At 42.2% G+C, this 72,089-nt stretch overlaps 1 protein-coding gene and 1 pseudogene across 3 annotated transcripts; one reads left to right on the top strand and one right to left on the bottom strand.

Annotated features, from left to right (window-relative positions):
• Positions 1–23,309: 23,309 nt before the first annotated feature.
• On the bottom strand, positions 23,310–24,440 carry LOC147454364 (uncharacterized; annotated as a pseudogene).
• A 15,245-nt stretch (positions 24,441–39,685) lies between these two features.
• Positions 39,686–42,662, top strand: LOC147454363 (uncharacterized). Of its 3 annotated transcripts, none has more exons than XR_015188772.1 (3): positions 39,686–40,391; positions 40,818–41,967; positions 42,045–42,662. XR_015188772.1 is itself a non-coding variant. In XM_086517321.1 (2 exons), the coding sequence occupies exons 1-2, from the start codon at positions 40,103–40,105 to the stop codon at positions 41,909–41,911; spliced, it is 1,383 nt and encodes a 460-aa protein (XP_086373447.1). In that variant the 5' UTR covers positions 39,687–40,102; the 3' UTR covers positions 41,912–42,662. The 3 variants fall into 3 exon arrangements, 1 of the variants encoding a protein (XP_086373447.1); XR_015188771.1 differs by having other exon boundaries at positions 39,687–40,391; positions 42,039–42,662; XM_086517321.1 differs by having other exon boundaries at positions 39,687–40,391; positions 40,818–42,662.
• The last annotated feature ends 29,427 nt before the right edge of the window (positions 42,663–72,089 follow it).

Below are 72,089 nucleotides of genomic sequence, written 5' to 3'. Positions count from 1 at the left end.
GTTGATATTGCCTTATCTGCAGAACAACTCAGTTTCCTTTTGAGTCTGATGAACTCGTTAGCAGAGTCAACTTTGCTCTAGCGCGCAATCTGGTCACTGCTTACAATCAATCATGAGTTTTTTCTTTCCTTGTATAAAACATGTTGCATTTAGAATCTTTCTCCTCATCTTTGATGGTGTCTTTGTAGTGATCATTGGAGTCTGATGTTAGTTGACATGGAAGCTAATATTTTTTACTACGCAAACTCTGGGCAAAGCAAGGCGTTTCACGGTCGTGTAAAAACGTAAGGCCCATTTGGGTACATTTGGAAAGCACTGTCTCTTTGTAATGTGTTGCTGACTCAAGTGGTTATATATGTAGTGCCGCGAAAAAACTTGTATGCTATGTAGAGCATGATTTGTTAGAACATGATCTAGGAAATACCATCCGGCACGAACAGGTAACCGTGCCCACGCAGACTGATGACTATAGTTGTGGCTGGCGAACCTATTTGAATGCCCTGTTGCTCCTCGATCAAATTATGGATGTACCGAACGTAAGTAATCGTGATGTTTCATTGTTTGCTGCAACGTTTGTATGAAGCAACAAATGTCTGTATCACACTTCTACAGGAACTTCAATTGTGCAACATTTTTTTGTAATGGCCATCCAGCATATTATAATCTCGGTAAACAGATGCACAAGAGAGGAAGCAGAGAGAGATGAGGAGTTCGAAGAGGCTCGCATTAACGAAATGATGCAACGCCACAATCAGACTCAAGAAGAAGTTCAAAATATGCAAGAAGCAATAAATCAATATTATGCAGACGCCGTAGAAATAAAGTAATGGGCTACACGTCGACATTAAGAGCAAGAACAGAGGGAAGCTTCACAGGTGCAAGAAGCATGGGAAGCCATGGAAGAGGCCCATGATTTCGAGCGACGCGAAAGGATGCCCGAGACCAACATCCCCAGAGGTAGAAGTAGTAGGAACCGGAGCAGAGGACAGGGGAGCAACCGGAGTAGAGGGCAAGGGACGAGTGGCACAAACCGGGGGAGAGGACAGTAGCAGGGAAAGGGAGAAATTTACTTGTATAAATCTTGACAGAAAAAACACAATATGTAAAGTTTTGAAACAATGAAAATGTACATTTTTGAAACATTGTTTGACTGCCACAAAATGTCTCTACATTAGTCATTTTGAAGAGTACATCACGGTTTGCATGGCATCAAAGCTCTTTGCGTGCACAAGGTATGTGACCTAGCTTCCGGTGGAAGCAATTAAGTGAAGTGTATTTGTTAGTGACTCCTTGCACAATGTTGTTTTCTCCTTGTTTCTTGTAATCTGAAAAGAAAAAAAGTTAGATTCTGTCTTAATGTATTAAAGACAATCAAAATTTATCGATTTAGTAAGCACCTTTCTATTGTTGAGACTGATGCATACAATTTCGACAAAAGTGGAAGTTCTTCACATGTAAGATCTACCTTGAGTTGTGCAAAAGTTGTGCTTGACATTGTCTCCATCAAAGTAAGTAGGCTGTCTCGAAAATAGAGCTCCATTGATAAAGGTTTGTTCTCGAGGCTGTTCTCTGTATCTTGGTCAAGTGGAATAAGCTGCCCACTAAGAAGATGATATCTAATATAGTAAAACGATACTAAGAAATTTTGAGAGCTTATAATGAACTTGAAAATTATGGACTTTTTTTGCAAAATACAGATTTTTTTCTGTGATTGTTTCCTATCCCAATTATCATCTAAAAAGTCCAAACAGCTCTCAGACTTGCAAATGAACATTGTTGTGGTAGTTCTTGTTTGCTCATCGAAGAAAAAATCTACAAACACTTCAAGAGGCACAAATAGTGCGAGCCAAACTATTTTTGTGGCAATTGAATACTTGAGGGACTTTTGTATATTTTGAAACAACTTATTCCTAAAGCTTTCACTACTTTGCGAAGCTGGCAAGGGCCAATCCTTGCTGTCAAAGGATGGAAGTGACAAAGGAGCTACACGACCCCAACCAATGGAAGTTCTCGGTTCCACATATGACATATCATAAAAGAAAATTCCATTATCTGCAAGTTCCTTGTGTTGTCTTCCTCGGTACATTTGCTCACCAATAAACGCATGGAAAGCATCAAAAATCCCAACTATGCTCTCAACTGGTTGCCAATCTCTCCTATTCGATGGATAAATATCTGATTCATACCAAAGATGATATCCACCACTTAACCTTTGAATATAATCATGCACTAAGCGAGATGCTGAAAATAACTTACAGTTGGGTCGATGCCTTGGAAAACTTGGAGGAGATGTTTGCAACCTTAAGTCTGCATGCTGGAAAGCATGTTGTATGAGGACCTCTTTCACCCGCTTGCTTTGTGCACACACTTTAAACTCTTTAACTTGTCCCTTGAAAGCCTCCACGAAATCATTGCGTTGCCTCCTCTTCCTCCTCCTAGTTTACAGTAGAACCCAACTTCCAATAGTTATTCGAGATGGTATCCATGCTTGATCCTCTGTAGTATAACTATTAAAAATGCTAACAGAGTCAATGGTAGTGCTAGGCCTTCGAGAAGTAGACATGGTGTGCAGTAGAAACACAAAAAGGTTAGCGCAAATATGAAAAAGGGAAGAAGTTTTAAGAGGGAAGTAGAGCTACTCAAAGTCATATTTGGGCGGGAACAAAGATACTAGATAGACTCTTCAATGAAAGTTCTGAAATTCCTCGGTACAGTGTTAGTACGACTTACGGTATTTATGCCTTGAAAGCGTGAAATTGTGCAATTTGATGAACAAAAATAATATTTCCTCCCTTTTTTTAAAAGAGCTTGACTCCAAAATTTCGATTTTCAACGTAACGTTAGCCTCTTCCTCATTGGTCGAGCGCCACTCTCTCTCTAGTACTGAAAGGCCCAAAAGTGAGTCCAGCTTTCTCCTAATGTCAATGGCTATTTTGTGTTAGTATCTTAGTGGTTGATGTTAGTAATCACTAGAAAGTTAATGATATACGAGTAAAACGGCGCCGCCTTCGGTGGCGGCATGGCCCCTCTTACCCTCAAACTCCTTTCTCTTAACAAATCTCATAAAAGCAGATCAAGAAAAGTGAAGCTCTCCTCTCAACTCTCTCTCTCTCTCTCTCTCTCTCTCTCTCTCTCTCTCTCTCTCTCTCTCTCTCTCTCTCTCTCTCTCTCTCTGTGTGTGTGTGTGTGTGTGTGTGTGTGTGTGTGTGTGTGTGTGCAAAAGAGATTAATATAGCATTTCATTCTCTCTCCCTCAAGCCCGACCCATAAGGAAAAAAATCATGTGAAATTTTCAAAAAAAAAAGCGTAAACTATTAAAAGTACCAATTATTTTGCAAATTTTCTATCCTAAAGGGAATATTGTATGTTCCTGAAAATGGATTTTTCTTGATCCCTGGTCCCTCCCGTACATATCTCTCTCTCTCTCTCTCTCTCTCTCTCTCTCTCTCTCTCTCTCTCTCTCTCTCTCTCTCTCTCTCTCTCTCTCTCTCTCTCTCTCTCTCTCTCTCTCGTCAAGAGTCTTCAAGGGGACACTACCAATGTGTTCCACCTCTACCTAGATCGCACCTCGGTGAGCCTCACACTTATTCTCTGTCAAATCCAGTGACGTAGGCTACCGGCGTCAAGGAGGATGTTGATGGTGTTGAGCTCTTGGAGAAACTGCATGAAGGTGGGAAGAGCAAGAAGGTGGTGATCTAGAAGCTCGAGAGTGCTGATAGTGTAGAGCTATCGATTGGAGGTTTTTCACTCATTGGAATGTAGACAATATCTCTATCTGTTTGGCTTTACCACCAGTATTGAGAAGAAATATTACATGGCATGAAAGGTCATTGGAGCATGTAGGCAAAATTGGAGTCTGGAGGGGAATGTGTGGTTTGATTGCCTAATTAAGACTAATTAATAAGTATCAGCAAAAAAATGTGGAACTCACCTAAACTATGGTTGTCACTCCAATTACCTTCCACCTCTGCACGTTGCGCATTGTTCCATTCCCATCAAGCTGCTTTAGAAATGCTCAAGTGGCTATTAGCTTAGTCTCTCTCATGCCGCATGTGTCCTCATGAATACGTACTTGGCCACTCCTTCTGTCTCTGCTATGCTATTGCAAGCCCGCTAATGACACGGCCTTGTCCAGTCGCTCGCAATGCCTTGTTGCAGGCTTGCGTCCCTTGTGACCACTTTCTAGCTTGCAGTCTTGGTCGTGTGCTCCACCCCTACAACCAAGCGCCATATAGAAGGGAAACAACCACAACGCATCATAGATTCTCTCTCTATCTCTCTCTCTCTCTCTCTCTCTCTCTCTCATCAAGAGTCTTCAAGGGGACACTACCACCGTGGGCCACCTCCACCTACATCGCACATCGGTGAGCCTCACACTGTTTCTCACTCAACTCTAGTGAAGTAGGGTGCACATGTCAAGGAGGACATTGATGGCGTTGAGCTCTTGGAGCAATTGCATGAAGGTGGGAAGAGCAAGAAGGTGGTGATCAAGAAGCTCGAGCGTGTTGGTAGTGTAGAGCTATCGGTTGGAGGGTTTTTCACCCATTAGAATGTAGACAATCTCTCTATCTGTTTGGCATAGTGATGCCAATTCTTCTGACGTAAGTAGAATTATAAATGAAGTGCACCATCAAAAAAAAAAAATCTTTTTCGATAGATAAATCATGTGTGATTGTTGTTCAGCAGGTTGCGTAAAATGTAGCTCAAAAAGTCAATTACAGAGTTCTATTTTTTATGTGGTTGAAGTCGTTGCCTGGATTTCTCATGGAATCTCCAAAGAAAACACTCCAAGATAAAATTCACTAATTTGTCATGTTTAGCACTATCAGGAAAGAAAAGGAGAAAAGCTTTTTTCTCACCTCTCCTCTTTTTCAATCCCAAGCAAGCATCTCTCTACATATGAAAATGGCAATATGCGCTTCCACATCACATATACGCTCCTGATATTAAAGATTCTCATTTTTTTTCAGATGAGACTGAATTTCTAAATGGAGTGACTTTTGCATTTTAAAATTAGTTTGAAACACGCTCTGTATAACTCTGCTTAAGATTATTATCTTTGCAGTTATTCTCTTTTTATGTGCGCCATGCATGAGCGTTATGTTTGGCAAAGGATCTCTTGACTGTTCAACCATGCAATGAAACTGGTTGAGGACCTGCAATTGCATTTGTCGCATGTTGAAGTGAACAAGAGCTGAGGTCTATGGCCGGCTTGAGGCCTGAGCTCGTGGGTGGAGGTGATCATGGCGTAGGCGGTGTGGCATAGGTCGGGTCAACCAAGGCGCAAGAGAGTTCAATCTGCTACAACACATCTCTCTCTCTCTCTCTCTCTCTCTCTCTCTCTCTCTCTCTCTCTCTCTCTCTCTCTCTCTCTCTCTCTCTCTCCACCACGAACCGTACGCGTGCAACGTGCAAGGCTATGCTCCTCACTCTTGACGAAATCACTTCATGTTACTCTCATATTAACTCCAAGTCCTTGGAGCTCTAGCCATGAATGGCGCCTTCATTAACTCTTTAACAAAGGACCTCATTAACTCGTACCTGCTAAGATGGCGCTGTGATCGATCATGCTAGTATTGACTCACCTTTTCTGATCTTGAACAGTGGTTCAAAACAGAGAACACTTGCCAGAGGCGGGCGAGAGTGGGGCTGCAAAGAACATGACCGGAGGAAGCAAGTTGTGACACGTGTCAGGGGGAGGGGGCCGGAATCCCTCCCCCTTTTATAATAGTATAGATTTGCAATGGGTAGAATGAGGTGGATGGTGGAAGTAAGATGGTTGAATGAAGTGAGGAAATCCTTGTGATGGTGAATCTTGAAAAGTTTTTGGACTTACTTGTGTAGGTTCTCAAAATGACTATCGATCCTCTTCTTCTTCTTCTCTTCTTTATGCCACCGCCGCCAAGGTTGATTATCGCGATGAAAATGGAAATTCAATTGATGAGATCTCTCAACTTACAGAGGTTAAGCATGGTTTACATGCTGAATTTTATGTATATAGAGAAGGGGTAAGATGAATTTTACTTTGGAAGTAATAGAGAGAGGCATAGATATGGTGTATGTACATATAAAGCTCATATGAGAGCTATGGAAGTAAGAGGGGAGGTTAATGGTAAAGAGGGTGAAAAAAACCATGGAAGGTGCAGGTTTGAGTGAGGAATTGAGAGGAATGAGTGTGTGTGTGTGTGTGTAGAAGTGTGGAAAGAGGTGAGAGAAGATTATGTGCTACTTGTGAGAAAAGTGAGCAGACTAGGGTCCACTCAAAAAATCCTATCTCATCGATGGTAGCTCCAAAAATTATCAAAAAAAATTTAGGTGATTATTCAGCTCTTGGTCCACATTTTGTCTGTTAACCACCGCTTCAAATTTGGAGTGGAGATGGATATAAAAAATCCCGCCAAAAAGCCTATTTTTCTTCACAAAAAAGTCTTCAGTGGCCCCCTTTTGTTGAATTTGCATACACTATAAGAGGCTATGTGCAATTGTGACACTTTTAGCGATGGAAATACATTGGGTTTTTTAACTCTCCAACATCGCTAAAAGTGTCGCTACGGGAACTTCAATATAGCGACGCATATAGCGACGCCTATAGCAATGATTGCAGTTCTTTTGTAGCAATGCTCATAGCGATGATTGCAGTTCTTCTGTAGCGACGCTCATAGCGATGTTGCACAACCTTATATAGAGACGCTTATAGCGACGCCCGAGAGTAAAATATTTTGGGTGGTAGAGCATTGAATGCCCTGCCACCCATCAACCATATTGAATGTTTCCAGAATAAAGTATACCTAAATGAATCCAAGATAAGCATGGATTCACCTTTGAAATAAAGTGCATAGGTATAGACCCAAAGTAGCCACCCACAAGAAAATATAGCCATTAACTCCATCATGCATAGTATTGTTTGCAGAATAAAGATACAAAACTGACAAAAGTAATTGGATGAAAGTGAATTGACGAAAGTAAATCAATGACAAAATCATACACATCATAGAAAAAATCACTTGATTATTAAGCTTTACAAATGTAATAGTTACAACAAATTATCATTGACTTGATACATCGTTTTTCAATAGTTACAAAAAGACGTATATACCTTTGTCATCTCATTATACATGCTATGAAAAAAGAAAACTAGTGCTATCTGGCTACAGCTAGACTGATGTCGTTTAATTAGACGTCTAATCGTATCCAAGCAGCATATCTGTCGAATTTTGCAAAGAAAAACAATAAGAATTTTTGTAAGTATAAACATATAATTACAAAACAATTTATTATCTTAGGTTATCATTAAAATACAAAAAATGTAAAAGAGTAAAGTGAAATACTAACCATGCCGTCGCGAAAACTGAGAATGTCCATCAAGGTGTTTAAGCCCTTTCTCCCAGTGTACTCGCGCTCGTACGAGGTGGAGTCACGTCCTGTCATTGACCACTATTTAAAACATACAAAGAATACATTATGTTAGAATTTAAAAGTACAAATAAACGTAGCTACCAAACCTAAAGGGCAATGCAAAAAAATTTACAAGATCGGCCTCAAATGATGCTCACCTGCCGCTCCCCAAGTGGTGCGAGCTCCCTACCTCTACTGGCGCTTTGGCTCCCTCCTTTTGTTGCTTCCACTTGTCAGGATTCTCGTGCGCTGCGCGCTTCGCATTCTTCCAATCTTCTTTGGCCAGCCAATTTGGTCTGCTCCACCCATGCTTTATTTCCTTTTGTACTTTCAGAACGCTTGTGCTTGCAGTATTCGTGCATTCAAATCTTCATCAGGTCTTCATTGAAGCGCTCATCACGACTTGACATGGGAAACTCGTCATGCAGCATGCTGATGACTCTGTCTTTTAAGTCATTTGGCACTTCACTTCAGGTGTTTAGTATGTAGTGTCGAAACACCTGAGAGCAAAGACCATGCATGCGCGCGATCACCTTCTTGCCTTTGTCATCCAAGATGATGTAGCCACCACTGATATCGATCGAGTACGATAAGTCTCCTCGCCTGTGACACGTGAACCTGGGTATCTCGGTAGGGGTCTCAGTGGTGTCTCTAGTGGCGTATTGATAAGGGTACGGACGCCAGGTGTCTCCACTGGAGTCTGGGCCCCGAAGCGAGGAGTGTAGACTGGGGTGACTCTCGAGGAGTAGCTAGTGGTGTGTAGCCAGGAACGGCCGATAGCTACACACAACCTAGCATAGATGGAGAGGCCGTGGCTGGTGTGGCGGCGAGCAAAGAAGGGGAAGGTAAGGAACCTTGTCAAACAGGAAGCGGTGTCAAGGCATCAGCGGCGGCATCCCCACAACAATCGCCATCGCCACCACTAGAGTGACGCTGCCTAGACGAGTGTGAAAATCATCTCGTGGACACCAAAGTCTCGAAGCGCACTAAATGCTCCAGAACAGAGGGAGACACTAAAGGAGTGGAACGACGTGCTGGTGCTCTAGATCGTTGACACTCCTCGTACCACCTCCTCTGCCGGGGTGACAAAGAAGAAAGAAACTCATCATCATCCATACCTGCATTAAACACACAAACATTTAATCTTATTATTGAATGAAGAAGAAAATATGGACAAGTTATAATGTATACTATAGATAATAGGGGGAGGGATTCTTGTGTAGAGAGAGAGAGAGAGAGAGGACTCATAAGAAATCTTATCATGCGTTATTGTATATGACAGCATCGACGACAAGGTGTTTAACAACAGAAGCATATAGACAAGAATGAACAAAAAGCCACGTGAATACAATATATATTATAAAACAGAGTAAAATTATTCAAATACAATGTCTACCAGAGCCACATAACTTACATGAGTGCTTCCAAGCACATAGCTTCTAAAATTGGATGTTAAGTATTTACAAACTTACTTGTTCACAATGCTTGAGTAGTACAAAAAGTGTCTCTTAGGTCGATCCATTTTTAGTTGAATCCACCTCAAGTAAACCATACTCTCCTCTCCGCAAAAGTAGCGTTGCGACCCTCCATGTTTATCTTGAACGATTGCACGTCGAACAAGTCAACAAAAAATCCTCTATAAATGATCCTCAAAATCTCTTGTAGCGTGCTGAAACAAGTAAGTTGCACCACCACAGGATCTGCATCAGAGAACCATCATCTACTAGAGTGTTCGAATTTTGACATGATTCCACAATCTTGTGTAAAAGGCTTTTTGTCGATCCGTTTCACCCTAAAATGTCGACCTTTACACCATGCTACTGTGTATGACTTATACTACAACCAACAAAGATTGTGAGTGGCTATTCAAACATCTAGAAAGTTGCGAGTTGTACATTGCAAACTTACCTTGGTTGCGCAACCCTGAGAGTACTCCCACTCCTCCTCAGTCACTTCTTCACCGCACTGTTGTGCGCTTTTCAATTGGTTGTGCAACCATCTTAAGCTCATGAATGTTGGTAGGCTCTCCAGACCCACCGAATATTGCATCGGTGGTAGTCTTCCCCATCTCCACTCGATCCGTGCCCTTCGTCGCTCTTGCTTTGCATCCTCGTATTGTGAAATTCACTTTTGCATCACTGGATTGTGAAGCATGCAAAATCGATTAATTGTCATCTTCTTCTCAACACCGAGATTTCACATGACAATCCCAGATATGTGCTCATCATCTATGGTTCACCAGAGTGTGTCTGGGGCTTTATCAAATCCGTCTAGCCACTCTCCAATGTAAACTAGGGACTCTAATACTAGCCAACCTTCTGCCATGCTACCCTTCGGACGTGCCTTCTGATGCACATATCCCTTGAGAGTTTCAACATTCTAAAAAGAACATCCATCTGGAATAGATTGTGCCAGCTATTTCCACCTCATCAACTATGTGAACAAGAAGATGCACTTGAATGGTTAGCATGGTAGTAGAAAAGTGTTTCTCAAACATGCACACAACCTCCGTAGCATTTAGTTTGGTGAATGGTATAGAGTATACATGGATCTCCTTTTGTGAGATCCATTGCACCAACTTCACAAGTTTGTAGATTGTTGTACGGACGTCAGCAGACAAACATCCCTCAATGGCCACCGGTAAAATAAACTACAAAACACGTCTAGCAATGATATTAAAGTCCACACATGAATTTGTTACACAATTCCCACTATGATATATTCCACTTCAAACATATTTGATACATTTTATGCCAATCGTGTGACTTCAAACCAGTAAGCTTCCCTTCCTTAGTGAAACACGTTCGGAGCGAGTGCATTACGCCAATGGGGGTCCGCACAAATCGAATGGTCTCTTTTACTTTGCATTCCTCGGCTCCTGTCAAAATCCATGGCCCTTTAGGGAGTTTTATCGATCCATTAGGTGCTGTCTGCGGCCAATATTGCTTCATACAATCCACATTTCTAAGGTCAACTCTAGCTCCCAAAGTATCTTTCTTGCCGATCAGATGGTCCCACAGCAGATTACCCACATTCTTGAATATGTGCATTGGATAGACCAAGTAATTGATCATGAGTCTTGGCCAATATGGTAACCGTGCCATAGAGAGAGTCTCTTCATCCCTGGGGGCAAACCATCATCACACATCTTCTTCAGCTCTAAGCATGCTTGTGTAGACATCCTCGGTGGCTCTCTTCCCAAAAAATTGTCGCGTAACTCATGATTCTTTGGAAGATGCACTTGATGACCTTCGTAAATTTGCTTCTTCAATGAGGGCACGCGACGTGCATTAATTCTATGTCCACATATAACACATGCTCTATATCCGCTTGTTTGAAGCCCTGCATGTACACACATGACAATAGGTAAGCTTGAGAAAAACCAAGATTTATAGTGTTTGAGTTTGAGTATAAATCACCTGAGCATTCTGTTAGTCCGGGATAGTCATGCATGGTGCACATTAGAATGTCTCTGATCAAAGCATTCCGTCGACCTGTGTGTCGGCTCATATCCACCACTTCTATGCCAATCCACAATTGTTGTAGCTCTTCCAATAGTGGACGAAGATACACATCCATATTCTTCACTTTATACCGCCCCGGCACAATCAAGCTTAGAAACAGGTGCCCTTCTTGGTAGTCAACCACGGGGGAATGTTGTAGTTGACAATGACAACGGACCATACACTGTAAGATGTGGATCTCTGACCAAATGGATTTACGCCATCCATAGCCAGCTCTAAGCGCAAATTTCGAGCTTCCCTAGAAAAATCCGACCATGCTTCGTCTATATGTTTCCAGGCTGGTGCAATCTGCAGGAATCCGTAGCACACCATCTGAAGATCTATTCTCCTCATGCCATCATGCTAGGGCGGCCATGGGCTTATATTCAAAGAAATGCTTGACGCTGTCAGGAGTTTTTTGGAGCAAGGAATTGCACATATGTACATATCCATGCATGGTGCATAAAATAAAGGTTTGCCCATTTTCCAGAGCCAGGTGGTTACGTGGGGCCCACATGTGTACAGGGAGGACAGGGTGTACATAGTGCATCGACTTTCACTATTACCAGTACCAGTGTATTTTTTCTACAATAAGGAGGAGTTGGTAGCGCATAAAACTTCTCGAGGAAGCTGTCCGCGGGCCGACGACATGAGGTAAGTAGGTGCGTCAGATGGCATCTAGTGGCGTCAGGAGGTCGAACAGGGTCAATATTTACACGCGGAGAAGTACGGACACAACGGGGGTGTTTGCTTGTGAGAATTATGTAGAAAGTTCATCATTAGGACCACTTTTTGGGGCCACTTCACGTGGTGGCGAGATGCATTATTGGAAAAAAGTTGAGTGCTAGGTGTGCGAATGATGCAAAAAGGTGACAACTATGCACTGCGAGGTCAGTTTTTGGCCTGTTCGGGGTCCGTTTGAGGTCATCTAAAAGGCCAAGGGTGCCCAACTAATAAATCTAAGTGTGGGAACTGAAAAAACAGAGAGAAGACCAGAAAAAACGTGGAGAAGAGAGGAGGAACAGCCGCAGGTGTGTTTTTGCCCATTTTGGAGCCTGTTTTGGCCGTAAACTGCTCATCCGAGGTCGGATTTGAGCACTTTGACATTGTAAACTGGGGTTTTGGGCCGTTCCGGACGCAATGGCGCTGTCCATTTTGCCAAATTTCTCACTCTTTTCCTGCTGTTTTTCTGTGTAAGTTTCTCCTATGAGCGAAGTTTCTGCTCCAGTTTGTGATTGTATCTGGCTTATTTTACCCATATTGTGTGAGCTGTTTGCCCCATTGGTGTTGGCCCAAGCTCATTTGTATCTAAACATCAGAAATTCTCCTCTTTTGAGCTGAGTTTTTGGGTGTGTGTGTGTGTGTGTGTGTTTGTGTAGAGTGGGCAAGTGGATAGTCTCTCTCCTCTCACTCCAGAGGTGTGTTCCCTGTCTCGGCCAGGTGTGTTGTGTAAGCCGAGTGGTGCCCCATAGTGTGTGTGTGTATCTTCCCAAGAGTGTGTGTCGGGTCGTTATAGAGGCGCTGTGTGTGTTTTCATCCCGCTCACATTCTTTTGGTGCCCCCACGGAGGATCTTCTTCGAGTACCTTCTGCTTCGAGCTTCGAGCTTCGAGCTTCGGGATTGCAGATTACAGGTTGCAGATTACAGGTTACAGGTTACAGGGACAGGTACAGGTACAGGTGATTCACACAGGTACAGGTAGCTGGAGTACAGTGATATACTAGCTGTGATGTCACTTGCAGTTGTTGTGGGAATGCATCACTTGGCGCCTATTTGAGCGCATTGTCTGCTGGATTGTACGTTACTTGTGGAAACTGCCATTGTACGCATTTGTGGAGCCATACTTGGTTGTATTTGGCAGTCCCAGCCGTTTCTGAGACTTGGTCTGGAAGATAGTCATTTCTGAGACTTGACTATACGCGATTTGCATTAGCTTTCGTGTGAGGGTCGATAGCGTGAGGTTTTTATTGAGCTGGGGGATTCTCAAATGTGGAGATCCTTTCGGTGATACAGGTAGCTGGAGCACCCTTTTCGTGACCTCGCCATAGGCTATGTACTAGTGAGTCCTACTTGATGCTCGGGTTCTATTGTTGACAGTTTATGCATACATAGACAGTCTATATTTTGGGTTCCTACTGCTCTACTTTTGGGGAAACTCTGTCGAAATTTTCCCAAGTTATGATGGCTGGTTTTTTGGTATTTTGAGCCATTTATGCTGTTATGCTGCTGAAATTTTGGCAAAATCAGAGGTTGAGTCAGGTGTGCCTTCTTGGGAGCTTCATGGTTGGCTTTAATGGATGATCAAAATGGCCCTCAGTTCACTCCTTTTCATTTAACGCAAAGAATTCAGATTAATGTTCATGTGTCCAGGAAGATCTTTTTCCAGCAGCGCATAGTCTTTATGTTTGGGCCAAGAAGATTGAGAGAGATCCTGGAATGTCCTTTGCCTGTTGTCATTCCGATGATCAACTATGAAAACTCATTTGATGTGCATGTGTTTGTCCTTATCTAAAGTTGAGCTCCATTGAAGTTTCTAGGGATTGGGAAGTGAAAAGTTTTGGGTTCTTGCACGTGTGTTCGAAGGGGTTCTCAAAGCATCATAATTTGGGTAGCCATGGCTTTCTCTTATCCCGGGTTTCATGGAAGAAGTGATGAAGATGTGGAAGAATTTTTGGAAAAGATGGAGGTTGCCTGCATTAGCAACCAGATTCATGACCCTACGCAAATGTTACGCCTTCTCCAAATTTGTTTGAAGAGTGATGCACGAGCTTGGTCCAAAGCATTTGAAGAGGAGTTGCGTATGACTGATCCACCTATAAGATTGAGTTGGGACAATCTAAGGCATGGATTGGAAGTGGAGTTTGTGAAGATAGAAGACCCTGACAAAGTGTGGCAAGAAGTACAGGCTTTGGTGCAAAAGGAAGGTGAGCCAATAGATGCGTACATACGTAAGTTTTCATTGGCATGGGAGCGAATGTGCAAGGCTTTAGCACCACAGGTACCCCCGCCTGACATGATGAAGAAGGACAGGTTCTTGGCTGGTCTTTGGGAGAATATACGTTGGAGAGTGGAGCTAAAGAAGCCTAGGACATATGAAGATGCACTAGAGGTAGCAAGGAACAAAGAGTGGAAGCTGAGGAAAATGAGCCAGTTAGGGGTGGAGTCTTTGCCAATGAGGTCTGAATTTCAGCCTATAGAGTCTTTACAAGGGCGCATGTCAGGGGTTCATCATGAACCAGTGGTTCCTGTTACTACTCAGGTTATGCCAGCAGTGGTCACTACAGCAGTGCAAGATGATGGCCTAAGGCAAGACATGAGGCAAGTGGTTGATTTGATGAAGAATCTCAGCCTAAACATGCTAGGTCAAGTGGGAAATAATCGAGGTCGAGGGAGGTTTGCAAATCAGCAAGGAGGTGAAGAAAGGCCTAGGAATGGTGTTGGACAAAGCAATGGTAGGTTTTGGAGGCAGACGCCCACATGTTATAATTGTGGAGAGTTGGGTCACATCAGCCCGCAATGTGATAAGCCACCAAGGATGGGGGGAGACATGTATCCATTGCCAAGACAGGTGCTAACTAGGTCAAATGATTATGGCATCGAAATTAAGAGAGACGAAGGAACCAGTGGACTGACCCAGGAGGAAAAAGGGAAGACAAAAGTGCTAAGTGTAGTCACCTTGGAGAAGGCATCAAAGCTAGAGGATACATTAGTGATGCCTATTGGGAAGAGGACCATAGAGGAAAAGGAAGGAAGAAGTGCCCCAGGTCCTAGTAAGAAGAAAGGAAAGAGCCATGAAGGCGAGGATGTCAAGGCCAAGAGGAAAAGGAGAGCTCGTCGAAAGTTTCATGTTTCAGATTTTCCACTAGGGGATGGGCAATTAAGCTATGACTTGAAGGAGGATCTGACGAGCAGGAAGGCAGATGTTACTTTTGGGCAGCTTATAGAGATGGTGCCTAAGCTAAAGCGACAGTGGAAGAGGATGGTTAACCCAATGGAGAAAGAGCCAGAGAGAGGTTCAGTGAAGGTGTTGGCAATGGACGAGCTACCAGACATTTGTCCAATAATAGATGTGTGGAATAAAAGGAAAAATTTGGGACAAGGTTATGTGGATGGCGGAGCCCAAATATGCGTCATAACACACTCATGCGTTGAGAAGATGGGTCTCACAGTGGCTGGGGTGTCAGGTTTTCGGATCAGATTGGCAAACCATCAAAAAGTAAAATGCTTGGGTGTTGTAAAGAGCTTAGAAGTGGAGGCATATGATGCAAAGGCAGTGGTTGATTTTCATGTGATGCTAGCAGGGTTGGGAGCATATCCTATTATACTGGGCAGACCATGGTTACGTGCAGTGGGAGCTGTTCAAGATTGGCGACATGGTACGATTAGCCTCTATGGAAAGACAGGTACCAAGACGCTTTATAATATGGACACAAGGAAACGATTAGAGGAGCTTTATGAAGATGAGGATGAGTCTAGTGATGAAGACTCTTCCACGGTGACAGATGAGGATAGTGATAGCACTACCAGCAGTGATGAGGATGCTGATGTTGCATTTCTTTTGATGGACAAAGAAATCCAGGAGATTGGTTTAGTCGCATTTGCGAAGGAAGTTGAAGATGAAAGTGAAGGGCCTTATGAAGTGATTGAAGGGCTGATGCACACCAAGGTTGAGTTGTCAAAGAAGCAGGAATTGATGACACAAATGATCAGTGGAGACCTCTCAACTATGGAGAAGGATATATATTTGCATATGCTGGAGAGTTTTCCTGATTTGTTCATTACTTCATATGAGGAGATCAGAGGGTTCAAGGGTGAAGAGATGCATATAGAGCTGAAAGAAGGTGCTAAGCCAGTGCGGCAAAGGCTAAGAAGGATGGGTCGAGAGCAAATGGAAGCCTTGCGGGTAGAGGTGGACAAGTTATTGAAGGCAGGGTTCATAGTTCCAGTGGAGACCACAGAATGGGTGAGTCCAGTTGTAGTCAGTCCAAAGAAGGATGGGAAGTGGAGAATTTGTGTGGATTTTAAACCCTTAAACGCAGCCACTAAGAAGAACCCATATCCTCTTCCATTCATCGATCAGATCTTGGATTCAGTGGCAGGTTATGAGAGGTACAGTGTGTGTGATGGTTTTTCAGGCTATTTTCAATTGAAGATTGCTCTTAAAGACCGCACAAAGACAACTTTTATTACGCCATGGGGCTGCTATTGCTACACAGTATTGCCATTTGGGTTGTCAAATGGACTATCTTTCTATCAAGAAAGAGCAAATTGGGTGTTGGAACCATTCATTGGTAGTTGTGTTAAGGCTTTTATGGACGACTTCTGTGTCTATAGCAGTAGGGCTGAGCATCATGAGAAGTTGCAGATGGTATTGGCTCGATATGATGAATGTGGAGGACAACTAAATCCAAAGAAATGTCATCTAGCACAGCCAAGGGTGAAGTTATTGGGCCATATGGTGTCAGAAAATGGCATTGAGGCTGATCCAGATAAGGTTAAGTCTATTATTCTTCTTCCATCACCTATGAGTACGAAGCAATTGGCAACCTTTATACACAAAGTGAAGTACATGGCACGGTTTATTCCATTGTCTTCGCAGCTTCTTTATCCATTACAGCAAGTGGCAAAGCATGATCCATTGCAATGGGATGACAAGTGTGAAGAAGTGTTTCAAGAGGTGAAAGAGGTGTTAGGGGGGTTGTCAGCCATGCAAGCTCCTGATTGGGAGAAAGTTTTTTATGTAAATCCATCAGTAGGGGATGATGCCATTGGAGCCATGCTATTGCAAAAGGGGAAGGGCAGCCATTATATGAGGCCAGTGTATTGTGCAAGCCGAGTGAAGTTGGTAGCGGAGAGAAAGTTATCGGAATTAGAGCTAGTGATGGCCAGTGTAATATTTGCTTGTCAACGATTTCGTCATTACTTGCTACCACGGCCTTTTGTTTTCTTGACGAGTTATGCCTTTTTGCCACAGTTAATTAATGGTATTAACATGTCAAATGTGGTGAAGAAATGGGTAATTGAGCTGCAAGAGTTTGAGTTCTCTTTTCTAGTGGAAGATAGTACAAGGGCTACCCTAGCTGATTTGTTGACCTACAAGGAGAATCCCCTTATTGTTAAGGAAGAGGTGGTGAGAAAGGTAGTTGAAGAAGTGCCACAGATCAGCAATGCACATGTGTTGTTCTTTGATGGTTCATACAGAAAGAGCCATGATGCAACTTCAGGGGGTATAGCACTTTATGATCCAGAGGGGAAGCTAGTATGCAAGAGAGGGTTCAAATTGGATGCGCATAGTAACAATGAGGCTGAATATGCTACATTGGAAGCCGGATTACACATTTGTTTGAAGCATGGGGTTCGAAGGTTGAGCATAAAAGGTGATGCCTTGTTAGTGGTGAAGCAAGTGTTGGGTGTGTGGAAGAGCAAGAACACCTCATTGAAGGAAATGTGCTTCAGAATTAAAGGCCTATTAAAAAAGTTTGAAGCATGGAGTATCAGACACATTGAACGTGCTCTAAATGGAGAGGCACATGAAGCAGCTCAAGGCATAATTGGGGAGCTATTTGTGTTGAGGACCACTTTACCTCTTTATCATGGCCGGGAAAGTTTGGCTCAAGAAGAGGAGTTTTTGCTAACAGGAATCATTCCAAAGGAGATTCAGAAGTCTAAGAAGTATGGCTTTGTGCGTAGAGCATACAGGTACAAATTGATTGGTGATGTCTTATACATGAAAGGGGCTGATCTCGTGTTGAGACGTGTACCTTGGCGGGAGGAGCTTTACAGAGTGTTGGAAGAGAATCACGAAGGCGCATGTGGTGGCCATTTTGCTCTAAAGATCACCTTGCATAAGATTTTGCAAGAGGGGTATGTATGGCCTAGTTTGCACAAGGATGTTCACCATTGGTGTAGGTCTTGCAATAGGTGTCAAGCATTTGGGAAGAGAGTGTTGAAGCCAGAGCTACGAAAAACCATTATGGCGTTTGATGTGTTTGAAAAGTGGGGAATTGATGCAATAGGCCCGTTACCTATCACAAGCAGGGGCAAAAGCTATATTTTGACGGCAGTGGACTATCTCTCTAGATGGGCAGAGGCTATAGCAGTAAAACAGATCACTGCAAAGGATGTGGCAAAATTTGTGTATGATGAAATATGTTGCAAGTTTGGGGTGCCACTGGAGTTACTTTCAGATAAGGGGCCTGGCTTTAGAGCTAAACTGCTAGATTTTTTATGTGCAAAGATGAAGATTAGGCACCAGCATACCACTCCTTATTACCCGCAGTGTAATGGCTTGAATGAAAGATTCAATGGTGAGTTGGTACAGATTCTTTCGAAAGTGACAGAGCACCAAGGAAAGAATTGGGATTTGGAATTGCCTAGTGCATTATGGGCTTACCGTACTTCGGTGAAGACAGGTACAGGGTTTACTCCATTTCATTTGGTGTATGGAAAGGAAGCACTATTGCCTGTGGAGGTAGAGTTGCCTTCGGTCAAGATGTTAGAGAAGTTGCTTGGGCCGCCTAGTGATGCATTCAAAGAGAGGCTCTTGCAGTTACAAGAGGTCCAGTTGGATAGGATGAGCGCATTGGAGCATTATGGGCAGATGCAGGATAAGGCTTTGACAAAGATAAATGAAAAGGTCAAAAGTAAGGGTATCAAGAAACATGACTTGGTTTTGCGCTACAACAGTAAGCTGGACAACACCTTCCAAAAGAAGTTTCAAATTAAGTGGGAAGGCCCTTTCAAGATAGTAGAGTGTTTTCCAAATGGCACATATCAACTGGCTAACCTGGATGGTGTTCTACATAAGTCAAGGGTAAATGGATTGCGTCTTAAATTGTATCATGCTAGATTGATGATGGTGGAGCAAGATGAACTGTCTGTGGAGCAAGCAATGTTGGTGAAGGATGAGGAGACATGTGATGCGGCGAGTCTCATATCGCTCTTTGCTGCTGCTGATCATGAATGATCTAGCAGGCTAGGGGGTGGGCAAATTATGTCAGGAGTTTTTTGGAGCAAGGAATTGCACATATGTACATATCCATGCATGGTGCATAAAATAAAGGTTTGCCCATTTTCCAGAGCCAGGTGGTTACGTGGGGCCCACATGTGTACAGGTAGGACAGGGTGTACATAGTGCATCGACTTTCACTATTACCAGTACCAGTGTATTTTTTCTACAATAAGGAGGAGTTGGTAGCGCGTAAAACTTCTCGAGGAAGCTGTCCGCGGGCCGACGACATGAGGTAAGCAGGTGCGTCAGATGGCATCTAGTGGCGTCAGGAGGTCGAACAGGGTCAATACTTACACGCGGAGAAGTACGGACACAACGGGGGTGTTTGCTTGTGAGAATTATGCAGAAAGTTCATCATTAGGACCACTTTTTGGGGCCACTTCACGTGGTGGTGAGATGCATTATTGGAAAAAAGTTGAGTGCTAGGTGTGCGAATGATGCAAAAAGGTGACAACTATGCACTGCGAGGTCAGTTTTTGGCTTGTTCGGGGTCCGTTTGAGGTCATCTAAAAGGCCAAGGGTGCCCAACTAATAAATCTAAGTGTGGGAACTGAAAAAACAGAGAGAAGACCAGAAAAAACATGGAGAAGAGAGGAGGAACAGCCGCAGGTGTGTTTTTGTCCATTTTGGAGCCTGTTTGGTCCGTAAACTGCTCATCCGAGGTCGGATTTGAGCACTTTGACATTGTAGACTGGGGTTTTGGGCCGTTCCGGACGCCATGGCGCTGTCCATTTTGCCAAATTCCTCACTCTTTTCCTGCTGTTTTTCTGTGTAAGTTTCTCCTATGAGCGAAGTTTCTGCTCCAGTTTGTGATTGTATCTGGCTTATTTTACCCATATTGTGTGAGCTGTTTGCCCCATTGGTGTTGGCCCAAGCTCATTTGTATCTAAACATCAGAAATTATCCTCTTTTGAGCTGAGTTTTTGGGTGTGTGTGTGTGTGTGTGTGTTTGTGTGGAGTGGGCAAGTGGATAGTCTCTCTCCTCTCACTCCAGAGGTGTGTTCCCTGTCTCGGCCAAGTGTGTTGTGTAAGCCGAGTGGTGCCCCATAGTGTGTGTGTGTGTATCTTCCCAAGAGTGTGTGTCGGGTCGTTATAGAGGCGCTGTGTGTGTTTTCATCCCGCTCACAACGCGAGGAAGCAGAGGAAAGTGTCACAAAACCTTTTGTGGATTTTTTTGTCCGTGGAGATCTACTCGATATCTCCTGGACACTTCTCCATGTCTATGTATTCCCCTTTAAAAAGAATACAGTCGTTAGGACAAACGTAAATCGAATTGTAATCCATCCCCAAGTTTCACAAGATCTTTCTTTCTTCCTCTCTAGAATCTGGCATCACATTATCAGCTGGCAGTATGTGCTCTTTGAGCAATCTACACATCGAACAAAATGCGATACACTTGTGTAAGTAATCTATCAGATCATTATACATCTAGAGTTTTTTTATTGAAGTAAACACATTGTAATAGATCACCTGAAAAGCGTTGTGACACTAGTGTCACTCCATCCAAACTTTGCCTGCATGTTGAGAAGAACCAGGAGCGTCTTCAATCTAGACACACGTGCTCCATCATACAATGGCGTATCAGCTTCACTTTTCATTTCATCATAGATAAGCCTTTCTGGATCCATGATCATCTCGATTATTTCATCGATTTCGGACTCAAACATAGCCTCATTGGGAATGTGGTCTGCATGATCATCCTCCGAGCTGTCAGAGGCTACATCTTGTGGCCTTACATATGTTGCTTGACCAAAGTGCCTGCGAATACGTCTATTGGGTTGCAAGATTGCTACCTGTTGGCCAGCCTTAGAGTCGGACGAGTTATAATTGGCGACAACTTGATCTATAATAGATGGATCAAACTTTCCAAATTCACAAACATGTTGCAAAGAAATGCGTCTTGTTTGTCGCAGAACATGTTTGCATTGATTACAAGGACATAAGATCCTTGTTGAGAGATAGGTGTTTTGGTTGGAAGGCCCCACATCATCATCACTACTCATAATGAATGTAAAAACCTTATAACATGGACTTAAATTTAATCTTCTATTAACATCTTTTGTCTTTTAGCTCTCTCTCTCTCTCTCTCTCTCTCTCTCTCTCTCTCTCTCTCTCTCTCTCTCTCTCTCTCTCTCTCTCTCTCTGATCACACTATAAACTACCTCACATTCTCTAGTCATGTCCGATCCGCGTACACCTCGGTCTAGAGGTGCACGGAGATCAAAAACACCAGGTTATAATCTTGTTCTTTATTGGTCAATACCCATATTTGTGGGTACAAGAAATCTACACACCCAAGTCTACATGGCAATGCATGTAGTGGACAAAACCCCTTTGCCTCTTCTTTAGCTGTAACAATTCACAGCATCTTAACATCTCTTCACAGTAGATCCTTGTTCGAGGGATTACTGTGTACATTACATGTTGGCCTCCAATATGAGTATCATGCCGTTGAAAACTTTCCAACTTAAGGTCGCATCCGTAGAGAGGAATAGAGGGATCACCGTTGGCCTAACTCCAATTTTTTCCTGTAATCCCGAAGGTAGACTTTAATATAAAATCTAAATCCAAAATCTAACCTAATTGTACATATGGTGATTTTGAGCTAATTGAACATGGTTAGTGGGTGAGTTAATAGGTGTCAGATTTTGATGGGACAGTTCATTGCATTGTGTACCTAGTGTTTGCTCTTTGGGCAAAGTCTTGAGCTTAGCTGGAACTCCACCTTCATTGACATTTCTTAAAATCTAAAATCTAAATCTAATCTAATCTTAAACTCAATATAAACCTAAATTTAATCTAATCTTAAATCTAACATAAATCTAAATGTAGTTAACTTAAATGTAATCTAACCTAATCTTGAGTTTAACATAATTTTAAATTTAGCATTAATTTTAAATATAAGTTAAATGTAATCTAACCTAATCTTAGAACTTAAGTGAACCTAATCTTAAATGTAATTTTAAATCTAACCTAATCCTAAATCTTAATATAACATTTCATTAATTCATATACTCTCTACTCTCTCTCTCTCTCTCTCTCTCTCTCTCTCTCTCTCTCTCTCTTTTTGTTTTCTCCCCTTACCTCTCTCTTTTTGTCTTCTCCCCTCTCTCTTTCTCTTTGTTTTATTTATCTCTCTCTCTCTCTCTCTCTCTCTCTCTCTCTCTCTCTCTCTCAAAGACACAATGTGTGTGATGGAGAGGGAGAGAAAGAAAGAGAGGAAGGCAACATGAGAGGGAGGAGAGGGAAGGAGCATATCTGGCCCTCCTTCTTCTCCTCGTGTGTGTGTGTGTGTGTGTGTGTGGGAGGGAGGGAGGGGAAAGAGAGAGAGGGAGAGGCTTGGGTTTACCTCTTTTGCAAGAGGGCCAAAACTCAGATCTGAGATCTGAGTTTTGGCGCTCTCGGTTTATTTTTTATCCCTGTCGGCATCGCTATGAGCATCTCTATAAGCGTTGCCATGCAACAAAGAAAATAGCGACACTCACAGCGACACCGTTGATTTTAACTTTTGAGCATCGCACTGCTAGCGTCACTAATATGAAGAACCACTTGTAGTGATATGGCTCCAAAGGTAATCCTCTCCTTGCATAAGAGCATGACCTAATTGATTCTTAGGAGTTTGAAAATGTACATGGTTGTGGATTATGCTTGCATAAATATAATATATGGATATGATAGAAAAAACACGCTAGTATATATAAACAATTCATGGATCTGATTAGTATGAGCTATATATATAAAAATAAATATATAAAAATATAGGGAATCAAACAAGGAGGGTCCTCATTTGTTTTTATTGATGTATATTTATTTACAAGAGATAAAGAAAAATACATGTAGAAAATAAGAATTTAGTAAAAGGCAATGACTGATAGTAAAAGGTATATTTTTGAGGTATGTCCTTGGAGTGATTCACAGCAAAATTAAGAGAAGCTTGCATGAAATTATTTTTTATAGAATATATGGTAAGAAATATCATGATAATGGTGAGTAAATGTACATACCATACTTAGATAAATAATGCATATCTAAATAGAATATTTTGATAAATACCAAAATAATGATAATAAAAAATCCCTATATTTAGGTCTTATATATAATGAAACACTTACACACAAATGGACCATAATGTATATATATATATATATTTAATTTATTTATTTGACTCAACTAGCCCAACGACTAGTTAGCTGAGGGTTTTAAGAAGATATAGGGAAAGTTCCCTAACTCACACATGCCTATGTACAATGAAATGGTAGGGATAGCCACAGTGTTTAGGTGATTTTGGTAGGGTGAGGTAGCTCACTATGGCAATTTTGGATAGCCAAAAAATGGCTATCAATATCCGAAATTGAGAAGGGCTTGGGCATTGGAATCTTCCAAAACAAGGCATGGTGGTTTCATGCACATGCTATTGGGAGCTTTATTGTTAGCACTGAGGTTTTGGAGGTGTAGGATGTGAGATTTTGCTTTAAAAATCTTGAGATTAATAGTGTTGACTTCTTGTAAGTAACAAGACACAATTTTATCAAACTCTTGAGGTTGGGTGATTGTAGAAAGGGTGGGGAGGGAAGAAATTAAGGGGATAGGATTAAGGGAAGAGGCGTTGGAGAAAAAAGGGGAGGGAGAGGTGGCAGAAAGAAGAGGAGAAAGAACCAAAAGAGAAAGGAGCAATGAGGGGGGATTGGGGAGCACTCTCCTTTGAGAGGTAAAACCGATGGGCGCACCGTAGCTTTTGGCACCTTTTGAGGAAGGAGGGGAGAAACCAAATTCCTCCACATGGAGGTTTGTCGTGAGCCCTTGCTGTGCTGAAGAGGGTTTTCTTCAAGGAGGAAGCGGGAATCAAAGTGTTTGGTTGTGCGACAAGTGCAAAGGGGTTCGTGAGGGCGGCTGCCAAAATGAAACTCGGAAGGGTAGTAGGAAAAGTTGGAGAAGTGGATACCGGTACAAGAAAGGTAAAAGTGGTATTAGGAGAGGGGGAGTCGACGATGGAAAAGCCGGAGCTGTTGGAGGAAAGAATGGAAACCGAGCTAGACGATGAGAGAAAAGGGGGGGTCCTAAAGGAGGGTGTGGGATTACTATGGAGGGTGGGGGTGGAGGAGGATTCCATGTTGATGGTGTAGCAAGTAGGCAAAGCAGGGAGTTTGGTTTTCAATGCTTCAAAGTCTCAATTCAAAACTAGTGGTGAAAGCCCTCTCCAGCCTCAGTATCTAATATGGAGAAAAAAGTGGAGCATGTAGAAGCATATGGAGTGACAACTGCAGGCTAACTAAAAGGAAGGAAAAAAAGGAAGGCTTCTGAGAACTTGGAGGTTGTGGGTAGGCTCTAAACTAGTGAAAGCTTGGTGGAATTGTAGCCGAAGACAAGGTAGTTGTAGACAACACCCGATATGGGCAGTGTTAGTTTAGGCAAGTTAAGGTAAGGGTCAATGCTAGTTTAGGCGAGTTAAGGTAAAGGTCGTTTGGCCTGCTAAGTTGAGCAGCCTACGAAGTTGAGGTTTGCTTGTCCTCTCTGGCTCTACTTGACGCCATTTTTCCTCACCCAAAGCAAGTATCATCCTCTATTTGGCCTCTCTTGTCCTTAACCACCACTACATCTCCTTCCAAGGTAATTGTTGGCGACAAATCAAAGGTACTACCATGGGTTCCAATTTTGCGGTCGTCTATGCATGCCTCTGTCTTTGTCACTTAGAATATAGTATCAACCTTCCCTCCCATCCCTCTCTCCTTTATTTCAAAAGATACATTGATGATTCCTTTGGCATTTGATAGGGCTCCCTTCTTGATCTTGAAAAAATACTCAAGCTTTACGGGTCACCACTTCAAAACCATATCAAAATTTCCCCGGTCATTTCTTCCATAGAAGCTTCCATCCTTGACATTCATTTCTTCAAAGGACCCTCCTTTTTTCATTCAAGGATTTTTTATTCTCACTGCTTTCAAAAAATCTTAACTCTTACAATTACAGACCCTGGTAATCTTGGCACCCCACCCACCAGAAAGTCGCTTTTATCATTTCAGAGCTGAAAAGATATATCATTAGAGAGAGCTCCTTGGATGGCTTCCTTACCATTCGTACCCTATTTTTCAAAGACTTAAAGCAAGAGGGTACCCCCATGCTCTTCTTCAAAACTGATTCTCCCGTATCTCTTATAATGATAGGGACTCTCTCTTGATGAAGAAACCCAAATCAAAAGGCCCTCCCTTTGTGGTCAAAATTCCCTTTTCACCCTTTACGTGAAACCTTAATCTCTCTCATACCTTGATCAAACCTCTCACCCTTCAACTTGGCACCACGAACTATCCCACCTCCCCAAGACCTTGATTTGTTGGCTCAATGCGCCCAATATTGAGAAGATGCTAACCGCCAATTCTAACACCCCTCCTTGACCTCCTAGCAAGAACTTCTCCTCCCCCCCCCCCCCCCCCCCCCCAAAGTTGGTGTCAATTTTTATACTTATTTTTATCTTGTCCCTTTCCCTTTTTTGTGCCTCCGAATAATTTTATTCTTCCCCCTATTTTTCACTTTATGCCTTGATTCTTCTAGCCTGTTTTATCTTGATATTCCCCCCCAAATGGTGCACATTGTACCAAATGGCACCATTATTTACTTCTCTATACCAAATATACCAAAAGATGTTTGTATTTACTTCTTTGTACCAATAAAGCTTCTATCCTCCTTTTAATGCTCACCTTTGTACCCACCTTGGGTTCCTAACCCCCAACCCTTATTTAAAAGTATTGGGGTATAAAGCCCAATGTGGTCGCCCAGGTAAGTGGGCGGGTCGCCAGGTATGTACACATATTCTTTTGTAAAAACCTAATAAGAACTCACTATGCTCTACACATTACAGTAGAGCGAGGTCACCATATCGTCGTGCTCTTCTTCTCGCACTCTCTCTCGCGTCGCACTTCCGCTCGTACTCCTTCAAATGGTATCAGAGCTCAGATCGAGGCTCGGGGCAGCACTGCAAGAGGCTAGAGTCACTAGCTCAGATTGGAGTGAAATTCGACAGGCGAAGACACGGTCCCAAATCCTGTGGGATAGCCCAAAGGGCTTGGTGTTCTCAGACTTTCATTCTGAGGTCATCTCGGTCACCGTTCGGCTTCGACAAAGTTCTGCGCAGGCCATTTTCGACTACGTGGTCTCAGCGGGTGCAGATCCGACTCTGCAAATTTGGGGTTTTCGGCCTACGACTGCAGGTGCTGAGGATATCGACACTCCCAAAGTGTTGATTTGTGGCTGTCTACACATCGAAGGACGGCTCACAGTTCTTGGAGGCGTGTCACATACGACACGGGCACATCTACACACAGACTATAGGTGACATCCACTAGTTCATCAGGTAGCTTGTGTTTGCTGCTTGATATTCCAGATTTCATCCTGACATTGCAGGTACTTCCACATGGGATGTATTGTCAGAGATGATGTATGTCTGTTGAGGGTTTGCTTGTTGTGAGTCACGCAGCAAACAACCGCCGCAGCGGTTACAGTATACAGTGGGAAATTTGTGGATGTATGACTTTGTGGGAAGTCTATGTACTGTCAGATTTACTGCAGCCTTTGTTGAGGGTCGAGTGAGGTTTTATTGAGCTGGGGGATTCTCGAATGTTGAGATCCTTTCTGTGATACAGGTCTTGGAGCGATCCCTCGAGCACCCTTAGATAGGCAGCTAGGATGTATTGCCTGTGAGTTAGACAGTTGGGATTGCATCTTTTCTTTACTGCCGTTGAGACATTGTCACAGTCTATGCTTACAGGACAGTGACAGGACAGTGAGAGACAGTACAGGTGCAGGACAGGTTTACCCGCAGCTTAAAGTGTCAGAGAGACAGTGTTTTTTGAGCTGTTTTTTGGTCTGTTTTTGAGTGCACTAGAGCCATTTTACAAAGGAGACTCTGCCAAAATTTATGCAGAATCTGAAGCTTTCTTGGTTCATTTGACAGGTTGATATTGGTTCAGAGGTCAGTTTACATGGGAAACTCTGCCGAATTTTTCCCAGGAAAGTAAACCACTGTGAAGCGTAGCTATGGCTGGATCACATGACACTGCTCTTTACAATATCAAGAAGCAGGATGGAACCAATTTCCCATTGTGGAAGAAGCAGATTTGGCACGTGTTGGTACAAAAGAAGCAGATTAAACCTATAAATCTCAAGGGGATAAAACCAGAAGATATGGACGAAGATGAATGGAGCGAAATGGATGAATTGGCACTTTCTACCATTATGCTGACTTTGGCACAAAGCGTTTACTTCAATGTAGCAGACGAGATGTCGGCTTATCAAGCATGGTTAAAGCTAAGTGATCTTTATGAGAAGCAGAGTGCAGCTTCACAGGTATACTGGCTTAAGAAGCTTGTTGACTTGAAGATGAAAGAAGGGACACCTATGTCCAATCATCTGAATGAATTCAACACAATCTATAGTCAGTTGTCAACTCAAGGTGTCAAGTTTGATGAACCTGTTAGAGCTATGTTCCTGTTGATCACATTGCCGGAAAGTTGGGACACTTTTCGCACAGCTTTGAGTTATTCTGCACCTCCAGATGGTTTGAACATAGCAGGTGTAGAAGGAAGTCTGCTTACTGAAGAAACCAATAGAAAGACAATGGACAAAGGCAAAGGAACAACCTTAGTTGTCAGGGGAAGGACCAAAGAAAAGTACAAAGGTGGGAAGAGGAATCAGTCTCATAGCAAGTCCCGCAGTGCTAAAGGCAAGAGTGACATAGAATGCTACCATTGTGGCAAGAAGGGTCACATGAAAAGAGACTGCAGATAATGGAAAGCAGAAAAAGGCAAAGAGAAAGCTGAAAACCATGGTGAGAAGAACAAGTCCTCAGTGAAGATTCAAGAAATAAATGTGACAAACACTGTTGCAGAGGATGACAGTCTAGTGTCAGGAGACATCTACTTCTTGAAGAATACAATGGACTCAGCTCTTCTTACAGCATCTGATGAAAATGCACTGAGTGACTGGATTATAGACTCAGGGGCATCACTTCATGTGTCTCCAAACAAGGAGTGGTTTACCTCTTATGTGACCACTAAAGATCATGTTCGGTTAGGCAATGGGCAGACATGTGAGATCTTAGGTGTTGGAGACGTTCAATTGAAGTTTCAAAATGACTCTTCTTTCACGCTGAAGAATGTGAGACATGTTCCCGCAATTACAAAGAGCTTGATCAACACAGGTTTACTTGATGATGCTGGCTACGTCACCACTTTTGGACAGAACATGTGGAAGATATCCAAGGGTTCTATGACAGTAGCACATGGAGTAAAGTCTGGAGGACTTTACATGATTTATGTATCAAATGTCTCTAAAAATGTAATCAATGTAACCGAGCAGCCGAACGTTTCTTTGTGGCATAGCCGGTTAGGACATATGTCCAAGAAGGGAATGGAAATCTTGTCTCGTTCTGGTTATTTGCCTGGCTTTTCATTTAATGATTTTGAATTCTGTGAACATTGTCTGTATGGTAAGCAAACACAGCAGCCACATAAGCATAGAAGCAGTAGAAGAGATACACAGTTGGCACTTGTTCATAGTGATTTGTGTGGACCTATGCCTAACCTATCTCTAGGGGGAGCTTCTTACTTTATGACATTTATAGATGATTACTCGAGGAAAGTATGGGTTTACTTTCTCAAGCACAAGTATGAAGCGTTTAGTGTTTTCAAAACGTTTGTGACACTTGTGGAGAATCAGAGTGGCAAGAAGCTTAAATGCTTACGCACTGACAATGGTGGAGAGTATGTTTCAAAGGACTTTCAGGACTTTTGTGAGTCAAAAGGTATAAAACGTGAACTTATTGCTCCTTACAGTCCTCCTCAAAATGGTGTTGCTGAGAGGATGAATAGGACCATACAAGAGGGGGGGGAAGTATGTTGTCTAATGCACAGCTGCCAAATGGGTTTTGGGCTGAAGCTGTATCAACAGCTGTTCATCTTGTAAATAGATCTCCTAGCAAGGTTTTGCAAAAGGATTCAGTGCCAGAGATGGTATGGTCAGGCAAGGTGCCCTCATACAAGCATCTCAGAGTCTTTGGCTGTGAGGCATATACTCACGTTCCAAAGGAATTTAGGAACAAACTTGAGCCAAAGAGTAGAAAGTGCATCTTTCTAGGCTATGGTAATTCTGGTGAGATGGGGTACAGACTTTGGGATCCCGAATCCAGAAAGGTTGTCTACAGCAATGATGTTCACTTTAATGAATCCAAATATCATCCTAAACCAGAGAGGGTTGAGGAGATTAGAAGAGTTGTCTTCCAAGAAGATGGACCTGCACGTGCAAGACAAAATGTCAGGGCTCAAGAGGAGCAAGGACAGGATAGAGTGGAACCACAGGTTGTGGCTGAGCCTGAGCCACCTATTGTGCGTAGATCTGGACGTGTCACGCGACCTCCTGATAGGTTTGTTCCATCTATGAACTATGTCATGTTGATTGATTGCAATGAACCTTCATGTTACAAGGAAGCAGTGCAAATGAAGGACTCCAGGAATTGCCAATTGGCCATGCAGTCAGAGATGACAGCTCTGCATAAAAACCAGACATGAAAGCTAGTTAAATTACCACGGGGCAAAAACGCTCTACCCTGTAAATGGGTTTACAGGTATAAGATCACCGCTCATGATAGTCAATTAAAGTACAAAGCAAGGCTTGTTTCCAAGGGCTTTAAGTAAGAACAAGGCATTGACTTTGATGAATTCTTCTCTCCGGTGGTCAAGATGACTACATTGAGATGCTTTCTTGCATTCGTTGCCATATTAGATTTGGTGTTGCACCAAATGGATGTCAAGACAGCGTTCTTGCATGGTGATTTAGATGTGGAAATTTACATGCAGCAGCCAGAAGGGTTTGTTGAGAAAGGCAAGGAAGATTGGGTATGCCAGTTGTTAAAGAGTCTTTATGGCTTAAAACAATCACCGAGGACATGGTACCATAAATTCCACAAGTTTATGCTCTCTCAAGGCTACAAACGTAGTGAGTTCGATCACTGTCTATGTACAAAGAAGGCTAAGGATGGTAGTTGGCTGATCCTTATTTTGTATGTGGATGACATGTTGATTGCTGGCAAGCACTTGGAAGAAATTTCATCTTTGAAGTCAAAGATGGCAAAATCGTTTGACATGAAAGACATGGGTGAGGCAAGTCATATACTTGGTATGCGCATTGAGAGAGACAGATCAAAGAAGTTGATTTGGTTATCTCAAAAAGAGTATATTGACAAGGTTTTGCAACGTTTCAATATGGAGAAGGGAAAGGCACTGAGTGTTCCATTGCCACCATATGTGAAACTTAGCAAACAAGATTGTCCTGTGTCTGAGGAAGAACAGGCTGAAATGGATAAGATTCCATATGCGTCTGCAATGGGTAGTTTGATGTATGCAATGATTGCTACTCGCCCAGACATTGCATTTGCAGTGGGAGTAGTAAGTCGATACATGTCAAACCCAGGCAAGAAACATTGGGAGGCAGTGAAAGGAATATTGAGATACCTGAAAGCTACAAAGAGTATGCGTATATGCTATGGGAGTCAGGAGCTAAGTGTAAAGGGTTTTACAGACTCAGATTATGCAGGTGACTTAGACAACCGAAGGTCTACGTCAGGGTATGTCTTTACATTGGCTGGTGGAGCAGTATCATGGCGTTCTAGATTACAAGATTGTGTTACTCAGTCTACTACAGAGGCTGAATATGTTGCAGCATCAGAGGCATGCAAAGAATCAATTTGGCTTAATCGACTAGTAATAGATTTGGGAATCAAAGAAGAGATGCATGTGTTATATTGTGATAGTCAAAGTGCTATACAATTGGCTCGCAATCCAGTTTATCACTCAAAGACAAAGCATGTGGATGTGAAGTATCATTTCATCAGGGAAATGCTCGAGGATAAGCAACTTCATCTTGTCAAAGTTCACACCACAGAAAATCCTGTTGATCTACTTACAAAAGGACTTCCCTCACAGAGCTTTGCGCATTTTCGCAAGCAGTTAGGTGTGGGGTAGTACATGACTTCTCTACATCTCTTGTATATTAGCTTGTATAGTAGCTTCTCTCACACTTAAAGTACCACATTGGACTTTAAGTGTGAGGTTGTTGGGGTATAAAGCCCAATGTGGTCACCCAGGTAAGTGGGCAGGCTGCCAGGTATGTACACATATTCTTTTGTAAAAACCTAATAAGAACTCACTATGCTCTACACATTACAGTAGAGCGAGTTCACCATATCGTCGTGCTCTTCTTCTCGCACTCTCTCTCGCGTCGCACTTCCGCTCGTACTCCTTCAAAAAGCCTCTAATCGTTGTAAAAGAATTGGCACTACTGATGAGCTTTATATAGAGAAACGCGTTTAGTTTTAATTTGTTGTTTCTCTCCCCCCCCCGGGCCCCTTTTATTATCTCTTCTCATTATTTTCTTTTCTTGGTAAGTTTTGCAGCTTAAAGTTCATGAAATACCAAATGTTACACACTTGCGATAGAATTTCACCCAGGTACTGAGTAGACTTGCAATCTACTATGGAAAGGTGATAGTCCTTATAGGATAGACATACTTGCGGCAGATTTTCTCCCAAGTACCAAGTAAATTGGTCATCTACTTTGGAACAACTTCGAATGTGCTAAAAGTGGAACCTGAGAAAAAAGCCAATGGACCAAAGATAACTCTCTTGTATAGAAGCATAGTCAAGGACGACCATGATTTCAAGGGTGGGGTAATGTCACCAAATTTCATTTTTTGTCTACTTAAATGAATTTTCTCTTGCTAGGATTTTCCATTATAGTGAGAGAAAATAAAAATAGTGGAAGGGCCAATTATGTACAACGGGGAAAGGAATGTTTGTGAGCTAGAGAGTTTCAAAATCTAAATACATTCTTTACAAGTACCAACAGAATTCGATAAGGATTCAATCAGGATCTTATGGGGCGAAGGCGGGATATTAGCAAGTCCAAAAGAGTCCAAAACGGATCCCGAAAGCATCTGAAAGTGAGAAGGATAACCAAAAGGTAGAATGGGAGCCAAGGTGTACCGTGTTATTATCCACACTTGCCAATATAAAGCTATGTGGAGATAAGGGATGTGGTCAACAAGCCTCCCATGCAAAAGATAAGGTGAGAGGAGTGGCTCTTAAAAATAGAAAACTTCTTTTTTAGAACGTACGGTGAGTATTTTTGGAATAACTCAAAATATAAAGCGTTTTGGAAACAGTGAGATGAAAAACTTTGTAGTTCAGAGTTTTTTCATTTGAGGACCGCAAGAGAGAGTTTTCTGCGTTTTTTTGCGGGGCTACCCTGGAAAGAGCAAGGAAACTTATGTCTTCCTATCTCATGAAGCTCCTACAATCCTCAGCCAAAAGACGCTCTCCATGCTCTCCTCAAGGCTCATCATCTTCTCTTTCTCTCTCTCTCTCTCTCCCTCTCTCCTACACAATTTTTATAGCTATGGCTGCTCAAGTTTATACTATTTAACTGTGCAGGTTACTACTTCTTAATACTTCCATATCTTCTTTCCAACCTGATTTTCTTTATCCCCACAACCCACGAGGTGTTTAGGGCCTTGGGATTGAGTTCAACGAGGTGTTTTAGGTGAAAATTGTAATCGCAAACTCTGCCAAGTTTTAGAGCTTTCACCTCTTCAATTTGTGCAGCCAAAAGTGCAATTAGTCAAATGTATTGATCAGAAGCTCTTCTAAAGAAGAAAAATTTATTAATGCAAAGTCCTTTTGGAGGGGGGGTCGGCTCCAAAAAGTTTGGCCCTCAACTGGTGTCGAGTTCTTCTCTCTCTCTCTTTCTTACAGTTTCACTATGTGTGTGATGTGTGATTGAATCTAAGTTAATGCATGCTCTGCAATTGTCATGCTCAAATATGCTCAATGTTACACAATTGATTGATTCCTCTAGTTAATCTATAATTTTCGTTGCACCTTAAACCCCATTCCCTAACAATGATCCCAAGTTTAACACTCATTTCTGGACGGCCGTGTTTAAACGATTGAGTACACAACTCAAACTCAGTACATCGGATCATCCTGAAAGGGATGGTCAAATTGAACGAGTTAACCAAGTGCTAAAGGATATTCTATGAGCATACGTTAGCAAGAAACAAACAGACTAGGAAGAGTATCTACCTCTTCTTGAGTTTGCTTACAACAATGCGAAGCATGTCACGACTGGTTTTAGTCCTTTCATGCTAATGTACGGTTTTCAACCTAGGTCACCAGTTACGGTGGAGTTGGCAATAGAAAAACTCCAACAGGTTAATGATTTTATCCAAGACCATATGGATATGCTGAACTCACTCGACAGAATGTCCGACAAGGGCAAGATCAGTATAAGAAGTCTACTGATGAGAAACGTCGGCAAGTTACCTTCAAGAAAGGGGAAGAGATATTTTTGCGTGTGCGAGAGCATGGAAAGTTTGAAGACTGAGCTAACACCTAAATTATCTTTGAGATATTGTGGGCCTTTCAAGATACTCAAGTGAGTGGATGATCGAGCTTACAAACTCTCATTACCGGGTATTTCATGTAAGTCGTTTACGTAAACGCTTGCATGGGGACAACAATGTTATTGAACCTCCTATCCAAACGCATGAGCCTGAACGTATTTTGGACTATCATGATCTATGTATGCATCATCATGTACGTCGACAAGCACTAGTCAAGTGGAAAGATTGACCTAAAGAAGATGCCACTTGGGAAAACATTAGTGTTCTTACGAAGAAGTTCCCCACTTTTGTTTTTGAGGACAAAAACACTTCTCCAAGGGGGAAGTAATGTCAAGGGTCACCCTGGAGGTCAAGGACCGCTGGGCCAAGGGCCGGTTACCAGTGGAGAAGGGATCCTAGGCCAAGGGCTGTAAAGAAAGGTTGGAAGAAGGATCTAGGATGGCAGTCCCAGGGTGTTACAAATAAAATTTGTTTATACCATAACTTCAAAATCATAAATGACTAAGTAGAAGTAGTGGACCTTTTGTGGAATCGACTCATCCACCTATCCACATTTTTTCATACTATGGAGAGAGAGGATTCCAAATACCAACAAGTTGTAGAAAATTGTTACCATATACATGTGGTAGTGATGTGTGTGAACACACTAGGACCGCCGGGGCATTTTTTCCCTCTTTAGGAGGTTTTTTCCCCTGTGCATTGTATATACGCCCATCACTCTAGGGCTATCAATCTTTCCATTGCACACTAAGTAACACACTCTCTATTGTGTGCCTTGAGCTTCCTTCGTCTTCTCCAAGCTGTGTGTGTTTCTCTGCAACCCTAATTCCAACAATTGGTATCAGAGCAGGTCACGTCCTCCCGGGCTTAGTCGCCAGCTGCTCCAGCACACGCCTGCTCACTTTCTCTGATTTCAATGAGCTTTGGCGAGCGTTCGCAGGTGGGAAAATATTTTGGGCAAGATCGAAGAGCTTGGTCTGCTCAGAATTTTGATTTGGGCTCATTTCGGCCTCCGTTTCCACTACAGGCAATATTGCACAGGCTATTTCGTCATTTTGTGCAGAATTTCTGTCAGTGCCGTTTTCTGCATAACAGGTGCCTTACAGTCTTCTACGGTTTGTGCTATATAGCACACGTTGTTCCCGCTCCGTTTCTCCTATTTTCGGGCAGTTTTCACATCAGGTGCAACATTTACCATGGCTGACAACAACAACATAGATGTGTTCAAGATGTTTGCTGTTGAGGATAGGTTGGACGGGGACAACTACCCTATGTGGGCTTATATGATGCAACATGTTCTTGTGTCAAAGGGTGTCTGGAACATTGTGCAGGGCATTGATGTACGTCCTGGTTCTGAGGATGTAGGCGATGTTGAGGATGTTGCAGGTCTTGCTGCAAGGATTGCAGCTGTTAGAGTTGTTTTGCCTACGACAGAACAAGCTCGTTGGGATGTTAAGGATGCGCAAGCTCATGCATTGATTGCGTTGTCTGTGAAGCACACTGTTCCTCACATCCGTTCAGCAAAATCTGCAAAACAGGCTTGGGATATTCTAGCAGGTCTTTATGCAAGCCGCAATGAGACTAAAATTGCTTTGCTGCGTAAAGAGCTGGAGTCAAAGATTATGCATGAGGAAGATGATATGGACACTTTCCTTGCTAGTGTCAAGGATATCAATGAGCAGCTTATATATGCAGGTGAAGTCATTTCAGACAGTTCCCTTGTGCAGATTGTTCTTGATGCCTTACCAGATTCCTACCAGACTTTTGCTAGTACTTGGAGACTGATGACCCAAGGAAATCCTGAAGTTGTCAAGCTTGATGCATTATGCACATTGTTGTTGCAAGAGTCACTCTCCAAAAAAAACAGGACTAGGCAGCGTGCAGTTGAACAGGCTTTTATTGCTTCTCAAAGAAAGGGTGGTAACAGTAATGCAGCCACTTCTTATGGTTCTGCTGCGACTGGCAAAAATTCTGTTTCTAATGCTTCTGCTGGCAGTACTTCGTTTGGCAATTCTGGTGATAAGGGCAAAAAGAAGATGCGTTGCCATTATTGTAAAGCCAATGATCACTTGATCAAGTCGTGTCCTAAGTTGAAGGCCAAAGAGGCTAAGAAGAAAGAGGGTGGTTCCACTGCAAATGCTGGTTCCACTACAAATGCAACCATTGTTGAGTCTTTTGTGAAAGGAGACTGTGTTGCTGATGTTGATGCAGAATGGGATTTTAGCGCAGAGTGCACTTACAATCCTGTTGTCCATGATGCATGCTTGTCAGTTGCTGCAGATTCACATGTGTGGTATTTCGACAGCGGTGCTACAAAGCACATTACCTCACATCGTGAATTGTTTACCTCTCTCGAGTCTGTCCCTCATGGGAATTCAGTCACTTGTGCAAACAACGCCTCTTATCCAGTTCAGGGAGTTGGAAAAGATTGTGCTCACTGCTGCTAATGGAAGTTCCTTCACACTTGTTGATGCACTTTATGTACCTGGGATCAAGAAAAATCTCTTGTCTGTATCCGCACTTGCTAGACTTGGACTTGTAGTCAAATTTGTGGATGACAGATGTATAGTTCATGATCTCAGTTTTGGTGATGAAATTGTTGCATCTGGGCTTTTGTGTCGTGGGCTGTATAAGCTCACTTTGTATGACAAGTGTGGACAAAATTTTGCAAGTGCTGTTGCAGATTCAAGGGCTATTTCAGATGCAAAACTTTGGCATGCACGTTTTGGTCATCTGAATTTTGCCAGTTTGCTGCGTTTGCAGAAATCTAATATGGTTGCTTCTTTGCCGCCTCTTGAAGCACCTGTCAAACATGTTTGTGAAGGCTGTATTTTGGGTAAGATGCAGCGTTCTAAATTTCCAAAGGATGGTTCAGTTCGGGCCACATGCAGGTTGCAGCTTGTGCATAGTGATGTTTGTGGGCCCATGCAAACTCCGTCCTTGGGCAATTACCTGTACTTCGTGACTTTCATTGATGATTACTCCAGGCATGCATGGGTATTTCCGCTTAAAGAGTAGTACGAAGTTTTTATGTGCTTCAAACAATTTCTGGCTATGGCTGAAAATGTCTCGAAATGTACTATGGGCACCCTCTGTTCGGATCGAGGAGGGGAGTATATGTCTCATGAATTTAATGCATTTCTGGCTAGTCTTGGGATAAAACACCAATGTACAGTGCCTTATACACCTCAGCAAAATGGTGTTGCTGAGAGGAAAAACAAGTCACTAACGGAAATGGCACGATGTATGGTCAAAAGTAAAGCTTTGCCACATTAGTTTTGGCTTGAGGCCATTATGTGTGCCACTTATGTACTTAACAGGTGTCCTACGAAATCTTTGCAGTCTATTACTCCATATGAAGCATGGCATGATAGAAAACCTTCTATTGAGCACATGCATGTTTTTGGCTGTTTGGCATATGCTTTGGTGCCACAAGTACAGCGCAGGAAATTGGAAGATAAGGCTGTCAAATGTATTTTTGTTGGTTATAGTGCTAAAAGCAAAGGTTACAGGTTGTATCATCCGCAAACAAAACGTATTCTGATTTCTCGGGATGTAGTGTTTGTGGAAGATTCTGTTCAGCCCTTGCTGTCATGTACTAGAGACAGTAATGTAAGCTCACAACAAATTTATGACACTTTTGTTGCCTCTTTTCAGTGGTGGAAATACGAATGTAAGTTCCAATGAGGCAAATGTACAGCCTATGGGGGTTTCTGAAAATGTTTTAGATCAGCCTATTACTGATGCATATGTACATGATGTACTTGATGAGGAAAGGGCTGAAAATGAGCAGCTAGAGGTATGCCAAAATGGCTGGTGCACACTTTGCGTGACAGTAAATTGGATGCACCTTTGTCTAGTCGTACTCGTTCAGGCTCTCTCCATGCATCTTATGCATCAGATTGTTATGCTTTGGCTGTGTCTAGCTTACATGATGTTGAGGAGCCTCTGTCTTTTGATGAAGCACAGAATTCAGAAAATTGGATGGCTGCCTTCATGAACATTGAAGACAAAATTCAAGCCAAAAGATTAAATTTTTCTATAGGTAACTCCATTGTAAGTTTACTATCAAGATGTTCAGGAAGATGAAGTTCCTAATGCATTTAAGAGAGGTGAAAGAATATGTAATCCTAAATTCAATCAATAAGGTAAAATGTATGTCTTACTATGCTGGGATTTGAAGTATTGAAAATTGTTCGTTATCTCCTTGATGTTTGATGGTAGTGTTAATATATGCATCTTGATGTAGCTGGACCTCGACAAAGCCTATGATAGGATAGAATGGTCCTATGTATAATCTCATTGCCTTGGAAAATACTGTTTGTGCATATGCAATTTACAATTTTGATTGGGCTCATGTGTTGTGTTCTTATGATAATGTCGATATAGAATTATGATCACCTACATCGTTTAGTCTTAGATGAAAGGGTCAATAATTTGATGCTTTGCTGGATTGGGAGCGTTGCATAGATCTTCTTCTTTTTTGTCTCTGACATAAACCATCCAAACACTTCAATATCCAATCCCAAAACCAGAAACCATGATACAATCCTTATCATATGGGTGAACACTTCACTCTACTCTAGGTGATGCATATCCATCCTACAAAACCTCTTTAGCATAAAACATGGATGCAAAAAATTTGGCAACACAATCATAACCAAAAAAAAATCAAGGAGCCACACCAGCTTCCTCAACCAAAACCATACGGGATTTTGAACCCTTCACCATAAACCATATTCCTCACTGAACCAACTCCCACACTTGGTGTTTTGACTGTACATGCTAAAGTCAAACTGAGCCAACACACACTACCCTTAAAGAGGGAATTATCATGCGTTCAAAGAAATCAGACCAACGATTAAACATAATCTTGAATCACTATTTTGGAAATGTTTAACTATGCATAAATGAATTAACATAGAGATAGATTTGACTTAGAAGGATGAAAAGAAGTTCACTCATGTATATGAGACATCCACATCTATCCTCTAGGTTCCATACATCATACAACATCACCACATCAATCCAATCATGATGCAAAATAGCCCCACCACTTTGATCAACCATATGCCATAACTTCACCTGTATGTGCAAAACAACTTTTTCCTATTTTTGGATGCACACACGACATGCAAAAGAGAGTGTTGATAGAGCAAGAGCCTCTTGTGTCTAAGGGAGAAAACGGATCCGCTTTCATCGAAAAGCACAAAAGGTGCAAAAAGCACTCAAAAACCAAAGTTTTGCAAAAATAACCTTAGCTTCTTAGGGATTTGTAGATTAAGAATCCAGCTTCACTTTTAAAAAAAAACTTGAAAAGCACAAAAAAAAGAAAATAAATAAATTTTCTAAACTGAATGAAGTGTCCGTTTAACCTACTAGAACATAGAAACGACCTTGCTTTTCACTTTAAACCTCCCAACATTGTACAATAAACATTCGAGACAAAAAATAAAGTGATGTACATTGAAAATCTATTTTTCTTATTTTTGAAATAGACTCAAATTGGGGATCGATCTCTCTCTCTCTCTCTCTCTCTCTCTCTCTCTCTCTCTCTCACTCAGATGTCAAGTAGACCATTGTTCCTTTTCTTTGCCTGAAATTACCTGGCCTTTGTTGAGGTGCCTATCACTGAATAATTCAACCATATTAAAATCACCCACCAAACAGTAGGGTTAGAGATTTTGGCAATTTCCTGTCATCATTAAATTGAATTAGGTGCCTAAACAGAGGAAATGGTATACTTGAATGGAGCAACAAAAGTAATAGCAATCCAATTGCCTTTAGGAGAGCTTGATATATTTTATATGAGAGGTCTAGTATCAACAGAGCTTGAATATCCATGGCTAAACTTATTAAAGCCTCCAAAAAATGAAGTCCTTCAATATCCATGGTCTTATCCTTAATTGTAAAGACTTAACTGGTCGTGCTATAGCCCGTTGTATTAAGAAGTGGATTATTGTTCTTAGTATAGATCTGGATTTTTAATATGTTTGCAAGAAATAAAAGTGTTAGGAGATCAATTGGCTACCAATCTGAAAAGTAAAAGTGGAAAGGTGCTTTTCATCCATTAATCGAGTGTGAACCCACCCTTAAGTTATGCTAGACCATGATTCTTATGGGATGAAAGGGTTATTTGAGAAAGAAGACAAGGAGGCCCATGTGACACACCCATGAGCCTTGGATAGTCCTCTCTTCCATGGCTCCTTCTCAACTGGATTCTACCTATGCTTTTGACAAGCGCCGCTCATCACGTCAATGCAGCCACGCTTGGGCATTGAAGTAACAGCCCCCCCAACAAACACACACACACACGTCGATAATACATTAGGCTATACAGCTCTCTCTCTCTCTCTCTCTCACACACACACACACACACACACCCACGCAAGTCTGCAGATTTGATAATCGTCAATGGATACATCATACGTGCAGTGAGCTCTCTCTCTCTCTCTCTCTCTCACACACACACACACACACACACACACACACACACACACACACCTAACGCAAGTCTGCAGATTTGATCCATGTACATGCATGTATACGCATACTCTCCACACACTCAAGACCAGTATGTGATTGCCTGTGGAAGCTGAGGAGAAAACACACTCACACAAGCGTGCTCATAATAGCCTCATATTGCACACTCAGAAAAATTCATCATAAGCATGTGATTGCCCGAGGAGCACACACAGACACTCAACTCAACCACCATAGAATATCAGAGGTGCACACACAGATAGGCATGATGCACGCACGCAGGAATACGCCCACGCACTTACCATGCGTAACGGGCTGCTCCAAGTCGAAGGAGCAGATGCCGAAGGAGAGATCGCCCAAGGTGGAAAAGAAGGAGGCATGGGAGGCAATTTTGACAAAGGGTCTTGGTCTGTCACAGTTGGAATCAACCATTAAGAGATTAGATATAGGCTACATCGCCTCCATCTTCTCTGCCAACTATCGTGCTACAGCCCTTCGCCGGGCGCCACTCCGGACCAAAATTGATATGGATGACCTTTTACTTCCAGTCACAGGTACTCTAGTACCCTCCTTCATGAGTCTCTATATCACTCTTAATACTCTTGTGAAAATGTATGCGAGTCCGGGCTCGACGATTGTTTCAATTTAATCTCCAATTATCAGCAGCAAGTTACTGTTAATTATATGCATGAGTATGCTTGAATCATCATTGAGCTTGCATGTGTATTTGGTTTATGCATGGTAGGAATACACCCTTGTTGTATTTGCATGCATAGCTATACATCCATATGTTGATAGGTGTTTACTCTCACATATAGGGTATTGTGTGCTTTCATGTGAGTGCTTAATGAATGCTTGATGTTTGCTATGGAGAATTTCAAGCTGCCCACATGGAGCATTTATTTTACTGACAAATTAATGGCTTGTTTGCACTCACCAGACCTCATTCTGATCGTATATTTCCTGTTCTTTGAGCATAGACGATAGTGATCCGAAGAAATTTAGCAATTTTGCATTAGCATATGGGCGTGCACGGAGGAGTTCTTTATCAGACATGACATTCATGCAACCACTGCTGAACAATGATGACAAGGAGCCATCAACTGGCGAAAACGGGGGTGGAGGCAGAGAAGCAGATGGAAATAGGGCGTCTCGTAAGGTGGAGTCCCTCTCAGGAATGCACCCTGAAGCAGTCCCATTGGTGGATCCTCTCATCACATCAAATCAAGCGACAGCCCCCTATTCCGTATGCGTGCTCAAGAGGGCCATTTCTTTTCCAAGAGCCAAGTATCTCACCTTTATGGATAATACCGAAGATGGTGATACTTTATCAGATGCAGGCAAGAGCTCAGCTTCTGTGTTAGAAGAGAATGTATGTTTAGTTCGCGATAATGCAATTGAAGAGCCAAATTTGCAGAAGCTCTTAACTGCCACTCATTGTGGTGGGGTGCCTGTTGAGAGCCGTGGTGTTAACACATGTACGCACATATTTGATGAGCTGGAGCTGCCCGACGTCCCTTTGTGGGAGGCAACACTTGATACAGGCATTCATCCATGGTGTCGAACGCCAAGTGAAAATCCTCGCAATTTACAGAAAACTCTATCTATGAAATATATCCTAAATGACAACACCATAGAGAATGAGGAATTGCATACGTTAACCGACAACTATGCGCCCTCTCCTGAGCTGAGCATGCTCCATAGAAGGTCGTGTGATGAAGATGACGACGAGTTCAAATTTTTGTATGAGAGCAACACTAGTAGTTGTGTATCAAGCCCAGAGTTTTCGAGTGCTGCCAGTCTCAAAGACTGGCTGCCACCTGAGGATCCTCCATTGATGCTTGCAGTAGATTTTTATCAAGCAGGGAAGGAGACATACAAGTTCGATGCGTTTCAAGCTTCACGCATGTTTTTACAACCTGACCTTCCTAGGACAAAGCGAGTGCTTCTGAAGTATGTTGGAGGCGATTCTGGTCATCCTCTCATCGATGATGGAGCTGAAGATATCTTGCAGTCCCCTTCCCATGCAGAGAAAGGCGCGCGGAGTCGCATCGACATTGATGGGCACTATTGAAAGGGACACAAGACAGCAGCCCACAGAGGAGCCTTGTGCCTCTAGAACTATGAAAGGTAACCTTCAAGAACTCTATAATCTAGCTGAACTTTGGAAGGACTTGACATTATAATTTTGGTGTACATAGTCGCAGCACCAATACTGCTCAATGAAGAGAAGAATACTATACAAGGGTCAAGTGGCAAAAAGGCTTAGTGGGGAACCCATATTGTTGATGTGAGGGCAGAGAGACGAGGTTGTGGGTGTTGCCAAGGCCTCGCGGCCAGATTCGATAACCAAAATGAAGAGCTTATTGGATGGTCATACGACGAAAGTGGGAGGGATGGGGAGGATATAAGTTTTGAAACTTCCTTTCTATCTAATTCTAATGCAATTCCAAGCTTTGTATCACACAGTCCCTTCAGATTTGGTTGTAGGTTTCTTCCAAATGATATACGCGTTGATGGAGAGGAAGAGATTGTCATTGGCAGCCTCACAGCGTGAGGAACGTATTCCCCTTAGTAAAGCACCAGAAATTTTCTAGTGCAGAATATCTATTTCTCTGCATACAAATGATGATCACATGGAGGAGCACTTCTGTAGCTTCATCATCATGCATTTGGTGTTTGTGTATAAGCTTTCTACAGGGTATTATATTTTGAATGGGTTGGCACTCGATCTCGCAGCGAGTTGTAATTTGGGCCTTCCAAGATGTGGTTTGTGAATTAACAAGTTTGAAAAAATAGTGAAAAATGAGCAATATTCCGAGGTCCATGCCAACCATTCTGTGTTCCACGTGTTTCACACCTAAGCAAGCCTCGAACTTACTTGTCGCCCACCCTGTCAGGAGGGATCAATGGTTTTTATTCATTTGACGGTGAGGGCTGTCAGTTAAATGATGGAATCAAACAAAAGTTGGGCCCCGAAAGTGTCAATTGGACTTCCTCTGACCCAAGGCTCTACCATTAAGTTATTGTGTGTGAGTCTGTGACTTGATGAGAGAGAGAATGTAATCATGGGGTGTGCTTATATGGGTTGAGATTACAAGTAGATTACTTGAAATGTCGGACAATTCACATAATTACCGAGCAATTGCTTCACTTTCAATTCACTTTGGGGTTACATTGGGTTCACTTAAAGTTGTACAAGTGATGTTCAGTGCCGTTTGATTTCGGACTGCAGAACCTGACAAGGAGGGTGTCATAGCCATGTAACAGTTTGCCAATGTTCTTCAAGGCAAGCTAACCAAGGGTTTGTCATTTTAGCCCAAGGAAAATACACTTAAGGATTGAATTTTTGAGAACACCATCACTCAAGGCTATGTGCATGCACATGACAAAACAATCGACTTTAAATTTAAGATAATAGTAGTGAGAATCACCTAGGGGACATAAGTTGCCATCATCGAGGGAGATCGCTACCTCCAGTATCTCCCTCCCTCCAGTGTTTCTTCATTAGTTCATAGTACAAGCAATGTGTTTTTCACCTACCTTGAGTGCCCTATAAACTACAGGGTGTATGGGTTTTTGTTTGTACCCTAATAAGGACTTACAGTACACTTGTAAATAGATGTTGAGAATATTGTGTGAATCAATCTTGGAGCAATATGGTGCAAGATTCTACTATCCCATATGCATACTAATTAGCTACTAGAATGGATGCAACTTTTCATGTAACTCCACTCATTTCAAGTAGTCAGGTAGTACATTCTTCTTTCTTTGGTTAGTGTTCTTGTTTTAATCAATTTTTTAATTGCTTTTGACCGATCATGCAATCCGCATTGTGGTATCGAGTACTAGAGACAATAGATCTTTTTTAAGTTCATGCAGAGTTCTAATTGCATTAGTTGTCCATGTAGGAGGCTAACACAACAAGGATTAGCCTATAAGAGCAACAAAATGCGTGAATATGTAAAATTTTCATAAGGTCTGTGTGCATTTACTTGTCTTCTTATTCTTTAGTCAGCGTGTCGAACCTCTTGATGTGCCGTGTCTGTATCCTGTGCATATTCGACAACACATTCCCCACCTGCTGACGGCCAATTGTTGCAGACCCTTCGCACCTGTCAACTGCGCGCTCGGTCGGGTGAAGTGTAAAGAAAGAGGATGCAAGAGCTACACAAGACAAGCACACACCACACAGAGATGGAAAGCTTCTTCTTTTCACAGAAAAGAGAGTACAAAATGATTAAGTGTTAAAACTGAAAAGTAGCACATATGTACATGCGGTCATTAAGTGTGAACTCGTTAGAAGCGTACTAGGTTGGCACTATAAGTGTAGTCCAGTTGTAGAATCATTGGCATAGATCCTTCGTGTCGGTCACCTAACGCGCCAGTGAGTAAATGTCGTAAGCGGCCAAGATCCGTAGTGGATGTCAGCTCAAGATGTAGAGCTCGACATCTCAACACTCCCCCTCGAGCTCTGCATGTCGCAGAGTCCAAGCATAGTCCGAAAACGTCGAAGCTTCTAAGCTCCGAGGGCCTTGGTAAAGATATCCGCTATCTGCTCCTCTGTGTTGACGTAGACCAAGTCGATGTCGCCCGCCAACACTCGCTCTCGAACGTAGTGGTAATGGACCTCTATGTGCTTGGTCCTGGCATGGAACACTGGGTTTCTAGCCAAGTGTATATTGCTGAAGTTGTCACAATGGATGACAATCTGCTGGTCCACTTGTACTTCCAAGTCCTCAAGTAATGTGCGTAGCCAATCTATCTCGCACGTCGTAACTGTTGCACCTTTGTACTCGGTCTCTGTGCTCGATAAAGAAACTGTAGGCTACTTTTTGCTGCTCCAAGTAACAGCAGCACTCCCAAAAGAGAACATGAAGCCACTCGTAGATCTTCTATCAACAATGTTACCTGCCCAATCTGCATCTGTATACCCATACAATGCTAATGGCACATCTGTTGCATAGAACAATGCGTAGTCAAGAGTCCCTTGCACATACCGAAGTGTGCGTCGTACTCCATCCAAATGTGGCTTCCTCGGAAGTTGCATGAACTGACTCTCCAAGCCTACTGTGTAGCTCAAGTCTGGCCTCGTGATAGTCAAGTAGATTAACCTACTCACAATCTTCCTGTACATCTTGACATCCTCAACAACATCACCCTTCTCTGCACTCAGCTTTGCATAGATCTCATAGTCGTCATCTTTGCCACTGGAGCAAAGGTCTCCTCATAGTCTATGTCATACGTCTGTGCATAACCCTTTGCGACCAGCCTTGCCTTGTGACGTTCAATGTTACCATCAGCCTTATGATTAGTTTTATACACCCATTTACAGCCAATAGCTTTCTTGCCACTTGGCGATGGCACCAACTCCCATTTGTCGTTTGCTTCCAATGCAGCCATCTCTTCATTCATTGCATCATCCCAATGCACATTTTCAACTGCATCCTCAAAACATGTGGGCTCCACATCTTTTATCACCTTAGCCATGTAGGCTTGGTGATGCGCTAGATACCCATCATAAGTCAATTTCTGAACTGGATTTCTGACTCTGTTAGATCTGCGCGGTTTTGGGTCACTCCTTTGCTCTCTAGCATCTTCTTGTACTTTCCTTACATCAGGTGTCCTAACAGTCGGAATTCCAAATTCCTCGTCAAGACTTTGTTCAGAACCATCTGAATCCATGTCTACATGTGAAAACCCTGATGATGCATCAGTCATAAAGGGAGGTTCATCTACCTTTTCCTTTCCTTTTCGTGATACATTCCTTGTACCTGTTGGTGGAGTAACCTGCGTACGTAGTCTACCATTCCATGTCTTCTCAACAGAGCCACGAGAAGAGGACTCTTGTGGTCCATTCAAAACCTGTGACTGTGGCCTTACATTTTGTACAACCACATCATCTTTTACATCAGCACCAATAGTGCCATGTGCATTATTGTACCAGCTGCTCATCTCATCAAAGACTATATCTCTGCTCACTCGCAATTCTCGTGTAGTAGGATTGTAGCACTTGTACCCCTTTTGTTCAAGGGAATATCCCACAAGAATACATTTCTTTGCTTTAGGATCCAATTTCCTACGCAACTTATCTGGTACATGCACGTAAGCTATGCAGCCAAACACTTTCAAGTGTGTCAAATCAAGCTTTGTACCTGAAAACTTTTCCTTAGGTGTTACATCATGCATCGCAGCTGTAGGTGTCCTGTTTATAATGTACACAACTGTATTTATAGCTTCAGCCCAGAAATGATGAGGTATGTTCTTCTCATTCATCAATGCACGTGTAACCTTTGCAATGTGCCTGTTTTTCCTTTCTGCGACCCCATTCTGTTGTGGAGTATATCTGCATGTAAACTGCCTGCGTATACCATGCATTCACAGAAAATCTGAAAAATCATTGGAGAAGTACTCTCCCTCTCCATCTGACTTCAATGTCTTGATTTGTATATTTGTCTCCTTCTCAATCACGACTTTGAAGTCACCAAACACTTCACTTTTGTTACGCATGAAGTAGACCCATACTTTCCTTGTATGGTCATCAATGAAAGAGACATAATACTTGCAACCATGTATACTTGTAGTATCGGTTGGACCCCAAACATCTGTGTGCACCACCTCAAGTGGCTTTTTACATACATTGCGCTCATGTGGAAATGAGCCCTTTGACTGTTTTCCAAACTGGCATGCTGCACACACTTTATGCATACCATCCACCTTGAATTTGGGCAAACCTTTTACAATCTGTGTTGATTGCATGTTGCGCAATCTCTGCTCATTGACATGGCCAATGCGTTTGTGCCAAATGTCAACATCAGCCACAACACCTGTGCCTTGTGCAAATAATGCAGCTTTTACCTCAAGCATGTCTACATTCAGCGTAAACATTCTGCCCACACATTTTCCCTCTGTGATCAGCTTACAGCCATTCTGGAAATCTTCTACATAATAGCCATTTGGATTGAAGCGAACCTACAAACTCTGCTCAACCATTTGTCCAACAGAAACAAGATTCTTTGTAATGTTTGGGACATGAAGTACATCTGCTAAGTACTTTGATTTCTCACTCTTCGTATTTAGAGGTATGTCCCCTACATGAGTAATGGGGTGAGCTGTGTCATCTCCTGTCTGCACATAGCCTGATACATCTGGTTTGCGCATATCTCTAAACCACTCTCCACGAGACGTCATGTGATTAGAGGCACCTGAATCCACATACCAAACATCATCTTGGGTGGAATTCTCTGCAGTCATTGTATTCATTACATACTGCATAACAAACATACACTCGTTTTTGCTGTCATCTGCATCTCTGCTAGTAGATGCATAGTTGCCCCGTTCTCTCTTTCCACTTGCTTTTCCCTTTGGACAGTCACGTGACATGTGACCTCTTTCACCACAAGTCCAACATTCTCTGCTATCTGCAGTATGTTGCTGCCTGCTTGATCTTGCACCATGACCTCTTTGACTCCCCCTGCCTTGAGACTGGTTTCCCCTGCCACCTGTATTGTTTTGATTTGATTGACCTTCTTGAAATTGGCCCCTGTAACCACTTGGGCCTCGACCACGACCTCTATCTCTACCTCTGTTGGAGTTAGAATAGAAGGCCTGTTCAGAATTATTTTTTCCATGAGAAGAAGATGTGTCAAGGTTCTTCTCCTCAAGAATAAGCATAGAAATCAAATCTTGGAACACGGGGATATCGTCTCTTGTATTCTTGGAAGACCTGAAATGTACATACTCATCTCCTATGCCATCCAAGCATGCACGGACAATGTCATCGTCTTCCACTGAGACTTTAATAGATCCAAGAGCTTCAATGATACTCTTGATCTTCAAGGCATAATCATTGATGGAGAGGTTGTTCCTCTTAACCTGATTTAGCTCCGACTTTAGTTAAAGCTTCCTGGCCTTGGTGTTCACCTCGAACACTCTGCCTAAGTTTTTCCATGCAATGGCGGGGGTTTCAGCATCCTGTAGATAGCCCATCATGCCATCTGTGATGCTCATAATCATTGATGGAGACGTTGTTCCTCTTAACATGATTTAGCTCCGACTTTAGTTAAAGCTTCCTGGCCTTGGTGTTCACCTCGAACACTCTGCCTAAGTTTTTCCATGCAATGGCGGGGGTTTCAGCATCCTTTAGATAGCCCATCATGCCATCTGTGATGCTCATAGAAAGCCAATACATCACTTTGCTCTGGCCTTGTTGCCAGTCCCTCAAAGCTTTCCTTTGTTCTGCTGTAGCAATTGCCTTGGGAATCTCTGGTTCTTTTTCATTGTCTCCTTCTACATAGTCCCAATAACCTTTTCCTTTTAGGAAATTTGTTATTTTGAACTTCCATGCAGGGTAGTTATTTTTCTCAAGCTTCTCAGTAACAATCTGACTGAAACCGTCAGACATCTTGAAGCACTAATACAAAATAGCTGCAATCTGCAAACACCTGCAAATCTGCTGAACCTGCTATCGTGGTACCTGTAACGCTTTCTACACTCAACGAGTGTCCACAATCAAGTGTACATACAACCACTGTACTTGTACAATAAATATCTGTGTATTGCACTTTGGAGACCTGTTCAGAAACCTGTCGTGGATTGCAAACGAAGGGATTGTGATGCTCTTGCTCTCTTAGCCTCTCTTGCCTGCACCAGGCTCTGATACCATGTAAAGAAAGAGGATGCAAGAGAGCTACACAAGACAAGCACACACCACACAGAGATGGAAAGCTTCTTCTTCTTTTCACAGAAAAGAGAGTACAAAATGACTAAGTGCTAAAATTGAAAAGTAGCACATATGTACATGCGGTCACTAAGTGTAACTCGCTAGAAGCGTACTAGGCTGACACTATAAGTGTAGTACAGTTGTAGAATCACTGGCAGAGATCCTCCGTGTCGGTCACCTAACGCGCCAGTGAGTAAATGCCGTAAGCGGCCAAGACCCGTAGTGGATGCCAGCTCAAGATGTGAAGCTCGACATCTCAACATGAAGTACCTGCGGTATCTTATTAGAAATCGGTCATAATCCGGGTATGGCTTGATGCCAATAGTTCGACGAGAAGGTCATATTCAGGGAGGATGATGTGAATTTAATTAAGGAAATTTTTTCGACTTGGTTGCTTAAAAAAGAACCGAAAATGCTAGAACTATAGGGGCTATATTGTGCATTTGTCACCAGATGGTGCTATACCTCTCAAAATAAAATACTTAGGAAGGAATGATTAAATTACTTGATGAGTCTTTTTCAAACACTTAATTTTGAGAAATATTGTAAAGGTGTTGTCATTTTGATGGCTTGTAACCGATTACTTGGCCTAAATGGGGAGGCAAGATGAATTGGTCGAAACTAAATGTGTTGCCTGCTTAGTTAGGAAACTAGTTACAAGCTAATTATAGCAGATAAAAGAAAGGAAATCACTACAAGAGGCTATTCATATTAGCGACGCTCACACAACGACGCTAATTTTTTTTTTTTCCGGCGTCGCTATGAACGTCGCTATGAGCGTCACAAATTTCTTTGTTAATTTGCGACGCTCATAGCGACGACGGCTGGGCTAAAAAAATAACCGAGCGCGGCCAAAAACTCAGATCTTAGATCTGAGTTTTTCGGCGCCCTCAAGCAAGGAGCAGGTAACGCTCTCCCTCTCTCTCTCTCTCTCTCTCTCTCTCTCTCTCTCTCTCTCTTTCTTCTCCACACACACACACACACACACACACACACGAGGAGAGGAAGGAGAGCCAGGTATGCTCCTTCCCTCTCCTCATTCTCATGTTCCCTTCCCCTCTTTCTCTCTCCCTCTCTCTCTCTCTCACGCACACACATACATACACACACATAGTGTTTTTGAGAGAGAGAGAGAGAGAGAGAGAGAGAGAGAGAGAGTACAAACATAAACAAAAACGCACACACACATACATAAACAAAGAATGCACACACACATTGAGAGAGGAAAAGAGAGAGAGAGCATGCATAAACAAAAAACGCACGCATTGAGAGAGGAAAAGAGAGAGAGAACATGCATAAACAAAAAACGCACACATTGAGAGAGGAAAAGAGAGAGAAAACATGCATACGATCCAAAAAAACGCACACACATTGAGAGAGAAAGAGAGAGAAACTAATTTAACGTCGTAGGAAACTAATTAAAATTAAAAGACCTAAAGATCTAGCCGACGAGGAGTTGAACTCAAGACCTATTATTCAAGAGGGAAATAGAATAATCAATCTATCATACTTGGCATGGGTGATAGAAAGGTTATACCATTTATCTCTTTTTATTGGCACACACATCCACACACGCGCACACACACAAGAAGAAGAGAGTTATAACGTCGTAGGAAACTATCTTAAAAGACGTTAAAGATTAGGTTATATGTAGACTTACATTAAATTAGATTTAGGTTTATTTTTAACTAGATTTACGTTTATTTACGCTAGATTTAGATTTACGTTATATTAGATTAGATTTAGGTCTCCATAGACTGCGATGCCTGCATGAAGCGGGTGAAGAAAGCCCTCAATGGAATATAGGGTATTGCTGCCTTCACTCATGGTGGGCTCCGTCGATCCAAAAGTACTGGTGAAATGTCTTCACCAGATAGGGAAGAAGGTGGATCTTCAGGGCGGCAAGAGTCACTACATCCCCGACACAATGACCATCTAGACAACCTCTAGTCATTCAACAGCAACTTCAAAGTTAGTAACAAGAGCAAGAACGGTCTAAAGGGCCAATTGCTGTCGTCAGATGTGGATGGAGATGAGGCAGCGTCACCGCCGGAAGTTAACTCTCACATCTTTAGTGATGAGAATGCCAACTCTTGCCGAGTTATGTGAAAAATTATGTGTTAAATCAGTTTTAAGGTTCTTATAATCCCTGTTAGTTTAGTTCTTTGTTTTTAATATAACATAATTTACGTTAGATTTAGATTTATGTTATATTAGATTAGACTTAGGTTTATTTAGGTTTATCCACACACACACACATACACACACACAAGAAGAAGAGAGTTTTAACGTCGTAGGAAACTATCCCAAAAGACGTTAAAGATTAGGTTAGATGTAGACTTACGTTAAATTAGATTTAGGTTTATTTTTAGTTAGATTTATGTTTATTTAGATTTACGCTTATTTACGTTAGATCGAGTCCACGCAAGAATTACTTACGGTTTAGGGTTTAGGGTTAGACGAACAGTGAAAAGATCTACTGTGAAAAGATGTTAAGATGCTGTGAAGTGCTACAGCTAGAGAAGAGGCAAAGGGGTTTTGTCCACTACATGCAGTATCATGTAGACGTGGGTGTGTAGATTTCTTGTACCCACAAATATAGGTATTGACCAATAAAGACGAGATTATAACCCGGTGGTTCTGATCTCCGTGCACCTCTAGAACGAGGTGTGCGGGGATTGGACATGACTAGAGAATGTGAGGTAGAGAGAGAGAGAGAGAGAGAGAGAGAGAGAGAGAGAGAGAGAGAGAGAGAGAGAGAGATAAGACGAAGAATGCCAATAGAATATTAAATTTGTTGTCCAGGTTATAAGTTTTTTATCCTCATTATGAGTAGTGACGAGGATGTGGGACCGCCCAACCGAAACACCTATCTCTCAATGAGGGTCTTATGTCCTTGTAATCAATGCAAACATGCTGTGCAACGGACAAGACGTGTTTCTTTGCAGCACGTTCGCGAATTTGGCGAGTTCGATCCATCTATTATAGATCGAGTTGTTGACAATTATAACTCGTCGGACTCTGACGCTGGCCAACAAGCAGCAATCTTGCAACCCAATAGACGTGTTCGCAGGCGCTTTGGTCAAGCAGCATATGTGAGGCCATAAGATGTAGCCTCTGACAGCTCGGGGGATGATCATGCAGAGCACATTCCCAACGAGGCAATGTTTGAGCCCGAGATTGATGAAATGATCGAGACGATCATGGATTCAGAAAGTCTTATCTATGATGATATGAAAAGTGAAGCCGATACGGCATTGTATAATGGAGCACGTATGTCTAGATTGAAAGCACTCCTGGTTCTTCTCAACATGCAGACAAAGTTTGGATGGAGTGACACTAGCGTCACAGCGCTTTTCAGGTGATCTATTACAATTAGTTTACTTTAATAAAACTCTAAATGTATAATGATCTGATAGATTTTTACACGACTGTATCATATTTTTATGTTGTGTAGATTGCTGAAAGAGCACATACTACCAGCTGACAATGTGATGCCAGATTCCCGAGATGAAGCAAGAAAGATTTTGCGAAACTTGGGGATGGATTACAATTCTATCCACGCTTGTCCTAATGACTGCATTCTTTTCAGAGGGGAATACATAGACATGGAGAAGTGTCCGAAATGTGATTCCGAAAGATATCGAGTAGATCTCCACGGGACAAAAATTCCACAAAAGGTTTTGCGACATTTCCCTCTGCTTCCTCGCATCAAGCATTTCTTCGAATGTAAGTCCATGGCCGCCCTAGCATCATGGCATGAGGAGAATAAATCTTCGGATGGTGTGCTACGAATTCCTGCAGATTGCGTAGCGTGGAAACATATAGATGGAACATGGTCGGATTTTGCCAGGGAAGCTCGAAATTTGCGCTTAGGCTGGCTATGGATGGCGTAAATCCATTTGGTCAAAGATCAACATCTTACAGTGTATGGCCCGTTGTCATCGTCAACTACAACATTCCCCCGTGGTTGACTACGAAGAAGGGGCACCTATGGCTAAGCTTGATTGTGCCAGGGCGATATAAAGTGGGGAATATGGATGTGTATCTTCGTCCACTATTGGAAGAGCTACAACAATTGTGGATTGGCATAGAGGTGGTGGATATGAGCCGACACACAGGACGACGGAATGCTTTGATCAGAGGCATTCTAATGTGGACCATGCATGACTATCCCGGGCTAACAGAATGCTCAGGTGATCTATTGACACTCCTCACTCAGACACTGTAAATCTTGTTTTTCCCCATAGTTGATCTATTATCATGTGTATACATGCAGGGCTTCAAACAAGCGGATACAGAGCATGTGTCACATGTGGACCTAGACTGAATGCACGTAGGGCACCCTCACTGAAGAAGCAAATCTACGAAGGTCATCAAGCGTATCTTCCGGAGAATCATGTGTTACGCGACGGCTTTTTGGGAAGAGAGCCACGAAGGATGTCTGCACAAGCATGGTTAGAGCAGAAGGAGATGTGCGATGACGGATTGCCTCCAGGGATGAAGCGACTATCTTATGGTACGAGTTACCATACTAGCCCCGACTCGTGATCAATCACTTGCTCGATCCAATGCACATATTCAAGAATGTGGGTAATCTACTATGGGACCATTTGACCGGCAAGAAAGATACTTTGGGAGCCAGAGTTGACCTTAGAAATGTGGATCATATGGAGCAATATTGGCCGCAAACAGCGTCTGATGGATCGATAAAACTTCCTAAAGCACCATGGATTTTCACAGGAGCCCAAGAACGCAAAGTAAAAGAGGCCATTCGATCTTTGCGGACCCCCACTGGCGTAATGCACTCGCTCCGAACATGTTTTACTAAAGAAGGAAAGCTTACCGGTTTGAAGTCACACGATTGGCATAAAATGTGTCAGGTACGTTCATAGTGGACTTTAATATCATTGCATAAAATGTGGACTTTAATATCATTGCTGCACATACTTTACAGTTTATTTTACCGGTTGCCATTGAGGGATGTTTGTCTCTCGACATCCGTAACACAATCTACAAACTTGCAAAGCTGGTGCAATGGATCTCACAAAAGGAGATCAACGTAGACTCCATACCATTCGCCAAACTAAATGCTGCGGAGCTTGTGTGCATGTTTGAGAAACATTTTCCTACTACAATGCTAACCATTCAGGTGCATCTTCTTGTTCACATAGTTGATGAGGTGGAAATAGCTGGCACAGTTCATTCCAGATGGATGTTCTTCTTAGAACGTTTCATGAAAACGCTTAAGGGATATGTGCGTCAAAAGGCACGTCCGGAGGGTAGCATGGCAGAAGGTTGGTTGGTATCAGAGTCCCTAGTGTACATTGGAGAGTGGCTAGACGGATTTGATAAATCCCGGGACACGCTATGGCGAACCATAGATGATGAGCGCATATCTGGGATTGTCATGTGCAATCTCGGTGTTGAGAAGAAGATGACGGAAGATCTAGAGGCTAAAATCAACCGATTTTACATGCTTCACAATCCAGTGATGCAAAAGTGGATTTCACAATATGAGGATGCAAAGCAAGAGCGACGAAGGGCACGAATCGAGTGGAGACGGGGAAGACAACCACCGATGCACTATCCAGCGGTTCTGGAGAGCCTACCAACCTTCATGAGCTTAAGATGGTTGCACAACCAATTGAAAAGCGCACAACAATGCGGTGACGAAGTGACTGAGGAAGAGTGGGAGTACTCTCGGGGTTGCGCGACCAAGGTAAGTTTGCAATGTACGACTAGCTAGTGACTTTATTTCTAAACGTTTGAACGGCCACTCATAATCTTTGTTCATTGTAGTATAAGTCATACACAGCAGCATGGTGTAAAGGTCGACATTTTAGGGTGGAACGAATCGACAAAAAGCGTTTTACTCAAGATTGTGGAATCATGGCAAAATTTGAACAGTCTAGTCGACGACGTTTCTCTGATGCAGATCCTGTGGTGGCGGAACTCACTTACTTCGGCACGCTGCAAGAGATTTTGAGGATCGATTACAGAGGATTTTTTGTCGACTTGTTCGACGTGCAATGGTTCAAGATAATCATGGAGGGTCACAACGCTACTGTGCGTAGAGGAGAGTCTGGTTTTCTTGAGGTGGATTCTACTAAGAAATGGACTGACCTAAGAGACACTTTCGTACTACCCGAGCATTGTGAACAAGTAAGTATGTAAATAGTTAACATCCCCCTTTTACAAGTTATGTGCTTGAAAGCTCTCATGTAAGTTATGTGGCTCTGGCAGGTAATATTTCATCCTACAAAGTCTACATCAAACTGGTGGTACGTCATAGAGGTAGCCCCTCGTAGTGCAAGGACGTATGAAGGCTACCATGTGCCAATCACAACGGCATCAATGGAGGAGATCAGAGAAGATGCTCAATCAGAAGCCGCTGCGGTGGTGCCAGACGAGCATCAAGATGCTACTACTCTATATGGGGTGCATGCAGAGGAGCTACAAAATGAAACAGAGGATATGTGTTTAAACGGAGAGCTCTATATAGATATAGGAAGTTATGCTGAGTTATGCGAGGATGAGAGAGAGATCTCTTAAAGCCACAAATATTGTATTTGAACAATTTTGCTCCGTGTTGTAAAAGCTCTGGCTCTCTAAGTACCTTCCATGGTGTATAACGCTCTTTTCTACTCGCGCTCACATCTTTTGATTGAAAATTCTGAGTTTTCGACTTGCCTCTTCTATCACTCGATTCATTGCGTCATTGTATTTATATGCGTCATTACGTCATTGTATTTAATGGTCTTTGCGTCATTGTCTACTCTATTCATTCAATATTAAGTTTAAATATTCGTGTGTTTAATGCAGGTATGGATGATGAGGAGTTTCTTTCTTCTTTGTCACCGCAGCAGAGACAGTGGTACGTGGAGCGTCATCGCTCTGGCGCATCATCGCGCGTTCCTACTCCATCCGCATCTCCCTCTCTTTCGGAGCATTCGGCGCGCTCCGAAGCTTCGGCGTCGACGAGACGAGCTTCACACTCGTCTAGACACCGGCGCTCTAGTGGTGGCGGTGGCGGTTGTTGTGGGGATTCCGCCACCGATGCCTCGACACCGCCTCGTGTTCGACGAGGCTCTTTATCCTCCCCTTCTTTGCCCGCCCCCACACCAGCCACAACATCGCCATCTACGCCAGGTTTTGCACGGCTGACTGTTCCTAGAAGCTACACACCTCTACCTACTCCGCCAGGAGCCACCCCTCTCGACACTCCTCGCTTCGGGGCCCAGACGCCGGTGGAGACACCTGACGTCCGTACCCCCATCGACATGCCGCTAGAGACCCCTGCCGGGACACCCAGGTTCACGCGTCACCGGCCAGAGGGCTTGTCTTACTCCATCGACTTCAGCGGCGGCATCATCATGGATGATGACGGCAAGAAGGTGATCTCGCGCATGCGTGGTCTTTGCTCTCAGCTGTTTAGACACTACATACTAAACAAATGGAGTGAAGTACCAAGTGATTTAAAAAACAGAGTCATCAGCATACTTCATGATGAGTTTCCCGTTCCAACATGGGATCAACGCTTGAATGAAGACCTGATGAAGATTCGAATGCGCGAATACTGCAAACACAAGCGTTTCGAAGTGCAAAAAGCAATCAAGAATGGGTGGAACAGGCCAGATTGGCTGGCCAAAGAAGATTGGAAGAATGCGAAGAAAGCAGCGCGCGAGAATCCCGACAAGTGGAAGCAACAAAAGGATGCAGCCAGAGCGCGAGTAGAGGCAGGGAGCTCGCACCACTTGGGGAGCGGTGGATGGGCATCATTTGAGGCCGATTTTGTAAGTGTTTTCACATTGCTCTTTATGTTCGATAGTTTAGGGTTTATGAGTTTTTTAATTCTAACATAATGAAATCTTTGTATGTTTTGACAGTGGTCGATGACAGGACGTGATCCCACACCGTACGAGCGCGAGTACGCAGGCAGGAAGGGCTTAAACGCCCTGATGGACATTCTCAGTTCTCACGGCGGCATTGTTAGTATTAGGGTTTACTCTTTTTTATTTTTTGTATTGTTTTATAAATGTCGTTATATGTTTATACTTACTGAAAGCTGTCTTATTGTCTTTTTTTGCAGAATCCGACAGATACGCTGCTTGGACGCGATGAGACGTCTGACTAGACGACGTCAGTTTAGCCGTAGCTAGATAGCATTAGTTTAGGGTTTCTCATAGCTTACGTCTTTTTGAACCATGTATATTATTACATTTGTCACCGCAGTTCCTTTTGCCAATCAATTCTTTATGCCTATGATGTTGTTCAATTGTCATTATTACATTTGCCAATCAATTCATTTTGCCTATGATGTGTACAATTGTCAATTTTGCAAACAATGCGTCTTGTGGGTGACTATTTTGGGTCTATTATCTACCCTTGCACTTTTTTTAAAAAGTGAATCAAGTACAATATGGTTGATGGGTGGCAGGGCATTCAATGCCCTGCCACCAGAAAAAAATTCTCTTGGGCGTCGCTATAACCGTCGCTATTTATGGCTCTGTAGCGTCGCTATGAGCGTCGCTATAGTCTTTAGTGTAAACGTCACTATAACCGTCGCTATATAGCGACGCTGATAGCGACGCTTATAGCGACGCTCTCGTAGCGACGCTCGTAGCGACGCCGGGGGTTATAAAAACCCAGTGTATTTCCGTCGCTAACAGCGTCAAAAGAGCACACAACCTCTTGTAGTGAATGAATTAAAAGTTTTTAAATAAAGATATGGTGAGAACAACCAGATGAATTTTCCCTGAACGAGGGTATGTAACAGATTGCATGTTGCTTGTTGTTTGATGATGTTTGATAGACTATTGTTTTCCTGATTTTGTAGTAGTTAAGTACTACCTCGGGAAGGGATTTCATGAAATGGTCAGTGGGTGGGCGGATCCGGGATGTTGACTTAAAAAATGTATGTTAAACGCTAGGACTACATGGGATAAAAATAAGTAACCGAAGACGAGCGAGACCAAGTAGGATTGCAACATCCCTCTTCTTAGGGGAAAGTGATAACTGTCGTGTCTGCTTGTCAGGAAAAAGGGGTTATCGTCATGAACCAAGGGAGAACAAGAAAGCAAGAGCAGATCCTCAAGTTAAAGATCAAGAGAATCAAGACTAAGGACCATGATTTTGGGTGCGGAAAGCTGTCAAGGACAAATTGATTATGAGAAGCGGATAGAATAATTGAATGAAGGGAAGTACCCCCTTGGGTTGGCATTCGAGATAAACCGGAGTCCTGTCTGAGTGTCGGTCCCAAGTGGGAGGGATATTTGCAGATAGATTTACGTCATTCCTTGGAATGGTCTGGAGGACTGAGGGAGGTGAGTAGGGTCGAGTTTGGGTATGGCCCTTACAAGTGGTATCAGAGTCTAATTTTGAATCTTGGACCTTGGAATTTCGGATTAATGTATAAGGGAAGAACAACTCAGTCTATTATACACCCAAATTTCAATAATATATTACAAAAGAAAGTCTTGATATTCCAATAAATTATTCAAAAATTTTCAAGATGGCTTGGGATTTGCCAGAAGAAATTCAACGGATTATCTATGAGAGGATGGAAATTGTTACGCTAGAGCGAAAGCTCGCTATGTTGGAACATTTTAGGGAGCTCTTATTTCTAGAAACCTATATTTTTCTTTGGGATTTAAGCAAGTGGGAAGTGTGAGTAAATTTGGAAATGAATGATATAGAAATTTGTGAAAGAATATGTAATGCACTTGTGCGAAGACGCATGGAAGTGGTATAAATGAATGAAGACGCATACACTTGTGCGAAGACACATGAAAGTGGCATGGATGAAACTTTTATTGAGCTTTACTGAGAAAGAATTCTTTTTTAAGCTTACTAATAAGAACCAAGATTGGGTAAAGTAGCTACCACATGAAGAATTAATTTTTGGGACATTGATTGAAAGATAATTTTGAGTAATAATGAAGAAATCCAAGAAGTTCTTGTGATTAGCCACAAATTATAAGTATATATAGCAAGACTCGTTTTGAAATTACTGATGGTTTAGAATATTCAAGAAGAAGAAGAAGTTTATAGGATAGTTTTGAAAGAATGGGGATAGTCGAACCGGAGAACACGTTAGTCATGTTGAGACACCTTATCGAATTTTTCTCTCCTAAGGAAAGTGCCATTTCTACTAAGAAATGGAGAACATGTGGATCGAATTGAGTTACATGTTTAACCCTATGCGGACGCATACAACTATTGAATAATTTTTGGATTGCAATGATGAGAGAAAACTGGGATTGGGACCAAAGAGATATGGTATGGTCCAATCTTATTCCCAAATTTTTAAAAACTCACAAGGAATCAAGATAGGAAAGTGCAATAGATAAGCTCATCAATATTGTAGACATTTAAACTTCGAAGGAGAATAAGAAAACAAACTTATGAGTTAACCAAGAACTCAAAGTTGGAATCTTTATAGACATGATATCCTTTGCTAAGATATCCCTACGAATTCAATTAAAGAAGAGAGACTGACATTTCAAGATGAGGAAGTACGGACAATACTCAAATTCTTCAAAAAAGTGTTATTTCTTCAATTAAAGCCAAAAAGGATTACAAGGGAGACAAGAAGTAATTACAAGAGAGGCAAGAAAGTTTACAACTCATGAAAATCCTCTAATATATGGTCACATAACCAAGTATCGCAAGCATCGCACATGTTAGGACGTTCACCCTCTAGAATGCTTCTACGAGAAACAGCTTGAGCAATTTCTCGGGTATGAGCTGAGAAGAGAAAAGGACCTCTAAGAGGAAGACTGCAGATGATATCGAGCCAAATCTTGGAATGGGTAAACTTCACAAGCAAGAACAACCTTGCGGAGAACCTAAGATCTCGTGTCTTTTTGACGCAGTAGTATCGAGGGCCAAGTCCCAGAGCCTCTGTAACCATAGTAAGTCGGGTATTGTTGCAGAAATCACTCTTGTGAGATGTCGCCATGTGTTTTATATCGTCTGTCCGACACAAGAATTTGGCTAAGGAAAGAGGAGATCTTTGTATCGCTCTAAGAACTGTCTTTTAACTGTCTCATCTGCACTCTGCAAATGAGAGATGCATACAAGAAGAACCAAGTCTTCTTGTCAAGACGCTATCAGATAAGAAAATGGCTAAGTTACAAGAGAGTGAAGATCGCAAAAATAAGAGGATAACAAGTGCTGGTGAAAAAAGTATTACCAGTAGCTTATAAAGAGGAAGTAGCGTATCAAAGAAGCAATAAACGTGATGACTTATTCAAGAAGATAGCTTATTAAGAAAGATTTCCCACGACTCCAATATTATATTAGCAGATTTTTGGGGATGAAGAAGTGTAAGAGAGAAGTCAAGTTGAAAGCGTTAACAAGAAGTTAAGTCGCAGGATGTATCCAAGAAGCTTCAGCAATTACATATTTTATTCGAGTTGAGGACATATCTTTCCTTTTTTGTTGGGGAGAGATGCTGCCTTCAATAGACTCAAAGACCTCGTGACGAGCAGTCCTGTCCTCATCAACCGTGACTAATTCACTCCTTAGCTCTTCTTATCCAAAGAAGTTCAACAAGAATTCAGGTAGACCCCTATTTTAGACCTCTTCTGCAAGAGATTTAAGCTTAGAGCCCGAGGGAACACTTAACTAACTATACCTTAGCAGATAGTCTTCTTTACTACCTGAAAATCTTCAGTCCCTAAATATTACTCAGATGAAGTGAAAATGTCTGATATTGACTTTGTCACTGGTCTTCAAAAGACAACTGGAAACTATGATTGTATTTTTGTCATAATAGATTTCCTAAGCATCTAATTCCAGTTAAGCGGAAAACCGACACCATCGACATAGCCCAAGTAATTATCAAAGAGGTAGTACGATTACATGAAATCCTTGCAAGAATCATAAGTGTTGATCGGGATGCCAAATTTACTTCTAAGTTTTGGCAAGCCATGTTTCGATCTTTTAGTACCCAACTGAATCTCAGCTCAGCATATCATCCGGAGACTGATGGTCAAACTGAGCGAGTGAATCAAGTCATTAAAGATACGCTTCGAGCATAATGCAATCAATAGCCCCAACAATGGATCAAGTTTATTCCTCTAGTTGAGTTTGCTTATAACTCTTCTCACCATCGCAGCCTCGGAATGTCCCCCTTTAAAGCCTTGTATGGTCAGAAATATTTAGTCCCTCTTCGATTAGGCGACCCAGATCTTCATGTTCCTGCCGCTAAGTTTACCCTAGAAGAGATAGATCATCAACTTCTAGTCATTAGAGACAACCTGGACAGAGCTAGTGATAGGCAGAAGAGCTACACTGATCTTCACCGCTCCGCTAGAAGCTTTGGCAAAGACAAACAAGTTTTCCTCAGAGTTAAACCCAAATACAGCTCCTTCAAGCTAAAAAATTATGTAAGCTTGCATTCAGAATTGGGGACCTTTTGGAATCCCTAGAAAGATAGGAGAACAAGCCTACGAGTTATAATTATTCTTCAAGATATCGATGGCACTTTTGATGTAATTTTTATGAGGATAAAATCAATCGTCATATTATGGAATTTAAGCATATCTAATCAGTCAATTCTTTTTAGATTCAAATCGTCTATTGTGTTTTACAAGTCTAATTGTTATGATACATGGAATATCTGATTACCAAGTGAAAGATGAAGCAGTAAGCTATAACCATAAGAGGAATATGGATGGAGAAAATAAATTGGGTACACAAGGGAGGAGATATTGCAGGATTAATTGAGAGATCAGAATGAAATCCTTAACTGTAAACAACATGGTATCAGTTGAATGATATCAATAGAGAAATGAGTCAACGCTCAAAACGGAAAAAGTTAGAGTTTAGGTAAGAATGGTAAGATTTTTACAAAGCGTATTAAAGCTAGATAGAGAGAGAAGTGAAGAAATGATCTTCAGACTTAACAAAAGAAACACAATCCAAAGGAAAAATATCTAGTTGAGTAAGATCACATTCAGTAATTAAAGTAACCTCGAGTCATTAAGACTTCTTTATGATTAAGACTTTTGAATCAACGCTAAAAATGGAAGAGAAGTATATTATTCAAGTCCATACGAGCTTCATTGTCCTTTAATCCAAATACCCTAAAGTTACTGACTATTTTCAATCATAAATTGACCAAAGATTGAGTCTATCTACTCTCTAAAGCATGTCCCGAGCTAAGGACAACTCTTTCTTTTTGTTGGGGAGTTTGTAAAGGTCCTCCCTGAACCCTAGAGCCATTCATAATTTTTTTTCAACCTAGAAAATAATTTAGAAAAAGCAAGACCTACAAAGAAGTCATGCGGACAACAAGACTTTACTCCAGAATGAAAAGACAAGAATATTTTGTATAAGAAATTACGTCATCCCTATAAATTTTCAAAAAGATTAAGATTACTTTTATACCTCTTCGTCAAAATCCGCGTGGGAACTGATCTAGATCGAGAACTGGGAAAAAAAATGACTAACTTGATTGGAAGATAAAGTTAAGAGATAAGAACTAAAAAGAAAATTGGGGTCCAATAGGAATTAAGAAGAGAATTGGGATCCAATAGCATTTGAGAAGAGAATTGGGGTCCAATAGTAATTAAGAAGAGAAATGGGGTCCAATAGCATTTGAGAAGAGAAATGGGGTCCAATAGCAATGGAGAGGAGAATTGGGGTCCAATAGGATTTGAGAAGAGAATTGGGGTCCAATAGGAATTGAGAAAAGAATACCCACCATTTCCTATATAAGCACCCCCTCTTCTTTGTAATTAGGACACACACATATTGCTAAGCTACTTGCATACTTGCCATGCTCAAGATTATGCTTAAGTAAATCAAGGTTTCCATTAAACTTTGCTCTTGCTCTCTCCCTCTCTTGAAGGCCAAACCCTCAACTCTCTTCCTCTCTTGAAAGCCAAAACCCTTGAGGGTTTTGTGAAGAAGTTCCTCTCTCCTTCCTCTTTACCATAAATCTCTTTCCTTCCTCCTTGAGCTTCACATCTCTTCAAGAAGGACTTCAATCCCACTTCTCTCTTGTTTGAATGAGGTAATCTTCATTTCTAGTAGGATTAATTAATCCATGTGTCTTAATACTAGGAAGGTTTATGTGTATCATTTTAAGTTTAAGCTGTAATGGAAACCTTGCAATTAGGATCGAGTGATAAGAGTATCTATGCATCATAAAGTTAAGCTTCAAAGGTAGATTTTTACTCTTAAGCTAAGCTTTAATGGTAACTTTGCACTTATGTGTAAGCTTTAGTGACTATTTTGTATTTTTAGGTTTAAGCTTTAATGGAAACCTCGCAATTAGGGTTAAGTGATAAGAGTATCTACGCATCATAAAGTTAAGCTTCAAAGGTAGATTTACACTCTTAAGCTAAGCTTTAATGGTAACTTTGCACTTACGTGTAAGCTTTAGTGACTACCTTGTATTTTAGGTTTAAGCTTTAATGAAAATCTCGCAATTAAGGTTAAGTGATAAGAGTATCTATACATCATTAAGTTAAACTTAAAAGATAGATTTGCACTCATAAACTAAGCGTTAATGGTAACTTTACACTTAGATGTAAGATTTAGTGACTACCTTGCATTTTTAGGTTTAAGCTTTAATGGAAACCTCGCAATTAGGGTTAAGTGATAAGAGTATCTATGCATCATCAAGTTAAGCTTAAAAGGTAGATTTGCATTCATAAGCTAAGTTTTAATGGTAACTTTTCACTTAGATGTAAGCTTTAGAGACTACCTTGCATTTTTAGGTTTAAGCTTTAATGGAAACCTCGCAATTAAAGTCAAGTTATAAGAGTATCTATGCATCATGAAGCTAAGCTTCAAAGATAGATTTGCTCTCGTAAACTAAGCTTTAATGGTAACTTTGCACTTAAATGTAAGCTTTAGTGACTACCTTGTATTTTAGGTTTAAACTTTAATGAAAATCTCGCAATTAGGGTTAAGTGCTAAGAGTATTTATGCATCATTAAGTTAAGTTTCAAAGGTAGATTTTCACTCTTAAGCTAATCATTAATGGTAACTTTGCACTTAAGTGTAAGCTTTAGTGACTACCTTGAATTTTAGGTTTAAGCTTTAATGGAAAGCTCGAAGACTCATAAATTATAAGACGACCTTTTAGCTTCTTAAAATGGAAAGCTATGCACCATAAGAAAAAAGTAGTTGTTTAAACTCGATAGAAGTAGTTCAATTTTTGGTATTGAAGAGTATTTCTAAAGTTGTCAATTTCAAGTTTGTTTGCAAATATAGAGGATAACTTCGCGGAATTGACCTCGGTGTTGTTTTGAACTGAAAACTCTACAAACTTCCATGGAAATGTCCTATGGATGGCAAAGGATTGCAAAAACCTGGGAATCGACAAAACGAAGATTGAACTTAAAAAGTTGTCATTTCCGAAGAGACATTAACCATCAAATGTCTATAGCAAACACTCGCTTGTACACTACAAGAGGTTGTGTGCTCTTGTGACGCTGTTAGCGACGGAAATACACTGGGTTTTTATAACCCCCGGCGTCGCTAAAACCATCGCTAACAGCGTCGCTACGAAAGCGTCGCTATAGGCGTCGCTATATGCGTCGCTATATAGCGACGCTCATAGCGACGCCTATAGCGACGCTTATAGCGACGCTCTCACAGAAGAGTATAGCGACGCATATAGCGACGCTACAGAGCAATAAATAGCGACGCTTATAGCGACGCCTGAGAGAATATTTTTTTGGTGGCAGGGCATTGAATACCCTGCCACCCATCAACCATATTGTACTTGATTCAGTTTTTAAAAAAAGTGCAAAAGTAGATAATAGACCCAAAATAGTCACCCACAAGACGCATTGTTTGCAAAATTGACAATTGTACACATCATAGGCAAACTGAATTGATTGGCAAATGTAATAATGACAATTGTACAACATCATAGGCATAAAGAATTGATTGGCAAAAGGAATTACGGTGACAAATGTAATAATATACATGGTTCAAAAAGACGTATAAAATCCGTCTCATGATACATAAGCTACAAGAAACCCTAAACTAATGCTATCTAGCTACGGCTAAACTGACGTCGTCTAATCAGACGTCTCATCGCGTCCAAGCGGCGTATCTGTCGGATTCTGCAAAAAAAGACAATAAGACAGTTTTCAGTAAATATAAACATATAACGACATTTATAAAACAATACAAAAAATAAAAAGGAGTAAACCCTAATACTAACCATGCCGCCGCGAGAACTGAGAATGTCCATCAGGGCGTTTAAGCCCTTCCTGCCTGCGTACTCGCGCTCGTACGGTGTGGGATCACGTCCTGTCATCGACCACTGTCAAAACATACAAAGATTTCATTATGTTAGAACTAAAAAACTCATAAACCCTAAACTATCGAACATGCATAAAGAGCAATGTGAAAAGACTTACAAAATCGGCCTCAAATGATGCCCATCCACCGCTCCCCAAGTGATGCGAGCTCCCTGCCTCTACTCGCGCTCTGGCTGCATCCTTTTGTTGCTTCCACTTGTCGGGATTCTCGCGCGCTGCTTTCTTCGCATTCTTCCAATCTTCTTTGGCCAGCCAATCTGGCCTATTCCACCCATTCTTGATTGCTTTTTGCACTTCGGAACGCTTGTGTTTGCAGTATTCGCGCATTCGAATCTTCATCAGGTCTTCATTGAAGCGCTGAACCCGTGTTGGAACGGGAAACTCATCATGAAGTATGCTGATGACTCTGTTTTTTAAATCACTTGGTACTTCACTCCATTTGTTTAGTATATAGTGTCTAAACAGCTGAGAGCAAAGACCACGCATGCGCGAGATCACCTTCTTGCCGTCATCATCCATGATGATGCCGCCGCTGATGTCGACGGAGTAAGGCAAGCCCTCTGGCCGGTGACGCGTGAACCTGGGTGTCCCGGCAGGGGTCTCTAGCGGCGTGTCGATGGGGGTACGGACGTCAGGTGTCTCCACCGGCGTCTGGGCGCCGAAGCGAGGAGTGTCGAGTGGGGTGGCTCCCGGCGGAGTAGGTAGAGGTGTGTAGCTTCTAGGAACAGTCAGCCGTGCAAAACCTGGCGTAGATGGCGATGCTGTGGCTGGTGTGGGGGCGGGCAAAGAAGGGGAGGGTAAAGAGCCTCGTCGAACACGAGGCGGTGTGGAGGCATCGGTGGCGGAATCCCCACAACAACCGCCACCGCCACCACTAGAGCGCCGGTGTCTAGACGAGTGTGACGCTCGTCTCGTCGACGCCGAAGCTTCAGAGCACGCCGAATGCTCCGAAAGAGAGGGAGATGCGGATGGTGTAGGAACGCGCGATGATGCGCCAGAGCGATGACGCTCCACGTACCACTGTCTCTGCTGCGGTGACAAAGAAGAAAGAAACTCATCATCCATACCTGCATTAAACACACGAATATTTAAACTTAATATTGAATGAATAGAGTAGACAATGACGCAAAGACCATTAAATACAATGACGTAATGACGCATATAAATACAATGACGCAATGAATCGAGTGATAAAAGAGGCAAGTCGAAAACTCAGAATTTTCAATCAAAAGATGTGAGCGCGAGTAGAAAAGAGCGTTATACACCATGGAAGCTACTTAGAGAGCCAGAGCTTTTACAGCACGGAGCAAAATTGTTCAAATACAATATTTGTGGCTTTAAGAAATCTCTCTCTCATCCTCGCATAACTCAGCATAACTTCCTATATCTATATAGAGCTCTCCGTTTAAACACATATCCTCTGTTTCATTTTGTAGCTCCTCTGCATGCACCCCATATAGAGTAGTAGCATCTTGATGCTCGTCTGGCACCACCGCAGCGGCTTCTGATTGAGCATCTTCTCTGATCTCCTCCATTGATGTCGTTGTGATTGGTACATGGTAGCCTTCATACGTCCTTGCACTACGAGGGGCTACCTCTATGACGTACCACCAGTTTGATGTAGACTTTGTAGGATGAAATACTACCTGCCAGAGCCACATAACTTACATGAGAGCTTTCAAGCACATAACTTGTAAAAGGGGGATGTTAACTATTTATATACTTACTTGTTCACAATGCTCGGGTAGTACGAAAGTGTCTCTTAGGTCAGTCCATTTCTTAGTAGAATCCACCTCAAGAAAACCAGACTCTCCTCTACGCACAGTAGCGTTTCGACCCTCCATGATTATCTTAAACCATTGCACGTCGAACAAGTCGACAAAAAATCCTCTGTAATCGATCCTCAAAATCTCTTGCAGCGTGCCGAAGTAAGTGAGTTCCGCCACCACGGGATCTGCATCAGAGGAACGTTGTCGACTAGATTGTTCAAATTTTGCCATGATTCCACAATCTTGAGTAAAATGCTTTTTGTCGATTCGTTCCACCCTAAAATGTCGACCTTTACACCATGCTGCTGTGTATGACTTATACTACAACGAACAAAGATTATGAGTGGCCGTTCAAACGTTTATAAATAAAGTCACTTGCTAGTCGTACATTGCAAACTTACCTTGGTCGCGCAACCCCGAGAGTACTCCCACTCTTCCTCAGTCACTTCGTCACCGCATTGTTGTGCGCTTTTCAATTGGTTGTGCAACCATCTTAAGCTCATGAAGGTTGGTAGGCTCTCCAGAACCGCTGGATAGTGCATCGGTGGTCGTCTTCCCCGTCTCCACTCGATTCGTGCCCTTTGTCGCTCTTGCTTTGCATCCTCATATTGTGAAATCCACTTTTGCATCACTGGATTGTGAAGCATGCAAAATCGGTTGATTTTAGCCTCTAGATCTTCCGTCATCTTCTTCTCAACACCGAGATTGCACATGACAATCCCAGATATGCGCTCATCATCTATGGTTCGCCATAGCGTGTCCCGGGATTTATCAAATCCGTCTAGCCACTCTCTAATGTACACTAGGGACTCTGATACCAACCAACCTTCTGCCATGCTACCCTCCGGACGTGCCTTTTGATGCACATATCCCTTAAGCGTTTTCATGAAATGCTCTAAGAAGAACATCCATCTGGAATGAACTGTGCCAGCTATTTCCACCTCATCAACTATGTGAACAAGAAGATGCACCTGAATGGTTAGTATTGTAGTAGGAAAATGTTTCTCAAACATGCACACAAGCTCCGCAGCATTTAGTTTGGCGAATGGTATGGAGTCTACGTCGATCTCCTTTTGTGAGATCCATTGCACCAGCTTTGCAAGTTTGTAGATTGTGTTACGGATGTCGAGAGACAAACATCCCTCAATGGCAACCGGTAAAATAAACTGTAAAGTATGTGCAGCAATGATATTAAAGTCCACATTTTATGCAATGATATTAAAGTCCACTATGAACGTACCTCACACATTTTATGCCAATCGTGTGACTTCAAACCGGTAAGCTTTCCTTCTTTAGTAAAACATGTTCGGAGCGAGTGCATTACGCCAGTGGGGGTCCGCAAAGATCGAATGGCCTCTTTTACTTTGCGTTCTTGGGCTCCTGTGAAAATCCATGGTGCTTTAGGAAGTTTTATCGATCCATCAGATGCTGTTTGCGGCCAATATTGCTCCATACGATCCACATTTCTAAGGTCAACTCTGGCTCCCAAAGTATCTTTCTTGCCGGTCAAATGGTCCCATAGTAGATTACCCACATTCTTGAATATGTGCATTGGATCGAGCAAGTGATTGATCACGAGTCGGGGCTAGTATGGTAACTCGTACCATAAAGATAGTCGCTTCATCCCTGGAGGCAATCCGTCATCGCACATCTCCTTCTGCTCTAACCATGCTTGTGCAGACATCCTTGGTGGCTCTCTTCCCAAAAAGCCGTCGCGTAACACATGATTCTCCGGAAGATACGCTTGATGACCTTCGTAGATTTGCTGCTTCAGTGAGGGTGCCCTACGTGCATTCAATCTAGGTCCACATGTGACACATGCTCTGTATCCGCTTGTTTGAAGCCCTGCATGTATACACATGATAATAGATCAACTATGGGGAAAAACAAGATTTACAGTGTCTGAGTGAGGAGTGTCAATAGATCACCTGAGCATTCTGTTAGCCCGGGATAGTCATGCATGGTCCACATTAGAATACCTCTGATCAAAGCATTCCGTCGTCCTGTGTGTCGGCTCATATCCACCACCTCTATGCCAATCCACAATTGTTGTAGCTCTTCCAATAGTGGACGAAGATACACATCCATATTCCCCACTTTATATCGCCCTGGCACAATCAAGCTTAGCCATAGGTGCCCCTTCTTCGTAGTCAACCACGGGGGAATGTTGTAGTTGACGATGACAACGGGCCATACACTGTAAGATGTTGATCTTTGACCAAATGGATTTACGCCATCCATAGCCAGGCCTAAGAGCAAATTTCGAGCTTCCCTGGCAAAATCCGACCATGTTCCATCTATATGTTTCCAGGCTGCGCAATCTGCAGGAATTCGTAGCACACCATCCGAAGATTTATTCTCCTCATGCCATGATGCTAGGGCGGCCATGGACTTACATTCGAAGAAATGCTTGATGCGAGGAAGCAAAGGAAAATGTCGCAAAACCTTTTGTGGAATTTTTGTCCCGTGGAGATCTAAATAAACGTAAATCTAACTAAAAATAAAGCTAAATCTAATTTAACGTAAGTCTAATGACTAGAGGTTGTTTAGATGGTCATTGTGTCGGGGATGTAGTGACTCTTGTCGCCCTGAAGATCCACCTTCTTCCCTATCTTCTGAAGACATTTCACCAGTACTTTTGGATCGACGGAGCCCACCATGAGTGAAGGCAGCAATACCCTATATTCCATTGAGGGCTTTCTTCACCCGCTTCATGCAGGCATCGCAGTCTATGGAGACCCGCATCTAATCTAATATAACGTAAATCTAAATCTAGCTTAAATAAACGTAAATCTAGTTAAAAATAAACCTAAATCTAATTTAATGTAAGTCTACATATAACCTAATCTTTAACGTCTTTTAAGATAGTTTCCTACGACGTTATAACTCTCTTCTTCCTGTGTGTGTGCGCGTGTGTGGATGTGTGTGCCAATAAAAAGAGATAAATGGTATAACCTTTCTATCACCCATGCCAAGTATGATAGATTGATTATGCCATTTCCCTCTTGAATAATAGGTCTTCAGTTCAACTCCTCGTCGGCTAGATCTTTAGGTATTTTAATTTTAATTAGTTTCCTACGACGCTCCCTTAGTTTCTCTTTCTTTCTCTCTCAATGTGTGTGCGTTTTTTTGGATCGTATGCATGTTTTCTTTCTCTTTTCCTCTCTCAATGTGTGCGTTTTTTGTTTATGCATGTTCTCTCTCTCTTTTCCTCTCTCAATGCGTGCGTTTTTTGTTTATGCATGCTCTCTCTCTCTTTTTCTCTCTCGATGTGTGTGTGCATTCTTTGTTTATGTATGTGTGTGCGTTTTTGTTTTTGTTTGTACTCTCTCTCTCTCTCTCTCTCTCTCTCTCAAAAACACTATGTGTGTGTGTATGTGTGTGTGTGAGAGAGAGAGAGAGGGAGAGAGAAAGAGGGGAAGGGAACATGAGAATGAGGAGAGGGAAGGAGCATACCTGACTCTCCTTCCTCTCCTCGTGTGTGTGTGTGTGTGTGTGTGTGTGGAGAAGAAAAGAGAGAGAGAGAGAGAGAGAGAGTGAGGGAGAGCGTTACCTGCTCTTTGCTTGAGGGCGCCGAAAAACTCAGATCTGAGATCTGAGTTTTTGGGCGCGCTCGGTTATTTTTTTTACCCCAGTTGGCGTCGCTATAAGCGTCGCAAATTTACAAATAAATTTGCGACGCTCATAGCGACGCCGGGAAATTTTTTTTTGAGCGTCGCTGTGTGAGCGTCGCTAATATGAAGAGCCTTTTGTAGTGGTATTTTCTAAATAAATTTGGATGGTAGATAATTAAGTAGGAATTAAGGTTGATAAATGAATGAATCTGGAAATTACCAAATAGAAGTTAAAAAGGAATCTCGAGAGGTGATAGGGATAGCCCATTGCAAAACATAGATTTAACTAGGAGTTTTGAAGATTGTTTGGAAATGACCGGAAATCAAGATGGATCTTCTTGGGGTCAATTTGATTGAAAGGCCGGCCCATTGAGAGGATTCTCTTGGGGAACTTGACGGAGATTGGTCCTTTTCGGCTAGGGCATCATAACCGGCGAGTTGTTATACCTAGGTCATTCATGTCCGAGGGATAAGGGATGAATGGGTTTGTTTTTATTTTTGCGAAGTACCCACGGTATTTTATTGGAAATCGGCCATAATCCGAGTATAGCCTGATGCCAATAGTTGGATGAGAAGGTCATACTTAGAGAGGATGATGTGAATTTAATTAAAGAATTTTGTTCGACTTGGTTGCTTAAAAAGAAACTGGAAAGGCTAGGAATATAGGGGCTATCCTGTGCATCTGTCACCAGATGGTGCTATACCTCTCGAAATAAAATACTTAGGAACATTATGAAAAATATGAATCCTCTAGGGACCCTTTGGGATTAAGGTTAATTAGAGGCCAGCCAATAGGAAGAGGGTGGTGGACACACTCTATACCCCTCAAAAAAGTAGGGGGACAAGGTAGCCTTACATCTCTTTATGGCCTTTTACTTAGTGAGAAGGTAAGGGAGGTGGCTAAGGGAGAGGGGGGGGGGGGGGGGGGGGGGGACCACTTTGACCTTTTTTTCCCCACTTTTTGGTCCGGATTTAAAAATTTTCAAAAAAATTCAAATTTTCAAAAAAAAATCAAATTTTCAAAAAAAATCAAATTTCAAATTTTCCCTCTTTAAAAGGTCCCTAAACTTATTTCATGGTCAAAAAAGCATTTTTGACCTCCAAAAGTAAAAAACGTGCACTAAAAAATACAAAAATTTGAATTTTTTCAAAAAAGTTCAAAACATCATTTTCCATCCTCCAAAGTCTTTCCAAACCTATTCTATAGCTAAAAAGTGATTTTCTCTCCCTACAAACTCTTTTTTAAGCTCTCCATTGCTGCAACAACCACATGCACCCCCCTATAGTGTAACACTATCTCTCTGCTAGCTTTCTCCCACCTCCATTGTAGCACCAAGCAAGCTCCTCCCCCATCTCTTCCCCTTGGCCACCACATAGTTTCACACCAAGCTAGCTCCTCTTCCTTCTCTCACGTCCATTACACCATGAAACAAGATTGTACTCCTTCTAATTTTATTCACTCACACTACATGGAAACCTCTACTCTCGAAGATGGAAAAAATATGAGCTCACAGGACTTGAATACCACAACAATAGGAGGTGTGAATAGTGTGTGGGCTTTGTAAGGGTTCATCTCCAACATAAAGATAAAATGGTAAGAAAATCTACCCTTGTAGCTTACATTCAGAGCTTAACATCATCTCCATCTTTAAGTTTATCATGCTGGAGAGAATAAACCTCTTTATGGCTTTCAATGTTTAGGCTTCATACCTCATAACACTGGGTGGTGCTATTTTGTTGATGGCTTTGGCGCGCCATCTATACTTGTGTAGCATGTGATTGAGTCTCACAATGCAAGTAAGTTGTGTTATCTATGGAGAGTCAGATTTTTCTTATAATTTATTCTTTGTAT

The sequence above is a fragment of the Adiantum capillus-veneris genome, chromosome 7 (genome assembly GCF_014529385.1).
Source record: "Adiantum capillus-veneris isolate H3 chromosome 7, ASM1452938v2, whole genome shotgun sequence".
Classification (NCBI taxonomy): domain Eukaryota; kingdom Viridiplantae; phylum Streptophyta; class Polypodiopsida; order Polypodiales; family Pteridaceae; genus Adiantum; species Adiantum capillus-veneris.
The sequence above is the reverse complement of the archived record's forward strand: the minus strand, read 5'-3'. Positions and strand labels throughout refer to the sequence as shown.

What these genes read in the sequence shown, in the direction of transcription:
- LOC147454363 (XM_086517321.1), top strand. Translation starts at nt 40,103, where the DNA reads ATGATGCACGCACGCAGGAATACGCCCACGCACTTACCATGCGTAACG. An exon ending in CCTTTTACTTCCAGTCACAG is followed by an intron (nt 40,392 to 40,817) that starts GTACTCTAGTAC and finishes CTTTGAGCATAG; the next exon opens with ACGATAGTGATCCGAAGAAA.